Source organism: Gasterosteus aculeatus, chromosome 9 (genome assembly GCF_964276395.1).
Source record: "Gasterosteus aculeatus chromosome 9, fGasAcu3.hap1.1, whole genome shotgun sequence".
Lineage (NCBI taxonomy): Eukaryota > Metazoa > Chordata > Actinopteri > Perciformes > Gasterosteidae > Gasterosteus > Gasterosteus aculeatus.
In genome coordinates, this window is record NC_135696.1 from 4,926,848 (window position 1) to 4,997,375 (window position 70,528).

Genomic DNA, 70,528 nt, shown 5'->3' on the forward strand with positions numbered 1-70,528 from the left:
GTTAAATGACCAAAAATCTCATAACCATCATTTGTGAGACGACTTATAATTACAAATGATGACGGTGGTCAAAAGGCAAAGCAGTAAAACCGAGGACAAAACAACAAAAAAGAAATGTATGTCCTCAGAAGTGAAGATGAAACCAAACCACATTCGCATGGACTTTATACTTAAAATAAAGCAGAAAAAAGCCCTTTGTAAAAGCTTCAATAGGCGGTTTACAAAATTCCAATATATCATCTCCAAGTTTGCTCCTCGAGGTTGAACTGCTACGGTCGAACAAGACTAACTCAACTACAAACATGTAAGAAATAGAGAAAAGGGCTAATATAGTGTGACCGTTAGATTGATAACAGAGCCAACTGCACACAAAACACGCCTGCAAGGATACAAAGTGCACCACAATACAAATAAAAAGCAAAGGCCACATCTCTAACATCTCTCACTGCCCTCTAATAAATGCACTGCACTAGGACCTCGTGTCAAACTGGGGTGCAACTTCCCCCTTACCCACCAATCTCCATTCATCTCCCCGCAAAAACAAGGAATTGTGCGAGAGGAGCAAGAGGAATTGGAAAGGAGTGGAAAACACAGAGGTCTCTCTGTCCTCGCCGGCCGAGACATTTTATCCCCACGTTGTCGAGCATTAGAAATGTCAGCCGGGCCCTGGACGGACACAGGAGGGCCCCGCTGGCCCACGCTCACACTGGCTGCATCCTTTACGCTCTGCCATGCAAATAAACCCCGAATGAGAGAGCAGCTGAGGGGGGAGCAGGAAAGAAAAACACAGAAAAATAAAAATAAATTAAAGGAAGGAGGGAAGCAAGAGCGAAGGATGGGACGGCTGCAAAGAGGAATTGGAGAAACGTAGGTGGCGAGTGAGGAAGGAAGGAAACACTTGGTCTGAAGTAGCCCTGTATGGGGACATGAAAAAAGGAGTGTGTGTGGTGTGTGCGACAGAAAGAGAAAAGGAGTGGGTACCATCCGGCCTCTGGAGGGGCGAGGAATGCCCGGCGCTGGCACGGGAGAATGGGAGATGCAGGGTGGAGTATGTTCACTGTGCGGCTGCCAGCAGAGCACATTCCCGCTGCACAGTCATGGAGACTTTTTAACCTAAAGATGTGGAAGCAGCAGCACCAGCAGGAGAGCAAGACTCGTGCTCCGCTTTACGAAACCCAACAAACGCCTGGAAAATGATCCCGAAAGCAACAATGGGTTTTATTTTTCACTGGGAGACGGACAGCAAAGACGGACTTGAGTCCTCACACTTCCTGATGAGTGCACATTTCCATTAAAAAAATAAATGCTTTTCAAGAACACTTAAACGTGTTTGATGAAAGGGAATTAAAATGTCAAGATGAACTCAGGTTTTAATACACTGATATTTTATATGTTATTATGACATTTATTCATTCAATTTACTTGTAAATACTTTAACTCCACATGAGTTCATTCACTCGGACAAATAAAAAACATCCAAAAAGGCAAAATATGGCAGCGTTCCGTCTTTACTAATAGCTTCTGGAATAAAACCAGACTGCCTTCCAGTTGCTTTTAGAATACATCTATAATGCTTTCCTCATCATAAAGTATTAAGCAGTCAAAAAGCAAACGTGTGGAGTCATTTGTGATCATATGCACTCTCTGAAGGACTGACTATTATTCTTTTACAGTGTGAAAAAACAATATTTCAAATGTCAGGCCAGTTGAACAGAAAAATTATTAATTACTAATTATTAATAACTATTAATTCATGCACATCCCTCATGTGTGTATTTCACACATGAGGGATGTGAGTATTTTCTTTATCTGCTTTCTTAAACTTCTGCTAAGCAACTTACTCCACTTTGCATTCATATTTTCACACCAAACATAATCAGTAATGCTCTAAATAGGATTATATATGTATGTAGTGCTAAATGAGCTGTATGCCTGGATGTTTGAAGCACATTTGGCTAATAACACTTAGTAAGAGAAGTGATGCATCTGGCTGCTTTCACGTCAACGAACACCTCACTCTGAACCCTTCTGGGACGAGCGTGTCGTTGTGGCTCATAAATGACCGACTGGGCTCACGCACACGCACACTGAGGAAGCATGAGCTTGATTTTTGGATCTTCAAAAAAAAAAAACAGTGCCCAACAGATTATTGTTTGAAATAATACTCAACGTTTTTAGATGATCAGCAAAAATACCGTTGCGGCTATTTAAATATTAAAGGTATTTTAAACCTGGTTGATTTAAAATAACCTAAAACATAGTATTACATTATATGCAAAACTGTTTAACTGTATTTTTTTCTTCTGGATATGTTGCCACAAACGCCGTTATTGATACTGCAAATATTTAACTATAGCAATACTTTTTAATGAGAGGGGCCATAAATCTTAATCACCATAGTTACTCAGACAAATGCCTAAATGCTAAAATATATAAAAAAATGTCACCTATAATTGATTCACGTATAGGTCCAGAAACCATTTCTCCAATGTGATGATTTGCTGTTATTTAATTTTAATTTTGTATATTATTGGATTTTAAATCAATTTAAAAAATCTTTTAATGACGGGCAGTCATAAACTGAACTAATAATGAATTCATGTCATGAATACAATGGTCACATCTATTGTTTGTGAAGTTGTTTGCAGCAGTGTTCTGTAATTTTGTAATTTACCAACATATTCTCAGTAATATCATTAAATGCCGTTCAAATGGCAGAAGCTCAACCTGCTCTCAAGGACACACTGACACACTGCGGCCTGTATTTGTGAGACACTCCCTGACATCACTCTTCTTTGTTTCATAACCAGTGAGCAAACGTGACCTGATGTGAGGTCACCCTAAACTGCCGCACGCACACACACACACACACACACACACACACACACACACACACACACACACACACACACACACACACAAGTTGCCATTGTGTCCCCGTGTCTCCGCCCACTCTGCAAACGGGACATGTCTTCAGCGCAGAGTGGATTTGTTCTGGGCCGGGCAGGTCAGCGGAGGGCGCCGTGTAAAAAGTTAGTTAGTTCCATGTTTACGTGAAGAAGGAGAGCGGCTGAATGGAGGTTGCGTGTGTTTGCGTGTGTGTGTGTGTGTGTGTGTGCTCCCCCAGGAGAAAAGAGGACTCCTAATCTGTTTTCCTGGCTCTTCTTTAAAGGGAGAGCAAGACACACTAGAGGCTCCCTCTGATCTGCTGCCCCATCCATCCCTTCTCTCTCTCTCTCTCCTCCATCCCTCGCTTCCTCGCCTCCATCATCTGCCTCTCGCTCCCTCTGCTTTTAGCCCTCGTTTTCTCGGCCCCCCGTCCCTATGCTCTCTCATCTGTTGTGTTGGCCCGATCTGGTCTTTGTATAGTGACAGCCCCCCATCTCCAGATACTGCCTAAGAGCTCTGATTCCACTTAATCGCTCCGTTTTTTATTAGTTTTCCCTCGCAGGGTATTTTGTGTTCTGAGTTGCGTTTATCTATTATGCTGTTTCAGATTTATTGCTTTAGGAGGCAGACTGTGTGGCACGCTACCCACCAATACGGTACACGGCGTGGTGATCTCTCTACGTCTGCCCCTCTTTATGCTTGTCTGCTTTCATCCCCTCAAAATTAAACGAACAAACACACAGGCAGCGGGCCGCGCCACACGCGCACACAACTTTTCCCATTTACTTAAAAAAAACAAAAAACTTTTTTTGAATATTAGTTTTCTTTAATTGGGCGTCTCCGGTGCTCGGCTGCATCTATTTAACATGAAGCAAGGGACCACGGGTGGAGGGGGGTGTGTGTACGTGGCATCGGTTTCTCGGATAGTGCTCCACTCTTGGATCCATCTGTCCTGGCATCGCTTGCGCCTCGTTTGCTTTACTTTTCCAATTTCAGAATTAAAAAAAGAATAATCACAGGTATGGCGATCTCTGTGAGCGCAGATGTCAGCCTGCAACAGAATTTTGAGTAATTAGCAGAATGCTTAGAGAGGCTTAGTGGTGACTGTGACACCTTGAACAATCACATTGTTTTCTGAAAGTGCAAAAAAAAGATATATACTGTTAAATATTAATTTATTGTTTCGCCATTTGAGATTTCTTTCTTTTAGCAAACAAGCAAAGTTGCTCTGAAGTCCTTTTTCGTGCCCTGGCTTCCCCCTGAAGTCTACAACGGTTATTTCTGCGTGATTAGGACACATGGCACGCATACCCAAAATATTGTGCCTCAAAATGGCGGCGCATCGTCTCCCGGTCCTCCATTTTGTTCTGTCACTGAATCCAGTCTGGATCCTGCACCTGACTTGTTGGACCAGTGTTTGCATTTGAAAATACCCTCACATCTCTGCGCCCTGCTGTTACCATGCGTCCCTCTTCTGATCATTGGTCAACGCCCGTGCCGCTAACCTGCCGCACCAATGGGAGGGCGCCCCTCGGTCCGAAGACCCCTCCTTCTGCACTCTGCTTGCATGGGCTTCCTGTGATTCGGAGTGGGGGGGTTATAGTAGTAGGGTATTAGGGTGGGCGCTGGCCATCACATCGACCGAGTCCAGAACCAAATGAGAGAGACAGACGACTCAGAGAGACTGAGGGAGAAGAGGAAACACAAACACTGAGTCCACGCAATGAAACAAAATGAGACTACACAATGATGATCAAGACAAAGCATGACAACGGCTTCCTTTTTTCTTTTTTTTAGCATGAAAAAAGCTAAATTAATATTCATGACCCTGTCCCTCCCATCCAAATCCAGCACCCTCCCTCCCTCCTTACTTCCTCTCCCCTCCATTGGGTGGCAACACTTGGTAGGGCACATGGTGAGACAGCTGTTGCAGGGCAACATGGGCATCTGTGGTGCTACATAGGAGAGGGTATAGTACGGGGGGCTGTGTGCGTGTGGTGGGGGGGAGGTTGTTTGCAGGGGGCACAAACGGCTTCAAGAGAGGGAGATAGTACCCCGTCTCTGCCCTCTGTGCATATGTAGGTTTGTGTGTGTCCTAAAGTTTCGGGGATTATTATTGGACCTTTGTGGGCAGGTGGAGGGTTACTTTAGGGGCAGACGAGAGAGAGCGAGAGGGAAAGTAATGAGGAACAAGAAGGCATCTCTTCCTGTTCTTCTTCTTCTTCTTCTTCTTCTTCTTCTTCTTCTTTGTCGATGCCAAGCTGTGGATGAAAAGTAGCACCTGTCCTCCAAGCTACGACAGAAACAACATTAGCATAAGAACACTAGGATGGGTCGCTCCAAGACAGGTTGGTGCCTTCCACACACACACACACACACACACACACACACACACACACACACACACACACACACACACACACACACACACACACACACTATACCCACCCCACCACCCCCTCCCTATGCACCTTCCTCTTCAGATGCAATGGGCGTTTTCCCAGGGTTGTTATCGAATGCCAGGTGCCCCCCCTCCCGTCTACACACACACACACACACACACACCTAACCCCCACCCAGTCCTCTCTCCCACCAAACACACACACACATTTCTCGCTGTCCCCCAAAGCGCCAGTGCAGCCCCACCTCGTGGTGCCAAAGTGGGCAGCCTCTGCCTTGGCGGTGCCTGGGCCTTCTGGTGCCCTAGATAGCTGTGTGAATGTGTGCGTGCGTGTGTGTGTCTGTGTGTGTGTGTGTGTGAGCACTGGCCCGGCTCTGTGCGGACACAGCCAGCCCTTTAAACTGTGTCAAGGCTCCAGATGCTGGGAGGGACTGGGAGGGACTGGGATTAACGCCGGTGTTTGTATTCAGACCGGCACGCACGCGCAAACAGACGCACACGCAAACGCCATATATTCTCTCTGCAAACGCTCATCACAACTTCACATGCTGAGTGAACATTAGACAGGAGCAGAAAATGCAGACACGACAAAGCAAAGAGCCCGGAATGTGCTTCAGTGTAATGAAAGTGACCTGGTGGAAACGGCGGATCAAACGGCGGGAACGTATAAACTATCAGAGATGCGATGAGGAAGCGGTCGGCCCTGGCAGCGCTCTGACAGCAAGTCCTGCAGCCAACGAAAGTGCATTTGGATGAGACAGACAGAGAAGAGGACCTCAGAGACCTGACATACACACACAACCCAGCGTCCGCGCACTGGCCCTTCAGCAGGACGCCACTACCCCGAGGGCATGAATCCACACACACACACACAAAGAGACACACACACAAATACCAACCAAGCGTCCACCTACTGTTTCTTTAGTAGCGTGCCACTGCCCTGGGGGTGTGCAGATTTACACACACATACACACAGAAAAACTACATGCAGACACACACACTTTGTGCCCACTCCACTGGTGCTTCTGACATCACTGCAACCAAACTCAGTGAATAGGGCCGGAGCGATGTGAATGACAGCGAATTACCGAAGCAGTCTCCCTGCAAACCAGAAACGGTTCGCTAATTACAAGTAAGCAAGCAAGTGTGTGAAAAAGAGAGAGTGAGGGAATGTTTTCTGCAAGTCTTCAGCATCTCTCTCTCTCTGTGTGTGTCGTGCTGAGCAGTAGTCACGGTGCCAGTTATGGAGTGTTTGCCGGAGCAGGGAGCCGCCTTGGCACCGTGCCCTAATTTAGGGGAATTAAAAAGCACTAGACAGGCCCCTTTGTGGCACCGTGCGCCCGCTTTAATCTCCCCACGCCTCAGCGGGCACCCACAGCACCGGGAGTGGGCACGGTGCCCACATGACCCCAGGCAATATGGAAATCGCCACCAAAAAATCAAAACTAAGCGCAGAGGCCTGCCCCCCGGTGCACAGTGCAGGCGCACATGCGCACAGCGACGCCGTCACACACAGTGAACAGGGGACAACCAGCTCACACTGGTGCTTGCATACTGTACTTTCACACACACGATTAAACACATCAAGAAGTAATTGTTCACATGTCTGCATACAACACACACACACACACACACACACACACACACACACACACACACACACACACACACATACACACTTAGTAGTTTCAGGGCACCAGGGCATGAAATAAAATAGTCTTGCTGTTGTTCCCCTTGGCATAAGTACACAAGCGCACACATTCCCTTTTCCACTGGTCCAAAGTCGATGTGTGCTCTTTTTGAAGTGCAGGTGAGCGTAATGCTTGTCATGAGGTCATCCATCAGGACTAATGAAACTGGCAGAGCCCGACACCGTCTCTCTGGGCAGCACCGCTGGCGCCGCGAGCTAACTCAAGGAGAAATAGGCTGATTTAATTACACTGTAAAGGGCACGCGCACACCCCCACCTGCACAGAGAGATGCGCACGCACGCACTTTGCATGCAGCTTAATAATCATGAGTAGAAATGCGATTGCACACATAACTACGCATGTGTGTGCAGCACATGGCTCACAACTCAATCCACCATCGTGGCTTCATGAGTCTCTATTAATCTGATAGTTGTTTGGTATCAAATGTCAGAAGATGGTGCAAATGCCAATCAGCGGTCCCCAAAGCCCAAAGGTGACATCTCTGTTTAAAAAGTTGACTGTCAGAGAGAAGGACTAACAAAAATATTCCCTTTTTTGTATTGAAAAAAAAGATGTTAGTGAAAAAAAGAAAATAAAAAACAGTGATTCCTCAATTATCAAAAGGGTTGGTCAGTTCAATCATTAGTTTACAACCAAACAATTCATATTTGCAGCTTTAATCGTAGTAGAAAGAACTTTAAATTAACTAATCTGAAAACCCCTGAGTGAAAGCAGTGTAAGCGAGCTATCTGTGCCTCCTCACTGCAGGTTCACAATGCTCCCTTCCCTAAAACAAAGAGCCACTTTGGCCCTGGAACAGCACGCAATCCCATCTTTCTCTCTCCCTCCCCCCTCGCTCTCAGTCCATTTGTCTACTGGTTTCACTTAATAAGCTACAAAGGTTTCTGGGCAACGTGGATTAAAAAAAAAAAAAAGTTACCATGGCATTTTTTTGGCACAGTGCATCTTCCCTCTTGCTGAGTATATGGGGTTGCCATGACATTGGTGGCCACCTTATAAAGGATACGATTGCATACGTGAGTGTGTGTGCGCTCAATGGGCATCTTGTGCCAACCTCGGCTGAATGTTTAGGCGCTGGTAAGAAAGCCGGGACAGCCGCAAAGTTCAACTTTGCGCGCCAACTCGTGCTCACAGACCACAACCTATATCCAGCAACACACACACACACACACACACACACCTCAGGCTACTTTGTTCTTTGCATCTAATCTCACCAATGACTTTCAAATTGTATATGTGTGCAACATTAAATAGACAGAGTATAGCGTGTTTCTGGCGTCGGCACGTTACTGATTAATAAACCCAACAACAAAAGAGCCCAGAGTAAACAGCACACATGCTTTTTCTGCAAAGTACATTCTGTGTTTATTTTGGTTAAACTTACCCCGGAGAGTCTCAAAATCCAAGTGCTAACTTTAAAATTGGCTCCAGGTTCCCACTGATGGTTAATGTTTTCATACTGGCATCTTTCTTTGTCCCTGCTAGTGCTTGTGTGTATTGGACTTTGCGTGTGCGTGTGCTCATTTATTTTGCAACCCCCCCCGCACATCCAAAGTAGTTAGCTGTGAGTGCAGGAGTAACGCAAAATGTCCAATCGGCGCCATACACACTGCTGATGGTGAAAGATGTAAGAAGGTCAGGGCCGAAGCTGCTTGCTAATAATAATGGGAGCATGTGTTTTGTTTAACGGTGATAAATGACAACTATAAATCTCTCTCCGTGAGAGTTGTATTTGCCCAAAGGGAAAGTGAACGAAGCAAGTCTCTGATTTATTCTATTCGCACATTGAAGAAAGTTTGGATTTGATTTGATTTGATTAAAGACCCTTTAATGGTGTAATGTGTAACAGCTACCCCAAATATTTCTCTTTTTGTTCAGGTTGTAAAATGTAAGAATTGGTAAATTCTTTGCTCCTATTGGGGGAAACAGTACAGGTGAATAGGGTACAAAATATGTGAATAATATATTTCATCATAAAAACTTACAACTTAATTTCATGTTTTTTGGTCATGTATATTCAAATAAGGCATTTTCTTATGAAATATGTGCTAATTCTGTACATTTCCAGAAAAATAAATCTGAAAATACCAAAATGATTACCATTTTGAAGACATATTAGAGTCACATTTTTTTACAGAGGGAATTTTCTGTAAAAATAAATAAATCAGAAAAAACGGCCAACAGTCATTCTAAAACAAAATAGAGAAAACGCTCCGTAGATATTTATAGAAAGCAAATTGGGTAGCAACCGAAAAAGATAACTGCATATCTCTGTCTTACTATCTGAGGAGGAAAAATAAACAGATTGTAAAATGACAGTACAGGTGAATAAAGTAAATATGTCTCTAACTATCTAACTAATTCATTTCACCATTAAAACTCTCCATTAAGATAATACTATTTTGTGTTTCAACTCTCTTGAAATGTTTTGTTTAAATATGCAAATGCGATACATTTTAATGCAGTCATTTGGCAAATTTAGGAGAAATCTACAGAGCGAAAATATCCAAAAGCAGTAAACAGCTAAATATGTACTTTGGATGTTTTCTTTCCACCAGTCGGAAATATGTCATGTTTTGGAAGCAACCGCTGCATGGAAAAACATATATTTTTGCCCATAGCGTCTCATCTAAAGCCAGTGAAATCGGAAAAACAACCATCACATCATGAGATAAAAATAGGAATTATTATTGCAAACATTTTTGGACAACAAAAACAACAAAACACTTGATAACGTCAGTCTCAATCAGTGTGTGCCATTGCAACATGGTCGGGTGCTGCTCTGTGGACAGGGCCTCTAGTGGCCTCTGGTGGCCTCTAGAGGCTGGAATATGATGTTACAATGATGATACGCATCCCATTATTCATAGGACCCTGAACACAGCAGCTATGTCCCAAACCGCACTACATATATTAATACTAAACAGTATACAGTTCAGAAAACAAACATACTAATTTATACTTTTTTTATTTTTTTACACTGAAAGGAAGTTGTACAAGACAGTTTCTTGTTTTCAAAGACCTTTCCTGGGGCTGTTTCAACACTGTCATCACACAATTTATTCAGAGGGAATTTCTCTTTGTGCATTATATTATGGGAGAATAGCATTAGCAATCAGCAGAGCATGTTTGTAATGTATGTTTGTAAAAATGCCAACAAATTGAATCCTAAAGACAACATTTTGATTACAATTAAAACAATAAAATGTGGAACAAAAAGTATTTTGCGCATTAAAGAGCAACAATCAGATGCCCACTGGGCATTTGGAAAAACTGTTTTGGAAATATCATTGAGTTAAAACTGTAAATACATTTTCATCTTGTAATCCTATAAGATCATCTGCTTTTTACCAAAGTTGGTCTCAAAATGCTGCTTCAAATGAAAGAAATCGGGAAGAAAACCATCTCATTGATGTGAATGTTCTGAAAACCAAAATGCAGGTTTCAATTTCCAACAAGGAGACAGATCGCAGTCTGTGGGTGAGACGCAAAGCACAGATCAGGCCATGAAGAGGAGGCGACACAGAGAAATTGAATGGCTATGGGAAATAAGCCTCTGAAAATTGCAGCGGATATGTGCAATACTAATCTGTGTTCAGCTTTGGGCCCGGCAGCACAAAACACAGGACACAGTTCAGGTCATTTAACCTGCCTTCTCCCACCAGACAACCAAAGAAATAAAATGAAAACCCTTCCCTGGTTCCTAAAACATGAGTTTAATAGGTATTCTTTTGGGCCCCCATGCAAGGGCTGGGAGCCTGCAAAATAAAACGTTTTTTCTGTTGGTTTGTTTACGCTCGCCTGAGGAACTTTGTAATCGAAGGAGCCAGAAAAAGAAGAAAGAAGGAGAGAAAGAGAAACCTTTCTCTCTCTCACAGCCAAAGTGGACTTATTATGTTACCGATGGCAGAATTCCCAGTGTGGAATTAGGACTTTGAGCTCCGATAACGTTCCTGAATCCCATGCACGGTGCTGCTTTTACTGGTGCTGGTCACACACAGCTTTCTGCAGAGCCAAACTATAGGAATTAGTCATTAATAGGGGGTGTGGGGAGGTCGACTTCAGGCTGCTACTGTTTCCCTGTGCTGCTGAGAAAGAACAACGACCTTTCTGATGATCACAAAACGTTTCTATTTCTAGTGTTCATTCTGTGAGTTCTTAAGCCCGTCTCTGTTCACCTGTGTCTCCTCGGCCTCCCCAGCAGAGACGACCCCCCCCTCCTCCGGCTCAGTGCGCTCAGACTCCCCCGGTTGTTCCTGGCTGGGTCGCCGTGGTAAAACAATAGAGAGTAAACTCTTCCAATCTCCTTAATGTTCCCTAATCGAATGAGTGCGGCAGGGACATTAACAGCATGCTGAGCACTGCGTTTTACCAGTAGACACACAGACACCAGCTATTTCAGCACTTTTCTTTCTATACAAAAAGCCTCCACCCTCGAAAAAAAAAAAAAAAATGGATCAGATTTGAACATTTTTCGTCCACGCTGATCCTATCGGCCCGCTGCGTCTTGGGTATGATTTGGCGTGAGGGAGAGTGTGGTGACTGCTGAGTGTGGGTGGTAGTGAGTGGGGGTATGTGTGACCGTACATGTGTGTGTGTGTGTGTGTGTTTGATAATAACAAGCCAAGTTAATAAAAGGGAAACAATTAGGACATGAAAGATTGACGTGGCCTAACAATTTTAATGTCAAGTTGAAATCCTTTGGAACTGTGCTGGAAATGTGCTCCCCCCCCCCCCCACACACACGCATACACACGCACACACACACACACGCATATACATAGACATTTACACACTCATTATAGTGGTGTTGTTGCTTCCCTCAGGCTCTCCTGACAGGTGTGGCTCCCACACACAGAGATAAACATTCACACACAGACACACACACACACAGACACACACACACACACACACACACACACACACACACACACACACACACACACACACACACACACACACAATCACAAATCAGGCCCTACGGGGCATTTTCCCTATCCTGGGACTGCACAATGGGCACTTTGTACACCCCCCCACCCTCTCCAAACTACCCACCCGAGCCCTTCCCATCAACCCCCCACCCGGCTTCCAGCACATCCCTCTTTAAATGGGAGATTATGCAAATGAGCTGCCAGCTCCACGGCACCCCACATATAAGTGATGTGCATTCAGTCAGATCTATAGTCCGTCTATGGGAGCGCGCACGGGAGTCGGCGGCATGAATGTTCCTCCTCAGTGAGAGGCGGATGTGGCCTAAATACACACTGCACGTCCCAGGTGGGTGAAGCACTCCACAATATTTGCTCCATCAGACACCCGGCTGCAGCGTCTTATTGTTGCTTTTCAGAATCTGCCATTAAAAAAAATGAAAAGAAAAGACCACCAGAAAAAAATATTTGCTGAGCTTGCATGGCTAAGATAATGATAAGTTGTTCGTCTGATACGAAGCTCAAAACAAACTAATGGAGCGTAGCGGTGGGTGGAGAATGTGTGCCATGTTAACCAGAGGAGGAAGTGTTCAGGCTGTAAGTGGAAGTAGAAAAACCACACAGTGAAGACGTTATCGGATCACTGTTATTGATCTATTAATATGTACATATTATCAATTCATTCATATAACGGTTGAATCTACAACAATTGTTTTCTTGTTTTCTGAACTGATTTTGTGAGTGCAATTATAATCCTAAAATAATAAAAACTATTTAAAGTGGAAATACTGTATTCAAGGCAAACATCAAGTAATGTTAAACTAATTGCAGTTAAATTGATTGAAGTACTTCAGTGGCATATTATGCATTAGATTGAATTAATGCATTAGTCTCTACGGATTTACACATTATATTGTATGAACTCACACCAAAGGCAACTGCAGCCGTGGAATAAATGAAGGAAAAGAAGAAGTGGAGGCTGCTCTCACTCATGACAGTTAAACAGCTCGTTTCCATAGGGTGCCGATTAGAGATGAACCTGTGTGTGTGTGTGTGTGTGTGTGTGTGTGTGTGTGTGTGTGTGTGTGTGTGTGTGTGTGTGTACACACACACACACACGCACAGGGGCTTGTTACGTACAGCAGTGGGCTGCGGGGTCAGGCCGGGACACAGGTTACCGCAGGGTTAAAGCCTCTTGCACATGAGAAAAACAGCAGAAACAGATTTAAGAGAGAGGTGGATGCCAAGCGTACCATCTGCTTTAGCTGCCCCCTCCCAGCTTCCTCTCCTGTCTCTCCCGTTCTTTCCCAGCTTTCTCCATCTTTGTCTCTCTGCAAAGCCCCCCAACCCCCCGTTTCCAGTTTTCCCGCTACAGCCACATACATATTTTGTCAACAGCTAAATATTACCATTCGCCACACTGTTCAAGCTCCGACGGCAAAGATCCGGGGATGGGTGTTTGCATGTGGGGAGGGGGACGGGGGACAGAGTGGGGTGGTGGAGGAGAGATGGTTGGGCGGAGGGGGGGGTGGGGGAGGTGGATGCTAAGATAAGTCCAAATCTGGCAACCGTCTCAAGTGTAATGACACCTCCATCTCCATGGAAAACCATCCCCTTTTGTCTTCACTCGCATGGGAGCTCTTTCTCTTTACGGTTTTGTTCCCAGAAAGCTCACGGAACATTTGCCAACATTTTTAAGAGCTGCGAAAAAGCAGGATTTTTTTTTCTCTCTCTTCTTCTTCTTTTTTTCTGCTGTTTTTTTTTTTTAAAGTCTTCCACCTCGCAGGTGTTTCTTTTTAAGGCGTGCTCGACAATGCCAAGCTCGTCTTGGCTCGTCTTGAATGCCGCGGGCCTCGGGGGGTGTTTGGGGGGGGGCAGACTGACAGAGAAAACGAGGTTGGAGAAATCTTATTGATTAGCAGTTGTCGCTTCCCTTTTCTTCATCTCGATCTCCTTTGCTGTCTCACTCACTCGATCCTCGCACACTTTTTAAGTGCCGATAGAGGAGGGAGGGGGGGGGGTTGAGAAACCTTTTGTGGGAGAGGCCAAGAGGGAAAAAAAGGGGCGCAAAAGGAAATCTCAACTATAACTTGACGTCCTTTCACTTCCTGGCTTCGTATACGAAGCGTTTTGTGCGTCTGCAGTTCGACTGCCAGTATGTCCGACCTGCTGGAGGCCCGGATGCTTGGCTTTTATCAAGCAGCGTCTTATCGTTTCCCTCAGACCTCGAGGCCCAAGGAAGGCTGTGCTGGTTTATGGCGCACGTGAAAGAAGAGGAGAATAATCTTATCTCATTCTGATGTGCTCGTGTTTGTTCCATTAGCATTCTGTGGGGTAACTGACACCATTGCAGCCAAAGTAACGGTTCATTAATGTTGAGGCAGATTGCTGCTCGTCAGAGCCACCGTGTGGTGCAAACACAAACCGCAGCCGTCCTGCCGCAAATAGGAGGAAGCTGAGCCTCGTTTATAGTCTTAACTAAATGTCATGTAGGAAAAGGAGGGACTACAATAAGCTGTAATAAAAGCATGTTATTGCCTTGGAGAGAAGATAAATTGTGAGTTGTTTAAAAAAAATTGCAGACAGAATAGGCAGGTGGACTGCCAGTTAGGATCAGCCGGCTGGATGGTAAGAAACACAGGACGAGAGGAAAAGGGGTGAGGGGGAGGAGGGGGCTGGGGGAGACGGGAGGGGGGCTCAGAGAGAGGGATGAAAAGAGGGAGCAGGAAAGAAGTACCATCTGTTTTTTGGGAACAAGGAAGATAAAAAATGTGAGCAGCGCTTAGAGGCAGAATGTGAGCAGAGACTCAGGGCGTGAGAGGAGTCCGCGTGCAGAGAGGGGGGGCAACTACAAGGGGCACGGAGAGGTAGAGGAGAGAGGGCAGATAAGGCCGAGGCAGACAGATGGGAGACAGGAAGATGAGAGGGAAGATTGAGTGAGTGAGAAAGGGAGAGAGCGAGGGGAGGGGAAAGGACGGGAGAGGAGAGGATGGGAGGGAAAAGGAGGGAAGGGGAGAGGAGGGGAGAGGAGAGGAGAGGACGGGAGAGAAGGGGAGAGGATAGGAGGGGAGAGGAGAGGATGGGAGGGAGAGAGCGGACCAGAGATTGGGTCTGGCAGCGGTGCGAGCACACCGGGCACGCTCAAATCGGGAAGGGACATGACTCGACATGCCGGCTCAGCCCAGCTGGGTCAACGCTCTGCACTGCCATGTTGTTTTGGCTTGGCTCTCTACACCCTCCCCCCCCTCCCCACCCAGTCACCCCACACAGACATACACTCCCCGCAAACCAACCACACAAAATCCAGCTCGGCTCCTCCTCTCCTTCGCATCGAGGTACACGCTCAAACTCGCGAGGCGACCGACCCACGGCAAGCTCATCCCGCCCAAAATGCCACGGCTTTGGCGAGAGCGCGGGGGCCCGGGCGCAGGGCCCCGGACTAATGGAAACGCCAAACTCGTTACTCTAACGCAGGGTGACAAGGGCACCTTGGGCTGCAGATGTTCCTGGTGATGACAGATGGAGCCTGGCACTGCCAGGGGACAGTGGGGCAGCCCGCGCCAGCTCGGCGCCACCTGCACCCCCTCCTCTGCGCCCCTCCACGCGGAACCCAAAACATGCACACACACGCACACACTCGTGCTCGCTTTCTCACTTGGCCTATCTCTCTTCAACACTGGGCGAATCCCCCCCCACACACACACCCTGTGTGTCCGCTCGTCTCCCTCTCAATCACTCTTCCTCTTTCCCTCTAACACACACTCACTCACACACACACTGGCATGCTCCTCTTCCTCGGGTGCCCACTGTGAGGATGACTGTTTGTGGACAGATATCTATGACACTGGCAGAATGTGTTGTGTTAAAAACGTGCCTGTGTTAGTATTGATCCGATTAGCCGGCCTGAAGGACTCCACGACTATAATTCAAGTTGACGAACTATACATTATATTTTTGAGATGTGTTTCGTTGCTTAATTTTCCCTACAGTAACTAACCGCAGCCGTTCCCACTTGAGAGCAGAAAGCAGAGTCCAGATCAGCTAATGCATGATGGGAGACGGCGTAATGATACCATTTATCTTCATGGAAGTGGTGACAGGCTTCTGGAGGTGATTCTCCGGGCCTGGATGGAGGAGCCGGTCCACCAGGATAATTTGCTCCGATGCTGCTAGTCGTCAGATTACCAAAGTGGGCTCAGCTGGTATTTTGATGACGTTTGGTGTTTGATGATGTTGGCTTTTTCTCCAATGTCACCGGCAACGCTTTCTCGCTGCGTCACTGCGCAAGGGGGGAAGGGCGTGAAACGCAGAGTATTCAAAAAAGGTTCAGCAGTTATTTGAGGTTTTATGAAAAACAGACTGCAGTGGATGGCAATAACAGTGGGAGGTGAGCCCAGAGTTCACATCCAAATATTTCCTCTCCCTCCTCACAGAAATTGGGACGAGATGCTGGAAAAGTGTTTGCGCTGCCACGCCAACTACAAAATCCAAGCACGTCGACTGCCGGCTTGCAAAGTGTTGAAAGAACACCAAGACACCAGAGATTCATATGTTTTGCTGTTTCATACATTTTAATAAATCTGAGCGGCTCCGGTAGCCAAAGTTGTGTCTCCAGCTTGGCCCGCTGCGATCTTTCCCACTGGTGGAATTTGTTGGACCTCTGCGTGATGAATGCGTATTTTGACATTGAAATCTACTGGAGGTCCTGCGAGCAGGAGACAACAAAGTGCCAGATCATATCCAAGTTTAGTGGGAGCTCATGAATCCATCATCGCTAGAAAACAAAAACAGGAAACGAGTCCAGTCTGGCCCCTCCTCAACGCCACACTACCACCAAGCTGCACCCCCCCACCCCACACACACACTTCCTCTTTGCTCACTTCATCCAAAAAAACATGTGGAACGTGTCATTTCAAACTCCCTTCACGCAGGAGAACGGCCCCTAACAAAACAAAACAATTATCTCTCCCCTCGCTAGGACCTGGCTCGCATCCCCTCGTCCTCTCGAAGCCCCCCCCCGCCTCCGTTCTCTCCCTTCTGTAGCCGTCCCTGCGACAATAAGTTGAGTTGAGGGTCTCTTAAGTGCTTGTGGAGTGGAGCGCTTAGCCGATTTTAGGCTTCATGTTTCTTTTAGAAGGCCTCGGCGGGAGCAGAGGTGTGCAAGACAGCAGGAATGAGAGGGTGGCCAGGAGAGCAACGTTAAGGGGAGGCGGGGGGTGGGGGAAGGCAAGGGGGGGGGGGTTTAAGGACAGCGGCATGTAGCAGTACGAGACGGGCGGGCGCTGCTGGTGGAGGGAAATGGATGGGGTTGGCAGCGGGTGGGTGAGCAGATTTCACCATGCCAGCTCTTAATTACTTTAATTGGATTCATTAGCTAAGTGAACATGAGAGACATCACCTGCACGGCACGCAGGACCGCACCTGCCACGCCGCCACCATCAACGCACTCCAGCAGAGCGCTGATGGACAGCTCGACGGTCGCCACTGCCACACCAAGGAAAACGCAGTCCGACTATACCTGGTTCTGGGTCTCCTCTTGATTAAATGCACTTACTTTGGATAAAAGCGTCAGCCAAATGAAAAATGTAACTGTATATTGTACCAGATGAAGCTAAATGTTCATTTTCATCGTTACTTTGTAATCGGAGGCCACAAGTGTTTTCCCAATTACCAGGTTGGGGCGATGGTGGCGCGTGGAGTAGAGAGGCTGCGCTGAGAACCCCGAGGTTGGCAGTTCGGAACCATGGTTGCTCAGTGTCCCATGTCAAAGTGTCCCTGAGCAAGACACCCAACCCCTGGGTGCCCTTATGGCTGCGCACTACTCCCACAGTGTGGGTTGAAAATGCAATGTATGAAAACGTCAGCTAAACGACATGTAATGTAAAATGATCAGCGGTTTCTCAACCTTTATCTTTGGGAAAATCTCTAATTATAACACTCAAATGTCCCCCCAGAAAATTTACAATGACCAATCAACAGAAGAAGAAAGCCAGATTCACACTGGGGAACACCTTTAACAGTTTGCCAACACAAGAATCTCTAAAAGACTACAGACGGGATTATCCTTCGTCCAAGTTTTCAGACAAGAAAAAGAGCCGAGCTTTGTCTGACAGACTGAGCTGAAGCCTCTATTTGCACCAAAAGAGGACTGTGGATTTCGGATCACATTGAGCGAGGTGTTCCTCGGTCATTGCACATGGACCTGACTTCCGACAGCAGACACTGAAACCAATTCTGGATTTCATCCAATGACAAACTCAGGGCAGGCCACACCTTTCCCCGTCCTCCCCTGCCCCCTGCAGACGGCCTAGCAGGCGGGCCGCCGGCCAAGGCAGAAGGGCAATATAGGCTGGCAGGCTTAGCCCGGGGCCACCGCCTCCTGCGGCGCCAACTCTGACCAGCTGGTCCACACTGACACCACAGAGCGAGCGCGTACCGGCGCGTGGGCGGGGAGGTGGACGCCCTCACACCTCAGGCCCAACACCTGCAGCACTAAAACCCGCGCCGCTGGGATTTAGACCCCGTGCAGACGGACTCTAGTTTGCCTGAACCCGGGTTCATTTTTCACACCTACTAGGGGTGTAACGATTCATTCACTGAATCGATTAATCGATTTATATTCCTGCGATCCAACTGAATCGATCTGTGCTCCGCAAATCGGCATTCCGGACGACATATATCGATTACAAATCGATTGAAATGGTACATATCGATTGTATCGATACTTGGAAACTGCACATTGGATTTAAGTACAAAAACGGTATAGATGTGTGTTTGTTTGTTTGTTTTATAGCACTTTAGACGTTAAACGTTACTCGATTCAGTCTGCCTGTCTGTGATGTCATCAATACGCAGCGGCAGCCGCGCGAAACTCGGAACAACAAAAAACAGCATGGAGGAGACGACTGCGAGAGAGACATTTACAAACCAACTTATTGATCCAGCGTGTGGAAACATTTTGGCTTTTGCAAACACGGAGGTATTCTAAATAAGTCGGTCGCTGTTTGTAGAATATGTAGAAGACAAATAAAAAATCACGGAAACACGACGAATCTCTCCGGCCATCTACTAAGGCGCCGTGGGATTAAACAACGCCGACAGTCAGGCACCTCTAGCAGCGTTACCGCTGCAGCAGCAGCAGAAGGTAACTCCAGCTCTGCAGACACCTCAGGCCTCGCCAGCACAAAACTCAACATCACAGTAACAATTGCCAAGTTTATCTGTAAAGACATGCGACCCTACAATGTGGTTGAAAATCCGGGGTTCTGTAAATTGATCCAAACATTGTGTAATTATTGTGTAATGTTTACATTGAAAATGGCACTTGATTCAAATAAAAGGTTAATACATTTGCCATTAATTGTTGTTTGCTTGTTTATAATATCCATAATTAATTTAAACCTGATTTCCTTACAAGAAACAACAGGGATCTCAGAAACTTTGCATGCACTGTCCAGTAAAGTTACTAAATCGATTTCAAGTCACTGAATCAAATCGAATCGAATCGTTCTAAATTAACCCAGATCGTCCATGAATCGAATCGGTAACCTTGAATCGCGATTCGAATCGAATCGTTGTTAAAATGAATCGTTACACCCCTAACAGCTACCCACTTTTTAAATCGCGTGCACATGAACCCAGTGAATCCGATTGACTCCGCTGTAGTACATCCTCCACGCCTGTTGGTGGCGCTTTAAGGTGCTACAGACAACTGAAGAAGAAGACAGGAGCACGGTATAAGACATGCGCGCCGTATACAAACGAAAACTCCACAGAAGAAGAAGAAGAAGACGACGACTGGGTTGGATTGCATGCAATCACGTGGGGCAATCCGATTAGGTATGCGGATAGTGTGCAGACGAACAGCAATCGGATTTCGAGTTTACTCACTTTGGACCCCCGATTCGAGGGAGTGCGGATACAGTGTGCGGTTACAGTGCGTTCGTCTGCACTATAGGGCTATCCGGAAACGGGGTTCACCGGGTTCAGACAAACTAGAGTCCGTCTGCACAGGGTCTAAGGTGACAGGGATATGTCCGGGTAGGGGCTTAACAGGTCCTCACATCTCTCCTGGCCTGCCAATTTTGCCAGATCCAAGAAGCTGATTCCCACAGTTCAGACCCAGTCCCAATCCACCGATGCGGTGGCAGAATCTGGTGGCTGGTTGCTTTTTCCAGCACTGATTAGCACCGTACGGTGTACGCAGCAAAAGTAAGCAAGAGGTGCACAGCATCAAAACGGATGAACCTCGGAATGTTCGAGACAGTCTTGTTTCTCGTTCTTTTGAGTTTGTATCCTTATGGTTTAAATGTATTTAATGTCGCTTTGGATAAAAGCTTCAGCTAAATGATGTGTAATGTAATGTAGTGGGCACAAAACCCCACCTCGCGTATCTACCATCCTAGAAAAACACGGTTTTCAAACTTCTAAAAAGAAAAGAAAAGGTGCAACGCTCCCATGTATAATTCAGTCCCCCCCTTGGTACACCTTGATTGAGCTGATGCGGTCCGAGCCCGCTCTCCCCTCCATCGCGCACACCTCCCCACCACTTCCATGTCCGACAGTTAAAAGGCCTGCACGCGGAGAGAAAGAGCAGGCAGCTCATTGTGCGTTTTAAAGCGCTAACTAGGCCACTTAGTACCCTGTGACGCCGAACTGATCCCCGAGGCGCTGAACTTGGCACCGGGCCCTCCTTCTTTCGTTCCTTCCTTTCCCCCCTCGCCATGGGAACCAGGCCATCCTTAATGACGCAGGAGTGCTCCGCCGGATCCCACAATGCAAAGGGGGCCGACATCTGTCTCGCTAAGTGGTGCGCTCTCTTGTTTGTGCACCTTGTTTGTTCAATCAACAACCCCCCCTACCACCAGTATGCCCTTTATTCACATTTTTAAAGACAAAAGATTGAAAGAAGAGTGTGCAAAGTTTGTAAAGAACAGATAGTGAGATCATGACTCTCTGTAGCAGCATCATCATCATCTCTCTCTCACACACACACACACACAAACACACCCACACAGAACTATAGAAAATGGACCACTTTAAAACGACAAAGATGGATGATTATAAATTACTCTGGCATCATACAAACAAGCAACGGGAGTTGGAAAAGCAGAATTTGCAAGAGCAGAATTTAAGCACCGTCAACACAGCTACAGCTTCCCAATTACTCCACCCTTTGCACGTTTTGAATTAGATAAATAAACAGATTGATTAAAAGTGGCCCCTGATTCCTCATAGTTAAGACCTGGGCAAATATTTGTCCCATCAATCTTGAAAAATATAGCCATCAACCAGAGATGTTAATCACATGCTAATGGTATCCAAGGGACTCAATGCACCCCCCGTTGTGAAATGAATGCTTTCACTTTTTCAGAAAGCCCACGTGAATGCAAATGGCCATCTAAACAGTCGATTTGACAGCATGCCAAGACGTCGTAAAGAGCCCCCTTCTTTATGCTCCTCTGGGAATGTATGTAGGGACGTGTGGGATGAGTTCACTTTACCAGGCCCAGGTGCCAGGGTATAAATGAATAATAGGTTTTATGGGCCCTAACTAGAGAAAAAAAGCACATGCGCACATAATCACACATACCCACTCGCTCAAGTGCATCTGTTGTGAATGATGTTTGAATTCCCACAACTACGCTGAAAAGAGATTGGGCATGAGAATAGGTGGTTCCTATACATAATTCAGGGGTCCATGCTAAAACAATTATGTTTGCTTACCGCTAAGTACCCGCGCTCAATAGCTCATTTGCGCTCCAGTTTGATGCTTTCAGATGTAAGTGCTACGTGCTAAAAGTCGGTGGAACGCGTCTTTTTAATAAAATATAGGAGGCGACACTCGAGCGCTTGAATGCGAGAGTGGGTGGGAAAAAAACAACAAACGCTCTTCATGTTCTTACTTGAGTTTTGCATGCAGACTTCCACTTGTAAAATCAGACCAGTGTTGTTGTGAAGCTAATTGGAGATGCAGAGGCAAAGGGAGTGTGGATAAATAGCACGTTTTAATTACAACATTACAGATCACAATATTTCAGTTTAGATCCATCTCAACACATATTTGAACAGCAGCACAGATCCAGTGTGGACAGCTGTTAGTCGGTTAGTAAGGAAAAGCACATGACCAAAATACAGGTCATCTTGTCAGCGATGGAATACAAACAATATTTTACTCTGAACAAAAGATTTAGACTCAAACAAATACAGGTATAAATACCATAATTATAGTATATAATAAATAACAATAATCAGTAATTATCTCGTAAACTCTGAAAAAGTCCACATCTTGGTCTGAGATTTGACACGGCTACAGGCGACCCTCCGCGCTCTTTTCCTCACGACCCGTCTCGCACTTGCACTCCTCCACCACCATCACCCGCTTCTCCTGGACCGTGGCCCCGCAGCGCAGGGGAACGGTCATGGTCTGAGCTTTTGACGGGGCGCAGCGGGAGCAGGGGGCCCGGTGACGGAGGGCCCCCGTCCCCGCACCCGGCCTGGCTAACTCCCCCTCGGGTGGGACGAACATGGAGCTGCACTGGCCGAAACACAGCTTGTTGTGCACCGTCACTGCGTCGCATCCGTCCGCCGTCACGCGCTGAGGGAGGTGGGAGGTGGGGGGGGGGGGGGGGGGAATGCAGAGGGCTCGACGTTAGAGTTAATTTACTCAACAACAAAAAATCAACACAGTGTGTTTATGTAACTCAGCACACTGCCGGCTAATCCTCCGCCAGCGCCATAATCAGCTTTATGAGTGAGCAGACAGATTATTGCCCCTGAAGGATAAACATGCATCGCTTCCTTCTATTTGACTTTAAAGAGCCGCTCATTTGAATGCTGTTGGCAATGAGCTGCACAGACATCCGTTCAACAGAGAAGGGAAATGAAACCCTCTTACCTGAGTGAAAGGCACGGCGGTGCACGCCTGTTTGGTGTCCCTCAGGTCTATTGGGAGGGACACGCTCATCTTGTCTCCTTTACCCACGGCCCTCTGCCACATCTGCAGGCCTTGCCTCTTCTTCAGCTCCATCTCAGCGGTGCTCTTAGGGTGCAGGAGGTGGAGAGGGCTCACCGGGGCCTTGGGGGCCGGGGCCGGACCCAGACGCCCGTGAGACAAGAAAGCGGGGAAGGAAAATCTGGAGCTGTGGGAGGGCGCTCTCCTGGGGGAGAGTCCTCTGAAGAAGCCTGACTGGGCCGCGGCACGAGGGTCCAGCCGCATGACCTTCACTATTCCTCGGACGGGTTCATCCGGTCCGCTGCCCGATGATTCCAACTCCACTCTTGACCCTTTGATGACGTTGTCGAAAGAATTGCGAGGCAGCGGGAAAGCTACGGCTGTCCAACTCGCCAGAAAGACAAAGCTGATAGGGCGAGCCATTCTTTGAACCAAAAAAGGGACGATTCTCAAGACAGAGTCGAAACAAATAAAAAGTTTCAGCAAAAATGTCACTAGAATAAACTAAATCTTTGTCTATTGGTACGGTCCAAGGTTCCAAACGGTAACCTTGCTGTCAGTGCTTTGGTCAGTGTGGTGCAGGGGTCTTTTATATAAGTCGCTGCCAGTTTCCACCTGTGCTTTAATGCAAAGAAGGTGTCGCAATTCCCACACCAGACCAGACATCACACCGAGCTTAAAACTTCAGGTCGTGGATGGTCGCCAGACTGAGAGGATTTCTTTTTCAAGGTGAGTGTGGTCATAAAAAAAAAACACATCTGAAAAGGGCGTTTGATCCTCGGGGTTGAAACTAAGCTGATTCCATGGATGTTGTTGAGTTTTCCGTCTGCTTTTATTAATTTCCAGCAGTTCTTCTAGAAGATATTAACACTTTTGATGTTTGATTGATGATTGTGGTGGAGAAAGCTGCCACATCACTCAAAAATGAGCCACATTCTCGATGGTTGAGATCATGCAACTGTAACAGCAACTATATGCCATGTTGTTCCTTTAGAGCCACAATCAACGGGCAGATTTACACTTTTCCTTGCAACAGGAGTTTTGAAATGATTATTAAAGTAGAATAGGCTCAAAACATCAGCACTGAGGGGACGTTAGAAATACCTAACTTGCAGACAAGTGGCTCGTTTTCAACCACTGACGGTTAAACAGCTGACTGGCTGTAGTGGAAAAACCTTTACTGATCTCAGACAGCTTCAGGAAGACTGCTGAGTCAACAAAGGTGTCCCTGATACCTGTGGCAGTAAAGCAATAATGACTTTATGTTCTCTGTGTCAACAAGCCGTCTCCTGTCCATTCATTCCCACAAGCCGTCATGACACCATTAGACTTCAGTGTGCTTCATCACCCGCGACCTGATCACAGACACAGACACACACACAGACACACACACACACACACACACACACCGGCTGCTCAGGGCCCACAGCGTTACACAAGAAAGGGTGTTTGACTTCCTCATAGAGACCTTGGTGTTAACAGGAACTTTTCCACGTCTGTTTCCCATCATCCACCACTTGACATTGTGGATCATATAGACACAAGAATGGGAAATGTAAAGGACTTTATTCTAAATATTCCTTTATTCCTCCTTCCCTTCATATAGCTGCAGAATAGACCGCAAGAGGGCAGAGTTTACCAAGGATTCTAAACACGATTACAGACAATACAATGCTGACTCACTTTTTTAAGGGATAAAGCTGCAGAACTAACTGCTGCTTCTCAACACAAGTCCAAAGTTGCTGGGGACATGAGGATGAATCCTACTTTCACAAAGGGTCAGTCTGAGTAAAACACACCTCTTCCTCTCAGAATTATTGACTTTATTATACTGCCGCTTATACAGCCGGGAAAAACGAAGTCAATAAAACCAGACCTAAAACACACACGGTGTAAAGGTTTGAGTGGAAAACTGCAGAGAAAACTTTTGACCTTGAACTCTTTTAATTGAATGCTATCAAGGTTGTTTTTTTTAGCAAAGACTTCCTTCTAATTGTTTTTTTAATTTGTACAAAGATCGCTTTGCTGCCCAGGTGTATGTGCACATAAACAAAGTTACAAGTTTAAGACACATGCAATAACTGTGGTGTTAAAAACAATCACACAATCGACCCCACAAAACCTCCCAAAACTCTGAGGCATGGTAGTTGTGGGTTATGCAGCACCACATCAGCCCCGAAGGGTGGGAGGACGTAAGAAGATCAATCATCTAATCGACTCTCTGGGTCTTTTCATGCTGATTAACTTCACATCTCTGGTACCCACACAACTTTAAATTCTGCTTTTATTAGATTCCTAGATGCTTTTATTTAGGAGAAATTCCCTTTACACACCTGTTTGATAAAATCAACTTCAATCAACCAAATCAACTATTCGGTCAAGGAATGCCGTGATTCTTGGTAGAACCCTCAGGCCAGGTTCTGGGGCTAGGTTCTCGTTAGCAGAAACATACTTTATTTCTTGAACTCTCTCTAAAAGGTGACAGGTTAGAAGGGACGGGGGTTCTGGATGGAACCATACACTATGGCAGGGTTCTCATGGCCCTCTAGAGGTCCTGGCTTGAACCTTTCACATATGTCCTGGGTAGAACCGTTTACAGTGGGATCTGAAGGGTTTTAGGTGGAACCTTCATAAAAGGCTCTACCAGGAATCAAACTGTATTTCCCAGGGAGAAAGAAAAACCTGGATGAGATGAGCGTATTTCTGTATAGTAATAAATCATGGAGAATGTCCTTTTAGGTAGCACAGGTGAGAGTCACAGCTTATCTCGACTTCATTTAAAGCTCAACTTCACCTTTAAAAGAGGGCCAGCAGATGGACATTAAAACTGCCTAACCGAGAGACATGGAGCCTGGTCACATGTTGCATTTAACTGCGGTTCGTAGCGTTTTACGATGACAGTAAGAGGGACAACTCCTCCAGATTATGACGCCACTGGGGAGGGTCATCCGGTGGCTATATCACAGCATGTGAGCACACATTAAACTGCACTAACTGCCCCACTAAGCACACACACAACGTGTATTGACCGTGTCTGCCGTAAACTGCTCTGTAATGTTTAAGCAGCAATGAATATGTTGAAATTAAATTTATTTGCATGTAAAGAGTAAAGTGCCAATTAAAAGAGCTCTGAACAGAAGGCCAGACAGCATGGAACACACTCACCTTTCCATTCCTCTGTGTAATGTATTAGCAGCTCGTTGATATTATTTATAACAACACACAGACTGTTGAGGGAATAGACTTATATGAGCGGCCCGTTTGTGACTAGAGAGCATGTAAAAAACACTGTAGGCTATACTGTGAGGACATGAATTCACATTCGTTTTTCGTACCGTGTAAAATGTCTGTACTTCTTTAATCTGTGATGTACGCAAGCGAACAGCAGTTTATAAACCCATGAAAGAGTAGGATGTCAATACCCATGCAGCCCTGAGTGGCAGAGAGCACCACTAGCTCACACACTCCCTTTGGGCAAGCTAATGCTAACATTGCTAAGCTCTGCACAGTTGCATGGAGACCCGGAGTTACAAGACAGTAAGTAAGCTCAGTGCATTGGCTTATGACCAAAATATATTGATATCAATACTATGGGCTTGACCATAGTTGCTTCTAAAAAAGACAGAGCAAGATATTTATAGAACAGCTAGAAAGGCCATTTAGGTTCAGTAATGACGTGACTTTGCTGTTGTGTCTTTGCTGCGCTTGTCCGCTTGTACCCTGAGCTGCTCTGGGGGCCGTGGTTCTAACAAAATGCCTATCAGTCATGATGGTTTTGCTTTCTTTTTTTTTAGGGTTGGTAATCAAGCCGCGACCCCCCCGTTGGCCCGCGACTCTCAGTTTGGAAACCACTGCACTAACGCACACGTAGCTGCTCAATGTCGGGGAGTATCAGATCAAAATGACAGGTCGCGTCCAATCCGGATGCTGCACAGCGTAGCATGTCGTCATGATGATAAAGATCAATGTGCAGAGTCTTTAATGTAAAACACCAGCGAAAAGCATTTAGTGGCTTGAGTATTACGAACAGGCATCGGCACCTACTACCTACTTGGTCTGTCCCTCTTGTCCTCGCTGAGTGTCCTCTGCATTTCAACCACAGCCTCACCAACGTGTAGTGATTCTCACCGCCATCTGTCAGTTGAAACATCCCGCAAAAAACCACGCGACAGCGACCTGATCGAACGATTGTCTATTTCCTGGTTATCGACATGGGTCCCGTGAGGCCACGCCCACAAAACATCTGCCTCACGCACGCGAAAATAAACCAGCTAATTGGAAAAAACAGTTAGCGTCACACAGGCAGTTGCACAATGATGAATCTAACACTGAGCACTACCCTGGTAACTCTTATAACCGGAACATCATCCAGTTGAAAGGATGCTCCCTGAGGCCTCCACACGGGACTCAGAGTTTACCTTGACTTTGACCTCGAGTTGACTTGGTTGAACGCCTCACCGAGACGTTGCCAATTTGTGTAGACATTTCTTATAAATCTCTCTTCTTATAGATTTCACCCCAAAATCTGAATGATACTGTGACATTTATTATTTCAAAATGATTGAACATACAAAAATAGATTATTGCAGCATGCAGTGAGTGTGAGAGACACATTTACAAATCACACGACTTGAGCAGATCCTTTCAGTCTATCATATATTACTAACTATATGTATCAGCACTAACAATGTTCACTACTTAAAACATAAATAAATCACAGCTTGTGTACAAATGGAGTTCTGAAACTAAGAATGTTTCAGATGTATTCACTACTTATCCAGTTTAATCCTCTACATAAGTGTGTGTTTTTCTGATAATCAGTCTGTTTTGAATCCAATAAAAAAAGTCTACATATAGAAAAACTATATAGAAAACCTAAAAGTATGATTTCTCCACCAATTGGAATGACATTATCTCATTTAAAACAGGAAATATCACGCTTTGTTGCCAATATTCTTGTAGAGGACCATTGAAACCACCATGGCAGCAAGCTGTGAAGAAAGCGGTTTATCAATAAATTATAAACACAGTGTCAAGGATTTCAGATACAAGTAATTGTGGCAAATTGTCCTTGAAATATTTCCCCCAAGGTGATACTGTTAACGTTGTCTGGCATCAGACTTCCTTAGTGGCCTCAACGTCAAATACAAACAATGAGAGTCAAACTGAGTCGCTGAACTGCTCACATTGCCATTTGAGAAGTCCTTTTTAGAAAGATATTGATTAATATTGGTAAAATAGGTGTTGCAACAAGCTCTTGTTCTTATTACAGTATTTGTAGACCATTTCAGAAGGCATCTAAGTTAATTTATTGTATTTGTAAATGAGATATGTGACAGGAAGTAAACAGCTGTTGCCTAACAATGCCATTCTTTTTTTTTGGAGATGGCAATATGACAGATAAAGTGAAAAAAGTTGAAATCCATTTAATTCAAATAACACTCTATAAAAGCAACTGTAGTGCATAGCACAGAGAAAATGTCTATTTGGGAGGGATACCTCGAGAGCAGCGATTCCCAGAGCCACGGCGGCAACGACCACAGCGTTTTCCTCGATCAGCTGCAGCAGCCTTGTAAAGCAGCCATCAACCATCTGGAAGGGAATCACCAGGTTTTAGATTAGGAGCAACCGATGGTTCTGTTTCTCACAGGCGATGAGGTAAACGAGAGTAGAGTGGCCTCGTACCGAACCATGTGCTTCGTCCGTATTGCACACCAGGATGGTTTCATTGCAACATGTCATTGGGTAAAGATCTCCTCCGTTGTCATTGTAAAAAGCGGAGCCATTGAAATCTCTGTAGCTCTTGTATCCGCAGCACTTAAACTAGAAGGAAACCACAGGTGTTAGTCCCAAATCTGAACAAAGTACTGCAAAGCCACAGTGTATTCAAATAGTCAAATATCTGTTGGTGTTGGCTGAGATGTTGGATGGGAATAAAAATGTTGTATCGGGACTTTACTTCACGTAAAAGATTAATAAGTAAATAAAAATGCAGTACCTCCTCCATGGTGGCGTTCCAGAGAGAGGTGAAACGGTTGTTGCGTCCATACTCATCTTTAATGCTTGTTTTAACTTCATCCTCCAGACTGTCAAGAATCTGCTCAGCCTAAGGAGGTAACATTTGTTTCAGGTTTCTAAATCTAAAAAACTAAAATCGGATCAAGTGACAATCATTGCCAAGTGCATCCTGTTTTGGGCCTTGAGAGATACTTACCACATCCTTAAAGACGAGCAGAACCACAGCTCCCGCTACCTCGACGATGAAGATAATCAGTATTATGCTGAAGAACTGGATGGTTGTGAAAATAATAATGGATCAGGTAAAACTATTAACGTAAGGCAGCATTGTGTCTCCATAAATCCTCACCGACTGGGGAACAGGGTTGGATAAGGAGCATTTAATCAGACTGACAGCAAAACTAAAGGTAATTACTAAAATATTCATGTATGAGGGCACTCTGCTTTAAAACATGAACCTTTATAGTTGGCCAAGTTCACATTTCATGTCTCCTCGGTTCTAATTCAAAAAGAAGAGGCTATATATTTTTTGAAACTGTTATTCTGAACATACGTCATTCTACCAGACGTCAGACAATGAATACATCTTATCTTATTGAACCAGATTATTTAATACAGTACGTTGAAGTAGCTGAAAAGGTCTCGCATATTCTCGAAACGTCTTTCACTGATGCATCAAACGTCGCTCACCGTCAGCAGCATGCACCTGCTCTCCCTGACGGCGCCGCAGCAGCCCAAGAAGCCGATGAGCAGCAGCACGGCGCCCACTGCAATGAGCAGGTAGGCGACGTTGGCCAGCTGGGAGACACCAGGCGGGGCGCCATCCACGCTCTCCAGCAGACCCAGCAGAGAACCGCTGTCCACCTTCACCCACACTCCCACGCCCAGGATGCACACGCCTGCCAACTGCGTGTTGGGCGAGGAAAGAAGAGAGAGACACGGAGAAACAGTGGTCAACTCTGCAGTGCCGACGTGCAGGAAGGAGGCTTTTGTTGTCATCATCAGGAAGGAACAAACGTTAAGAATCCAAAAAAGGTTTCGTTGTAGGCCTGTAAAAAATGCCTGTTCTCTGATGAACTGTGGATGAGAGATGTGATCACCTGCGAGTGAAGTTTAGCCTGAAAATAATTTAAATTAGAAGCCCTCACTTTAATGCTGGCAGCGCCAGCCTCAACATCTTTATGGTGAGCGAGCTTGGTTTCTATCTCCTGACGATAACGTTGTCTTTAGCTTAGAGACAAGTGAGTGGTATAATTCTTCTCGTCTTTTCCTGTGTTTGTCAGCTGTGACTGAATACAGGAGGCACACAGCTAATATATTGCTGCAAAGGAGAATGTCACACAAGGCCACAGGGAAAAGCTCCCTCGTCTGTTTTCTCAGTAATTATGCCAAACAGAAGCAGAGTGACAGAAGTTGAAGAAGTAGATTCATTTTTTTGCCACTTACAAAGATGCTGCCATTGAAGACGAACATCATGAGTTTGAGAAAGCCGGAGCAACACATCTTGCCGTTTGTTTTTCCTTCGTCCTGTTATTCACCTTTTCATTGAAAAAAGAGAAGAAAACAGTTAAACTGAGCTAATTTGTGGTATAACTGGTCACACAACTGTATTTGTCTCTCACAGGACTTTGGTTAACTGCAGAACTTTGTATTCGACCTCTCATAGAAAAACGAGCGCTACGAGGATGTCTGACAACCTAAGCGAGCACCGACATGGGTCAAACGGAATTCGCTCCGGTTATTCATTAACCGCGGTAACAGGAAAAACACGAGGGGCCTGAATCTCCCTTAAATGTGGCCAGTTTGTCCCACTGACGTCCTCCCAGGGTCTCTGTCGCCGTGTGAGATAAGCCACTTGTTCATAGTCACATTTAACCGCCGTTTGGCCCGGCCTGTGAGTTATTTAAAGTATTTTCAAGCACACATTGAAATCATTCCCCTTAAAAGCCTGCTGGTTGTCACACTGCAGTATAAAAAAACAGTCATAAAACACACACACCCTTGTTCCCAACCTTGCGTGACTTTATTTCTGAGTCAGAGATGGGATCTGTTTTGTATTTATTGATCCTTGTGGCTTCCTTATTGCAACTTTACCTGTAGTATTTAGAGGGAACATACAGTTTGAAAGAGGCCATTGCTTTGATATCACGTGTTGGTTGTTTGGAATGTGTTTAATGGAAGGTCGCTTTCTCACAACTTAAAATGTCAGAGAACATTTGGGGTTTAATACACCAGCTGTCTATTTGAAATGTTTGTTTTTAATGTATATTAAGGAGAACCGAGTTGGACGATTCTGGGGTGAACTAATAATCACCGTGTAAATCACAAATGAACCCATTCAAATATGACGACAACATTAGAGCGAATAACAAGCAGGTTATCAGCTACCTGAAAGTACACATGATGGATTACGAGGGAGACATCAATGATCTAACTAAGTATTTCTCCGTCCTTAGTTGTATTACCGTAGCTGGAAAAGTCACCTTGATATTTGCATAATCTGATTCAAAGTATGAAAAGCACAAGGCTCTTACCTGTGCAGCCGTCAGGAGTGTCTGCTCAGCAAGGCTTTCACATGTCCCTTTATCCTCTCACAGGATAGATAAAAAAGTTCATGCCCTATACGTCACCGACTTTTCCTGGTGACCAAAGTCCCTTTCAAAATAGAACAGAAAACTTCCCGGCATTGAAATATATATAATATTGATCATGAACGATTTCCTGAATCCAACAGAGCTCAACAGCACAAATAAATGACTAATTCATATATTAGAACTTGAGGAGTAATTAAATTTGCTATGAAAATATCAAAACAAAACATTTGGGGAACAAATGATTTGAATGACCCTAGTTTAGTTAAATAATATATATTTAGAAAAATAATATTTACGTAATAGACTTTGTGCAAATGAAAGCCAACAGACATCTTGTATGCATCCACATCTTTTAATCCCCACATAGAGACACAATAAACCCGGCAAAGGAAATACTGAATAAGCATTAACCAGTGCAACCCCGTAATAAGAAAAATCTAAATTTAAAAGACGATATCCCTCCATCATGGTAATAACAAGACTGCACCATAAACATCACCTTTGAGGTATGCTTGAACCTTCTTCCTCAGCAGGCTAGAACCCCCGACACACATTGATGTGGTAACGAGCCACTGGTGCATTTCCGCATAGCAGCCACAAGGGGGCGACACGACACCAAACCACAGATATCCCCCACGCAACGGCTCCTGCCATTCAGGTGCATCCTCGCCTGCAACAGGTGCCGCAAACCCACTAAACAAGTAATGAAGCAGCGGCGACGTGCTACAAAAGAAAAAAAGGCACAGCTGCTCAGTACAACTCTTTGGCATCTCAGTGTAACAGTCACATTCAGCCAGTTGTGAAAAGATCAAATCAAAAAGAAGCATCCCATAAACGGCTGCAGTACCATGAATAAGTACATCTACATGATGACTTTCGGACAATTCTATTAACTTTAACAACCGCAGCCTGCCAGGCCGCTGCGGGGCGTCTCTTTCAGGCCGGCCTCATCGTGGTTGGCCAACGGAGTGGCGTCGCCGTTCACGCTCTCGTTCATCCTCTCGCAGATGACGTCCACCAGCTCGTCAAACACCTGCTTCACGTTGACGTTGTCTTTGGCGCTGGCCTCGAAGAACTGGAAGCCTACGGAGAGGGCAAGAGGCTGGGTTCAGTGTCTCCTTGCTGTGTGTGTGTGTGTGTGTGTGTGTGTGTGTGTGTGTGTGTGTGTGTGTGTGTGTGTGTGCCAACCGAGCTCTGTAGCCAGTCTTTGGGCATCTTCAGTGGGGACCTGCCGGTCTTCTTCTAAATCCAGCTTGTTGCCTACCAGCACTACTTGAGCGTTGCCCCACGAGTACGTCTTGATCTGGGTCGCCCTGGGAAACGGCAATGCAACATTCTCACACAGCGAGTTTGCAGTAGTTACTATGGAGCTGCGCTTAAGTACAGTTTGGAGGTACTTCGCTTGAATACTTCAATTTCACACAACTTTAAACTTCTACTTAGCTACATTTCTTCTATTTTGTTTTACTTCTGTCTGAGAGGGACTTAACGATTTATAATTAAAACTTACAAGAGTTTCAAATCAACTCCACTTCAAACAGCTGTGACAAATAGTTTGCTGCTTACTTATTAATGCACCGGCATCGTTCCAGCATATGACGTGTATATGGCAGGTACTAAATTGTTGTGTCTTTATAAAAACTCTAAACTATCAAATGCCAATAGATTTCTGTACTTTACTGAATTATTTATAGTGAATTCTGAAACTTTTGCATTTTTACAGAATATGATTTTACAGGGCAAACAGTGGCAGAAGAATAAAATGTTCAGATGACAGCTGTGATATGTGTAAAAATAATCAAATAATAATTCAGTTATGGTTTAGATTTGCACTTCAGCTACAGGACGTTATGTATGGTAAACACACGGGTCCAAAATAATGTGTGATTGCATTGTTTTAAGTAAAAAAAACAATACAATTACACATTATTGCAGGGGACGTCCGCTAAAACCTTCCATCTCTCCCAGCACAATGTAGGAATTCAGAATGCAAATATGCTCCTGCTGATAACGGCCGAGACGCAGGAAGGCACATGACCACCAGTCCAGCTCACCAGTCCTGCACGGCGCAGAAGGACTCCTGGCTGGTGATGTCGTACATCAGTAGAAAGCCCATGGCCCCCCTGTAGTACGCCGTGGTGATGGTCCGGTAGCGCTCCTGCCCCGCCGTGTCCTGTGAACACATGACAACCCTGAGAGAGTCCGGTGAGCACGCCGGCCTATACATATATGCTCCAGGCTTGAGCCCTCGCCCTCCATCAACATTCAGTAATAGATCTCTCCCGGGTGTCAGTCCACGCTTTGAGCACACACCCCCCCCCATTGCATTAATCTTTAATGAAGCCTGCTGTCAGGGGACGGTGTTGAACATCGACTGCCATTAGCTGGGCGGTTGTCTGCAGAGGAACAAGCTTGCTCCACGTGCATGACGGGCGCCGGCGTGCAAGAGATACCGACCGGGCAACGCGGGGAGGGGGGGGATAAACGGTCCATGTTGCGCAACAACGCCTTCAAACGCACAGCCCCCTCTGCCGCCGCCTCGGGCTGCACTCCAGGACCTCTAGACAGATTACAGCTCCGGCATTAAAGAGGCTGCAGTGTTTTGTACTTAGTGTTGCTCATATAGTGACTGTGGAGCCTACTTGAGCTCTCTCTCCCTCCGTGTGTATTTATACAAATATATATTATATTACTAAACTCTTTATCTGGTCGAACCCACTCAAGAGTTGGGCCCTGTTCAGATAAACAATGATTCTATGCTTCGACTACACCTCAGAGCAATAAGTTTATGTTTACAGCCCGTGTCTAGAAACAGTCCCAACTAACCCAGATCTGGAGCTTGACCCGCTTGTCGCTCCGGTAGATGGTCTTGACCTTGAAGTCGATGCCCACTGTGCTGACGAAGGCCGAGGTGAAGGAGTCGTCGGCGAAGCGGAACAGGAACGAGGTCTTCCCTACGCTGCTGTTGCCGATGATCAGCAGCTTGAACATGTAATCAAAGTTCTGGTCGGCCGCGTCCCTCTGCTCCGCCGCGTCTCTGGCCAGAGCCATCTGTCACACCCAGCAGGAGAGGAACGGTCACTCTCCCTGACTTTATGAGCAAGCGTGTCCAAAGGCGACCTGGATTTAAAACAGCATCTCTGTGACTAATCCCTTCATTTATTCCATGACAGAAAGGCCAAAATCCTTTGCTCTCAATGTGTGAGGATTGGTTGCTGTCGGAAAACAATTCCTGGTATTAAATGAGCAAATTAAACAGCAGAATAATCAACGGATAACGACTATGATCCTTAATCAGAAATACAACAGGAATCCGGCATAAAGAGGAGGTGCTAACAGAAGTTATTGCAGGTTCAACTTAAGTAAATTCCCGAAGCCACAAGATGAATAACGAAAGCAGCGGATTCCTTCTGTAACGGTCTCTTATTTATTTAGTTGCTCATTTAAAAGTCAGAAACCAACCCAGTCTCACAGCAAAACATGTAACAGCTACGTTGTGGAACGTGGTATTCTCACGCTTTTGGGGAGAAAGCGTGAGAATACAATGTTTCATTTGCAACTAGGTCACATGACTATCAACTTTCCCTCAGCTAAAAAGAAAATGGCGGACTGTTGGTCTATTATCTGTGAAAAACACAAAATTTTAAGCATCAGCATTTGTATGCATTTAGATGGCATTTCGAGCGAGAAGTATGCGTTATATTTTCAAAATCTTCTACCAGAGAATGTAGAAGACCTTCCGTTTATTAGTTTCTAGTGACGTAGTTGCAAGGCAATGTAAATGAATGGGCCAAAATAAAACGTAGTATTATCACAATTTTGGGGAGAAAGCGTGAGAATACCACGTTCCACAACGTAGCTATTACACGTTTTGCTGTGAGACTGTGTTCAGAAACAGTTAAATAATTTGCAAACAGTGGGATCTTTTTTACTTTGTCGTCATCTTTACTATGTAAATAACACTATTCTCTTCAAGAGTCAATGGCCAACAACTTGCAGGTTTTTGTTATTCTTGTTTGTTAAGAACTGCCTACGGTGGTGAGGGTGTGCAGCTAAAGAACTAAATAGAAACCTTTATATCCCTGGTGGGCGGGGGGAGGGGGGAGGAGGGGGCTGGTACACAATAGTCATGTGTTCAGATTGAGGAATCTCAGCAATTTGAGGATTTACACTCACGTGCCTGAAATTCATCCAATGTGATATTTGAGCAGATGCTGTTGTTGTTGCCCCCCCCAACCCATCCCTCACCCCTGATTCACAACCAGGGAGAGATCCTTCTACAGTCCCTCTCTCGATCAGTCACTCGCTGCCTGCTCTCCCGTCTCCGTCGTAAACTTATGGGCGCGGTGAATGCTGAGACACGAGCTGTGAAGAGTGGGTGGGGTGAGGGATCGGGACAATAGCCCCCCCACCCTCTGCACCTCACCCATCAACCAGTTTAAACTCACACCCATTTCTATCTCCCCTCCATCCCCCTCTCCGTCTCGTTTTCATCCACCCAAGCATCCCTGCTGTCATCATCCATCCGCATCTCACCCACCCGCTGCTTCCTCCCATCTTTCTGCATCATGAGGCTGGCTGACCCATCCGACCCCCCCCCTCCCTTCCCCTGAGTCCTGTACTCCCCCCTGATTGCTGAGATCCCAGCTCAGCAGATCCACTTCCAGGACCATAAAGAGGAGGACATGGCGGCCTGCTGCTGAATCCACTCAGCAGAACGCTGAGAATCCACGCGCCAGTGTGAAAACACGTAACACGCGTGTGTGTGTGTGTGTGTGTGACACACGTGTGTGTGTGTGTGTGTTGGGTTCTTTGGCCTCAGTAGACTAGTCATCTCGCATAGGAAGAAGAACGTCACATCAATGTAGAGGTCTGGACTGGTTGGAGGCGCAGGGCGCGCGCACCACGACACCGTTCCGCACATGGGGTCGTGCACTTGTTGACACGTGAATCAATCAAATTGTGTTTTATTTCTACAAAGCAGCCTGACGCACTGAGAACAAGATACAAATAGTTCCCTGAGAAGAGTGGCAGTAGTCCTCCGGCAGTTAACGTTTGCCTAAATTGCCCGACCAGCCCCACCGACTCGTGGCATTAATAAGTAACGTGGACGGTAACGTGGTGCCGCCGCGGCGCGCGCTTTAAACTCGCCTCGTCTTGTGGTTTGTGAGTCCGTCTCCTCCGTCCGTCCCGCAGTCTCCCTCCGCTACCGGAGAGCCGAGTGGGGCGCGCTGCCGTCGGGCTCTCTGCTCCCGGACCTCCCGGCTGTGCACGCGCCTGTCACCGGGACGGCCACTCTTTCTCTAGTCAAGTCAGCCGCGGTTACATGCACTGGATTTCCGGTAGTTAATGTCAAAATAAAGTCCGCTACTTCATCATCACTTAACGTGTTATTTATTTTGACTAAATTCATTGATTGTCTATTGTACAAACCAGTGAAAAATGCTCTCCGTTTTTAAACCGACCATTTGTACAATATAACTTACACGATTCAAGTCATAATCAATCAAACCAATCCAAAAACGATTACTTTTACGGGAATTTAAACTGCTGGGCAATAAATTATAGATGAAGTCATGAAAAATGACATTTCATACGTTTAAAATAACCCACTATCTGAATTTCCTGGAGCTATGGAACTATGTTAATCTTGCACGAGCGTTTGCCCTGCAGGACTTTTACCTCGAAATTCAAATCTCCACACTTCCGGCATTATTCGGTCCGCTGTGATACGGTTTCCAATCGTAAACTTCGGGTGCCCCTGCGGAATAATGTGCTGGAAGGCGCGGGCATTACGCACTGGTAACTCATATAAACCGCATGACTCCCAGCTGAATGGATCACTTTCACACGTGGAGGAAATACAGCAGCTGAGTCAAACGTTCCCTTTGATGCAAATAGCTGAAATATTAAGTCTCACTAAACCTAAGTGGTCCTGGCTGACCCCCATCGACTAGCATTATCCTGACTGGGAGCGCTGCAGAGGATTCATGCACACAGGCACATTAATCATGCCCAGGGCACAGCCGCTCCATTGGGGTTTTCTGTGGGTGATATTGTTAAGCTTGGAGTGCTAGCATGTTTTTTGTATCATAACGCCAGAGTCAAAGAAAATCATGTTGGTGCAGGAGAGAAATCAAACTCCGGCTGCACGCAGTGATGCAACAGACCTGCCAGAATTAGATTGTGGAACAGGGTTTTTTTATTGATGCTCGGCCAAACCTGGTCCCCCAGAGCACTGGTTTGCACAGCCAGTGAAACACAGTCATACACTAGCTGATGGTTTAGTATTTTTTATTAAAAAAAATAAAAAAAAAGGTATTAAACTCAAATACAAAGTACCAAAGATAATCTACTTTCTTCCAAAGGGAGAAAATGTAACTATATATTACATTATGACAGGAATTAGAATAATTTCTCATTAAAAACAGTATATATAACAAAAATTAACTTGACTAAAATAATCTTAGGCCTGTGCCAATAAATCAAACATGTTTTCTAAACTGCAGACTCTGGTTAATTAGGCAACTCTTCCAATATATATATATATATTTTAAAAACGGCCATAAAACTAGAACCATCTTAAACACCAACACAACCACTTTAAGTCTTCTGAACCGAGAAGTGAAAGAGTCCAAAGCTCGACTTCACAAGTCAAGATCAAATTCTGCCCATGTGTTGCGGCCCAGCATGCCTTGCCAGACTTAACGCGCATGCTTTCTACCTCCATCGCTGGATCTGGTGTCAGACTTTTGGTCACTTAACCAGAGGCCCACGGCCACACCGTTCCCACAACCTGTGGAACTCCTTGACGAAGGGTCGCACCAGGTCCGGCTCCTCGGTGACCAGCACGTTCTCCATGTTGCTCTGCACCCCCGTCAGCGTCCAGTTGAGGGAGCCGGTGAGCAGCAGCCGGCCGTCCACCAGCGCGAACTTGTGATGCATGTGAACGGAGCTGGAGTCGCACCGCGCGCAGATCCCTGATGGGGAGCAGAAGGGGGGAGAATGTTCCCCTTAAAATGTGGAGGATCTACACAGCCTGCTCTGTGTGAAGACATTAAAGGACAACTGAACGGATGGAACGCTGAAAGCGCCGATAGAGCGGCTTCTGAGCAGTCGGGTTCTGACCTAAACCTAAAGAAAACATTTCACTACTCAACCACACGGCGACATTGTTTCAACAAAAGCTCGGCAACATCAAAAATGTATTACGGTTGCATGAAAGTTTCCATCCTCTCCATAAAACCATTAGACACCGGTTCATTTTCTTCTTCTCTAGACAGAGGAAGAAATCATTAAGATTGAAAAACCTACAAATAAGCTGTAAAGTAACAACTCTAACCCTGCACTGATTTCTTACAAATGTTTATTATAATTACTTGATACGTATTTTATGCCATCAGCTTTAAAAAGTCTCGAAAGATGGAAATCAGTGATTTCTTACCAAACAATCACAGTGGCTTTTGTAGGACAACCAAGCGTTTATACGGGTAACTTTTACACTGGACTGCAGACAAAACTCAGTGAGACTTTAGACATGTAAATCCTGTTATTAAAGAAGCTATTAAAGCGTGTTTTTAGTGTTCATAGTTTTTAACAGTCAATTACTCTTCTAGAGGAACGGATCCCCTTGAACCCCCAATCGCTCTGCGTAGAATGCCTCTTTTGGCTTTTTGGAAATCGGTCTTTCAGAAATCTTTCCATTTCTGACCCCAGGACGCAGCCGGTGTGCCCCTTCTGAGGGAAAAGTAAAACGGGCGATAGTAAACCAGTCACTTTCAGTTATTTGAGGATCATAAAAATATTAAATTGAATGTTCGGCAGACCAAACAGATTAATCATGAAAACTGCAGTGGTTTGTCCCTCGTGCCAAAGCGGCTCGGCTCCCCTGACACAAGCTGTGGAAACACTTTGCCTAATGAAACTCGCAGCCCGCTTTGCCAATTTCTTACTTACTTATTTCTTACTTGACAATATACAGCGGCACTAATGTATTAAATGCAGAGGGCCGAGACAGAAAGTGAGACACAAATATTTCCCAGAGCGTGATGGCTCAGACTCATTAGAAAGGCTCGCTGTGGAAACCTCGGTTTCCTATCGTCGCCCCGTTACCCAAACAGGAGTTGCTCGGTTGCAGTGATTGTTAAAGTCACATAGTTTGCATACTTCAAAGTGATTTTTTGAAAGGTTAAGTGATGTGTGTCCCTTACCGGCCTTGCGGAGGACCCCTATCTGGGAGCCAGTGATGGCGGCGTAGTCCTTGTCGGTGAGGACTCGGACGGTGACCCCCTTAGCGTGCACCGCCAGCACGGCGCGGCACAGGTTTGCGTTGGAGAAGGCGAAGATGCACAAGTCCAGAGAGGAGGAGGCGGACATGACGTGGCGGAGAAGACGGGACAGAGAAGTCTCTGGGCCGTGGCGCAACGGGCAGATGCAGGGACTGGGGGAGACAAAGTATTTATTGCACATTATCAGCTGATCTTCGGCAGAGAGACCTAAATACCGTGCAGGATTTTTTTCCATTTGTACAGTGAAATCGTGCGGGAAAGGAAGGAAACCAACCGTGGCGATTCAATAATTCTATTCAAGCAAATATAATGCAGTTTTCAAGCTGCCAGAAATGCAAATAACAGAGTAGTTAATAATTTTATTTAAATGCGGTTACCAAAGCATCATTTTATGTGGAAAAGAAATTCAGTAGGTAAAATAAATGCCCGGGCGGCACAATGGCGTGGTGGTTAGCACTGTCGCCTCACAGCAAGAAGGTCCTGGGTTCAACTCCGCCCAGTGGCCTTTCTGTGCGGAGTCTGCATGTTCTCCCCGTGTCTGCGTGGGTTCTCTCCGGGTACTCCGGCTTCCTCCCACAGTCCAAAGACATGCTCTGGGGATCAGGTTAATTGGGGATTCTAAAATGCCCGTAAGTGTATGAATGTAAGTGTGAATGGTTGTATGTCTCTGTGTAGCCCTGCGATTGGCTGGCGACCAATCCAAGGTGTACCCTGTCTCTCGCCCGAAGTTGGCTGGGATAGACTTCAGCCCCCCCGCGACCCTGTTTGCAGGATAAGCGGTTTGATGATGGATGGATGGATGGATGAAAATAAATGCCCTGTTAAGCAAAAAATAAGTGGAGTGGATAAGGAATGGAATTTGCACTGACTAAATCCACTTAGCGAAAGCATCTCGGGGCTGTGAGTGTTCTGCATTAGGGGCCCCAATGACAATCCACTGCACAGCAGCCCAGAGGAAAACACACAACGCTTCTTTTCCTTTTGTTTACTCATTGCAGCGATAATGTTTCGCTCACCAGGCTGGCAGGGAAGAGAAGAGGTGCTGCACACAGACCACCTCCGAGGGAAAGAAGAGGACCTCGTTGAGGGTCCCGGCGGGCCGGAGGCGACGGAGGAGACGGACCAGCAGCTCCGCAACGAGAGACAGAGCCACAGCACCCAGGCAGAGAGCCCTCGCCGTCCACAACACAGACATTTTCTGCACCAGAGAAACGCACTTGAGGGACATGGATGCAGCAGAAAGCAGACCTTCTCATCTTTATGTAGGAGCAGTGAGCGTTTCTGTGGGTTTTGTTAGACGTGATGACTGACCGAGTGGATTATGGTTAAGCGGTTGGTTTTGCCAACGTGTGTTTTTAAGGTTAGGTCATTTTGCAAAATCATTATAGATTTATTTCATAAACTACTTTAATTGTTATTGACCAAAACAATAAACCAAACATAACCAGACCAGTTGAGGTCAAACCTAAAGCCATAAGAATGTTGTTAATCATGTCTAATGAACTGAAGCACTCAAGCATTTACAAACATACGATGCATTTTCTTTCACACTGACTGGAAAAGTTCTATATGAAGCGCTGACTTTCTTTAGTGGCATTTAGAAACACTGCTCTGTGGACAAAATGCTTGTTTACAGTACAAGTACAAAAGTATTGAGAGCAAGATTTACAAAAAGATTTGAGTAGTACTCACTGTGCAGAATAGGTTTCTCTTTAGAAAATAACGTTAACCAATGAATTCATGTACACAGTGCTGTAGTGGTAAAATTAGAGGTGGGTAAACTGAATTTTGTGATCATACAGACCTCGACGCGATGCGAAGCAACGCAACACAAAGCGTTGCGACTCTGTAAGGCTGTCCTGGCTATATTGCATTATGTTATCAGTAAAAGTCATATACAATCAATGACAATGAATAAATGTTAGTAATTTGTAGTTTATTAAATTTAAGAAAACAGTAAAGAAAAGTATGTCAACAAAACAAGACAATTGCCAGAGGGCCTCCCTGTCCTCCACGTCAGGTCCTGCCTTGCACAGAGGAGCCATGAACCCAAGCCTGTAAGCCAAGTGTATTTTGCTTACAGGCTACTCTACAACTTTCATGACTTCAAATAATTGATTAAGCATATAGACCTATTCAGTGAAGCAACAGCTTTGCTCCCCGCTCACGTTTTCTATGCGAGAGCAGGACATCATGAAAGTAAAAAACTAATATATTTGACTTAGACCGCGAAATTTGAAGATTCTATAGCTAAACTAAAATATTTCACTTAGCATTTCTCTTAGCTATGTCTAACTGTCTTGCACATAATCTGTTGACAATTTTTCAATGAATTAGCCTAATCTGCAGCAATATGCGTGAGGATAATTACTCATTTTATTAGGCCTATTTAGATGGGACCGGGAAGGCTGGCTTGTTACCTGCATCATCTTATTTGAAAGCACGTTATTAATAGCGTTTGTCCCTGTCTTAATGCGATGTTGTGCGAACCAAAACAACGTTTAAAAACGTGAATTTATCTTCTTTAGTCTTACTTTGTACTTGAGGCCTTTTGCAGGCATCTGTGGGAGTGGGAGCACTCGATGGTCTCTTCAAATATCGCCTGATATCCATTGCTAATTACCGGCGGTAATCCATTCCGAACAGGTAGGCAGGCAGGTTAATCCATTGGTCCCCAACCTGTACCGGTCCGTTTGGTACCGGACCGCACCACAGAAAGCGTTTTTTTTCTGGAAATGTTTTTATTTTGAAAATTGACCGGATTTTCTCCTAATTATGTGCGCGCGTCACCAGGCGTTTTTCTTGTCCTTTTATCGTGCACGACCAGCGAACACAGAGCGCGCGACCGCGAAATATTGTCTGACATGAAACCGGTCCGTGAGGTAAAAAAGGTTGGGGACCACTGGGCTGATCCACAACGTGTATGTGTTTACACACCTCCTGGATCCTGATTGGTGTCGCTGCTGCAGCCGCAAGGCACTGATTGGATGGTCACAAACCACAATACAGCGCAGATGAAAAGGATTCAGACTACGGCGTTTATATGTTCAACAATAGGAAACGTAGTCTTAGCTGTTTTAAAATTACACCAAGTTTATTTCGGATTATTCCAACGGAAGAATACAAGGCGCATGGAACTTTGAGATGCGTAAACGCTATTTCCAAAATTCCAGAGCTAAGCAAACGGCGTTTACTTGCGTTTACCCTCCACTACAGCCCTGCATGCACATAAATGATGGTTCTTTATTCCCATTGGACTAGCAATAAAACAAGAAATTGTCAAAGTGCAGAACACACAAAATCCAAAATTCCACCATTTGACGATTTATAAATACTCAACCAGCTGAAGTAAAAGCATCTCAAGCGTTGTACTCATTTAAAGTCAACGTAATGTTGCGAGAGTCCATAGCTAACCAGGCTAAATTGGTAAAATCAAGCTAGTTAATCAAGCGTTAGCAAAAATACTAATTTACGTTATACGGTGGAACCACAAGACATCAAACCAAACACCGAAGAGAAGACGAGCGCCATTTAAACCGAATTCTTCACTCAAATACGCAGAGCACATTAAAACATCAAACGGGAGCATTTTAGACAATATACCAAACCTGAGAGTTCGCTTCTGTCGCCACCGCGTGGGAACAGTGATTTAGCGATTAGCACATTTCACTGCACAGCTAATCGGCATTTCTGCACTTCCGGTTTCCTCTTCTCGGAGTTTTTGTTAGATGCTTAAAATACGCCAAGTTTAAGAGGTTTTAACATGTTTTATAGGAGTGAATACTCCTCTCGTGGTTTTTAAAGTGTGTCTTTAAAAATGTGAGTAAATGAGAGTAACTGATTGTGTTCTGGTTCTGTCGTTGTCCACGCTGTTGCAACCGTAGTGTAACCGTTAATTAACTTAGTTAGTTCGTAGCCTAAAGCTTGATTTATGCTTCTGCGTTTTCAGAGCGACGCAGACAGACAGACAGACAGACAGACGCACGCACGCACGCCCCCCTTGCGTCGCTTTTCACACCTCCTTGCGTGTGTCGAGCCATTTTTCTAGGCTTGCAACGCAAGCCTCCCGCAGCGCACACGGCTGCGATTGGTCCGCTAACTACGTCCTTTACAGAGTCTCACATTTCCGCTTTCATAGCCCGATACCGCCATTATTAAAACGAAGGATGTTTACGAGAGAACGGATCAGATTGAAGAACTTTTGTCGGAAGAAATGCGTAAATATGACCGCTTTTACAAGCAGTCATTGGCGGGTTGTATAAGAAGGTTGGATTCACGGAGGAAGATCGCCGTAAACGCCGGTTTGCCGGTCGAGAGGTGCACAAAGTTGTGAGGAAAATACGGGACAAATGTGTCCGCGATGAAAAGCAGCAGTGGCGATGCACGGGGCAATAACGTCTATGATAAATAAAAACAATTAAATAAATAGACGTGACTCTCTAGGTCGTCTTCAACAAAAACACGTCACTCCGCCTGTTGTTCTGGCGGTGAACACACGCAGAACCATGAATTGAAACGAGTGCGTCGTCGCAGACGCAAACGCAGAAGGATGCGCCGGCCTTAACTTAACTTCAACTTTTTACAACTGCCGAATGCATACACGTTTCAAAATGTACAGATGGTGAACACTTGTACATATTGTCTTAACAAAAGTCTGAGTATCGTACAGCTTTCCACAGAATTTCTTGCAAAAAAAACTAAAATACCATTGAAGAATTCCACTATCTCAACGGAACAGTAGGATTCTACTTCCGGTGTTGACGTCTTGCAAACAAGATGACTGACAAGCCACAGAGCCAATGAGCGTCCGGGAAGCGCATCCTCTCCTCCAATCATTTAGCGTCAAACGCAGTTGCCGGCGCCGGGTCTTTACGGAAACCGCTTGTACCGCAACGCGTATTTTCTCAAAGTAAAGGTAAACTATAATAACCCTTTACTTGATAATATTTAACTATCGTGATCAAGTTGGTTTGCTTCGGTTTCTCGAAGCATGAAAAAAGAGTCTCTCTTACCGGATTCTGCTTAACTCGCCCTTTTATTGTGAGGCAACAATGTGCAGGAGACCAACAACAAACATGCTAACGTTAGCCTGCTAACTTTAGTTGCTAACAATAAGGAGCAGAAGCTTGAGGTGTTTTCTAGTCGAAGTTTGTCTCTGTTTTTGGGGTACTTTTCAAACGTCGCGCGTGCTATACTCGTCGAAGTTGTGTGACGCTGTTTAAGCCGAGTGTTTGTTATTGTCTCTTCCTCACACAGACTCGACTCACTTTGTGTGCGATGGGTCGCCGCAAGTCAAAACGAAAGCCCCCTCCGAAGAAGAAGATGACGGGGGATCTGGACTCCCAGTTCACCTGTCCCTTCTGCAATCACGAGAAGTCATGTGACGTCAAAATGTACTGATTATGACACAAATTACCTGCTTTCATTCGTTGATTTATTATGTGATTGTTAACAAACTTCCTTTATTCTTCTTTTTTTCTTCCAACAGGGAAAGAAGCAGAAATACTGGAATCATATCATGCACAGTCTGCTTGGAGGAGTTCCAAACCCCCATCACCTGTATCCCTTTCAATGCACGTTTAGATGAGAACGTTACCTCCTCTGTCTTTATACTCTAACTAAATATTGACATAAATATAGCATCCTATTATTTTTATCAGCTCTTAGTGTGTGTATATATTGTCTGATAATAGTATTTAAACATTTTCTTTCTTTCTTGCTCTTCTACCTGGATCGCACAGAGGGCCCAGCATGGCTCAACGAGACCTCCTCCCCTCGCATAGTTACCATTAACTTGGGGGCCGGTTATGGTCTCCCCTTCGATGTACAACCACCTTTTCCATACTTAAGCCTGATTTATGCTTCTGCGTTTTCATAGCAACGCAGACGCAAGCCCCCCTTGCGTGTCCCTTGCGTCGCTTTTTACACCTCCTTGCGTCCTTACGTGTGTCGAGCCATTTTTCTAGGCTTGCGTCGATAGCGACGCAAGCAACGCAAGCCTCCCGCAGCACACAAGGCTGCGATTGGTCCGCTAACTACATCCTTTACGGAGTCTCACATTTCCGCTTTCAATGCCCGATACCGCCATTATTAAAACGAAGGATGTTTACGAGAGAACGGATCAGATTGAAGAACTTTTGTCGGAAGAAATGCGCAAATATGACCGCTTATACAAGCCGTCATTGGCGGGTTGTAGTAGCTGGTTGGATTCACGGAGGGAGATTCACGGAGCAATTTCGAGTTGCCGATCGAGAGGTGCACAAAGTTGTGAGGAAAATACGGGACAAATGTGTCCGCGATGAAAAGCAGCAGTGGCGATGCACAGGGCAAAAAGTATATGATGAATAAATAAACACATAAATAAATAGACGTGACTCTCTAGGTCGTCTTCAATAAAAACACGTTACTCCGCCTGTTATTCTGGCGGTGAATTGCTCTGCAACACACGCAGAACCATGAATTGAAACGAGTGCGTCGACGCAAACGCAGAAGCATGCGCCGGCCTTTAATTCACAGAAAAATAACATCTGTATTGCTCTGCAAGTACTGATCATCCTGTACGGACTCAACAAAAATCATTTGCACTCTTAACCTGTTGCTCCTCAGATCTGTCGGAGGCAGTCGACGTGTACAGTGATTGGATAGATGCCTGTGAAGCGGCCAATCAGTAGCCCCCGTGGAGCTGGATGACTTCCAGGAACTTGGATGAGGACGGGGCCCATTAGGATTGAGCTGGTCAGAGGACAGTTGAGAATTAAAAAAAACATTTTCTGCGGTTTCTCTCTGGTCACTTAGAGATTTTCAGTTTTTGTGAACCGCTGTAAAAAGCGCCACGACACCTTTTTTTACGTGACCTGATCTGTTGTCACACATTGAACAGGACCTTCTATTTTCAACAAATTGTGTCCCAAAAATTCTCTTTAAATATTCGGCATTGTTGCGCTCACTTTTGTTTTTTAACCACTAAAAATTGTTAATTGCCAAAACATATTTTTCTATTGGCAACCTATTGTATTGTGAAATCAAATCAATAGAGTGTCAACTTTTTTCCAAGAGCATTACGAGAAAGAAACATGTGCGGACCTCGTTCTCCAGACACTGATATTTCAGGCGTGATGTTACTGGTCGGGTCCACAGTCCTCATGAAGACACTCGTGTCAGAACATTAGGTCATTCCACTGGTTAGAGGAATGATAATGTGTGAGATTAACACTTAGCTGCTGAAACCAAAGGTTTTGAATTGCTCTTGAATCATTCAGTTATCCATTTGATTTTATGTGTGGTTTTACACGGACAAATAAAACAAATCTTTGTTATGAAGAGCATATCTACCGAATAGTTTAATCTAATCCTGAAATCAAACGTTAATATTGGCTGTTTATTTACCTATGCAACAGCCAGTAGTGTTGAAAAGCAGGTTGTTTTTTCTTTAATGTAAAGCACTTGAAGTGTGATCTTGAAAATAAAGAAGCAATAACTCTTGATTTCAGTAAGCCTCAATTATTCTTTTTTAGAGTCAACTTATTGCAGTCACATTTAGACTAAATTCAGAGTAGATTTGTTACTTTTCAATTAGTTTCTTTTTGTTATAAAGAGGTTTTTTCGACGGGAGAATGATAAGGACAGCGCAGCAACTGAGCACCACCAGCTGGTGACAAATGGATTGTCAATCTCAAGACTACATATACGGTTTAAATAAACTGTAGAAGAAATATTAAAAATAATCATCCACAAAATAATTTGTCTGTAAGTACATACTGAAATAATAAGTCTTGAATTATCTCATCATGACTTGTGTTAAGCACAATATATTATTTATTGTAAAAGTGGAGTAAGGTGGAAACATATAAGACATCTCACGTTTTTTAAATTTTATTTAAGTTGTACCATTGTACCATTTCACAGGTGGAGTCAGCATTGAACTTTTAGTTTTGAAGAAATTGACCAGTGCATAGAAGAGGAAACCACGCACACAGACACATTAACAGCACTCAAATTCAAAGGGGTCAAAGACACCTGCCGCGCCGGGCCCAAAGTAAAATGTCTCGAGTGCACGCCGCACCTGTGACCCATTATTTTCTTTAGGAGCCCGTCATACGGTCCTCCCGCGGCGGCCCGTGTGAGGCAGATCACAAATAAAAGAAGACACAGTGCAGCGGGGGCCGTGCACCAGTGCAGGGCTGAGTGTTAATAGATGAGATGTGGAGTGCCCGCCCGGCCTCTCCACCCAGGTGGAGCGCGTGAGGGTGCTGTGTCTGATGATGGACCCCAGCTGGGGGGGGGGGGGGTATAGATGACGCCTTATGAAACATTCTAGAGGATGATCACAATGGGGAATGATTATCACTTAGTCCCCCGTCTGTCTCCTCAAGCGTCCCCTCCCTCCCCCGCCCCCTCCCCCTCCACCCACACACTGGCTCCTCGCTCCCTCTTTCTCCTCTCCCATTCAGCACGCGAGGTCAAGTGTCACTCCCTTCTCCGTTGTCAAGGCTGCCAATCACCCACACAGTGAGTGCGAGGCAACGGTTGCCTGGGAAACTGAGCGATTTTGGTTGCTAGGTACCTGGAACTGACCTCACAATAGTCATTTTGTTGCTTAGTAGCGCACACGCAAACACACACAAAACACAGAAATGGCTTTGGCGGATTAACAAGTTTACACAACGTCAGGGTGAACATTGGTATATATTAGAATTACACACCACGCTAATAAATACCCGATTTGCTTACGCAGTAGTAAGAAATCACGGAGTGGCGCATGAGAGGACTGCAATTCATCACGGGCACATTTGCAAACGAATGCTAATATATTGCTGAATTTGCAATGAAATGTTGATTTTCTAATTTATAACTTTTGCAATAATGCTAATGCACCAAAAATGTAAACCGGGGCTGTTTTATTCCAACACCTGATCAATCAGCACACCACGACGTCCAACAACGCCTCAGACCCACAGCTCGACTCGATCAATAAAAGACATAAACATCCATCACTCTGACTAAAAATAGTCACCCATAAAGTCAATCAATCCCTTATTTCCCCACTGGCACACTGGACCCGGTGAACCCAGCTGCGCCCGGTGTGTGTTTGTGTGTATTCAAACATATGGGGGTAGTCTGTATTGCTTTTGTAACATCCATCGACCCCATAATTTCCCCTCTGGCATAGATCATGTGATCCCCTCCTGCCAATTATATACAGCCAGTCAGCTGAGATGTCAGCCAGGGGTGCGAGTCTTGACATGTACTCATGTGTTATGTCGCCTGTTGCCGATTCAGGCATCAAACTCTCACACGCTCCTATAGCACGAGCCAGGGGAGTCAGATGAGATGGGAGGTTACGCTCACGTTGTACCGTCCCGCTTGCGTCCGAGGAGCCAATTTAATTTATATTCATTTTGCACATTTCCGCTCAGCGCGAGGGAAAACGTTTGTTGCAGGGCGTGTGACAGGCGGTGAGATACACTCATCAGCTGATAAGATTATAGGCTCACTTGTAAGCACCACGGACCGACAAGGGTAATGTAATCAAGTAGGGTTTGGAATTAAAGTCTGAGTATGGGGACTTTGGGTTTAAGCTCCCCGAAACTAATGCCCCCAGGACGGGGGGTGGGGAGGGGGGTTAGCTTAAATGCAAGGTGCGAGTCATCTTCAGCAGCACTGCCGAGTAGGGAAGGCTAAACCTGGCCAGCGAGACCAACTCATTTATTCCACAGGTGTGAGAGAGGGACATGGTTGATAAACCCAGCAGAGTGAGAGAGAGAGAGAAAAAACCCAACTCTTCAGCTGCTGGCAATCCAATTGGATTTGGCTGTAGCCGTGAATTCCATTTTAAAATAACAAAACCATTTCTGATTGAACAAAATAAAGCCCAGAAAAAGTCACCTCTGGGTGCTTCATTAAAAACCACCCTGTGTCGCTATCACTAGCTCAGCTCGCTACATTCACACGTATGTGCCTGGTGTCACGCCTCGGTATACTCTACTGGTTGGAGCTCTGCTTTTGGGTCGACTGTAGATGATGAAGCCTCCACTCGACTACGCGTATTCTCAAGCAATAACATCCACATCTGTATTATCAACCCAAGAATACCCGTGGTCGAGACCGGAGCAAAGGGGCCCACAATGCTCCTCTCCGTCTCCTTTCTCTCCTTCTCCTCCTCTCCTCCCGGTTCTGGGGCTCATTTCGCCTTTATTTATTTCTTCTCCGTCTTCTTCTTCTTTCTCCTCCTCTTCATGCATTCTGAGTGAGGTCGCAGTGGTGTTGGGAGGAAGGAGGTTGTGGGGATGGAGGCATCTCTTGAGGACTGCACCTACAGGATGAGAGGCACAAAAGAGATGGTGTTTATACACATGTCACACAGACATTGTGTTACACCAATACAGCAAACTGTATCTGCTTCAGCCACACAGGCAGCGCGCTACACACCTGAGCTGCACCAAGGAGACCGGTTTTACCATGGCAGGCATGAGGCATGAAGCATGGGGTATGAGGCATGAGGCGTGTACATAGGGTATGGGGCATGAGGCGTGTACATAGGGTATGGGGCATGAGGCGTGTACAAAGGGTATGGGGCATGAGGCGTGTACATAGGGTATGAGGCATGAGGCGTGTACAAAGGGTATGGGGCATGAGGCGTGTACAAAGGGTATGTGGCATGAGGCGTGTACATAGGGTATGGGGCATGAGGCGTGTACAAAGGGTATGGGGCATGAGGCGTGTACAACAGGTATAAGGCGTGTACATAGGGTATGGGGCATGAGGCGTGTACATAGGGTATGGGCCATGAGGCGTGTACATAGGGTATGGGGCATGAGGCGTGTACATAGGATATGGGGCATGAGGCGTGTACAAAGGGTATGGGACATGAGGCGTGTACATAGGGTATGAGGCGTGTACATAGGGTATGGGGCATGAGGCGTGTACATAGGGTATGGGCCATGAGGCGTGTACATAGGGTATGGGGCATGAGGCGTGTACATAGGGTATGAGCCATGAGGCGTGTACAAAGGGTATGGGGCATGAGGCGTGTACATAGGGTATGAGGCATGAGGCGTGTACAAAGGGTATGGGGCATGAGGCGTGTACAAAGGGTATGTGGCATGAGGCGTGTACATAGGGTATGGGGCATGAGGCGTGTACAAAGGGTATGGGGCATGAGGCGTGTACAACAGGTATAAGGCGTGTACATAGGGTATGGGGCATGAGGCGTGTACATAGGGTATGGGGCATGAGGTGTGTACAAAGGGTATAAGGTATGGGCATGAGGCAATGGTGTATGAGCAATGAGACATGAGGTATGTGCATGAGGCAAACAGCACAAGGCATGAGACACGAGGCATGTGGCATGAGGCCTCTAGCATGTGTCATGGGGTATGAGATGAGCCATTTAGCCGAGGGAGATTATCAAATAGGTGTCGGCAAATAGGTGTCAGTTGTGTTCCAGCCTCTCCTCTTCCTCACCTCAGGCCATTTAGTCAGTCACCTGCCCCCTTTATTTTTCTTGTTCTTCTCCTCTTCTCTCGCCTCATTCACTAACTGTTGGTAAGGCTCCGTTATATGTCCAACCCCCCCTTCCTCGCCCCCCTTTTCTCTTCCTCGGTCTGTCCCATGGAGGAAGCCTGATTCTTCCTCATCCACTCTTGCCAATTAGAGACACAGTCATTGTCAATCAAGCACGGAGAAGAAGAGTGGTTGGGAAAGGGGGGTTGGGGGCAACACTGACAGACGCACACCCTACCCCCACCGCCTGGAAAAATCCAGTTTAATATCATGTCTCCTTTGCTCTCTTTTTCTCGCCACTTCTTCTCGCTTTGCCCTCTTTTAACTTTTCCGCTCACTTTCATCATGGTGGTCCCTTGGTGGTGTCACCTGCTGTCGCCCTCATGTTCACCCTCTCACCCCCCCCTCTTCTGCCTGCTTCCGATGTCCTCAGATCAGCTTGTCTGTGGAACCCGACATTCCCAGACGAAAGGTCCCATTTGCCACTGCCAGTTCCTTTCTCCTCACTCACACCTGTGCTAGTCGTCCTGACCCTCTGTCTCATGTGAGGGGAAGTGCCAGAAAGTCACATCTGTGTCCCTCATTACACTCCTCTAGTTCTCCCTCCTCATCTCGCCTCATCTCTCTCTCCTCCAGCCCCAACTGTCAATGTCCTGGGCTGAGGATGATGATGACAACTTAAGTGGACGTGTCTTCTGTTCTCACCAAGAGCTGTGAAGAGATGCACGTATAGGTGTCAGAGATGGTGTAAAAATACACACGTTTGCTGCTGCGCTCCTCGACGGCACAGGACCGTCGGCTGTCGCTGGAATGCCTCCGTCTCATTTGAAGACGAGCTTCAGCGTAGTTTTTACACTTTGGAATTCACCACCGATGCCCTATTTTTAATACATGTAAATGAACCCTGCAATGATACAGCTAAGCCCAATAGTAGTAATGCAGACCGGTTGACAACTTTATTTTCCAACGGGAAAGAGCCATCTGGTTTGCATTTGTAAGAAAATCCATTTCCTGTGTTGACTTGATTGAAAAGGCTCCAGCCGCAGGGCCTCAATAAAATACAACCCGTCTGCTTTTTTACATGAATGCCTAATGCGACAGACGTATCCATCCTTTAACGTACCTGGTGCTTCAGGCGGGATGCACGATCACAAGTGGCGTGTGCTGGAGGCTAAAGACAGGCTCGAGATGGAGACGCAGACGGATGCTGGGCGGCCGCTCTGCACATTACTGCTTAATTGCTTGGAACTAAAGGCGCTGTTATGTTCATGCTTACGCCTGCAACAGCAAATCGTTCCAGTCACTTGGGCTGCACTGTGGAGTCTAATAGCCTCCAACACAGGCAAAATAAATATAACAAAATAAAAATAAATGAGTCAGTGATGTCATACGTCAACAAATTCAGCTCGGAGTGCAGAATAATCCCTGTCTGCCAAAGTTTCAGTGCCCATCTCTTTGATTTTCTTAATTTTGTTGGGCCCAGTTGGCCTACTAGCCCAGATAACCACACACACACACACACACACACACACACACACACACACACACACACACACACACACACACACACACACACACACACACACACACACACACACACACACACACACACTGTACAATTGCAGCACCTGTCTTCTACGTGACAGGCGTGGATATTAAGCTTTCTTTGTTTGTAAATACATCCACTCCCGCTGACAAGGAGAACCCAGTTCCTGGGTGGCAAGCGTGGGGAATTGAACATTTAACCCTTTCCAGGGAGCGTGGAGAAGATCCGAAAACGCATTTGTCTTTATTATTTACCAGGATTTAAAAAATAAGAGTAGCTGCCACGCCGCCGGTTCAACCGGTGCAAAATGCCCGTGAAGAGATTCGACAGGAACTTTAGTTGAGAGCGATGCTGATGGGACCGACCTGTTTGCTTGTCAGATGGTAAAAGCGTGCCGAGGAGGAACCGACGGGGCGTCGATCCCGCGCCGCGCCGCGCATGCTGCTGCTGCTGCTGCACGCTCGGCCCCATCGGAGAGATCTCATTCCCGTCTTTTCCCCTAGCTGGAATAAACATTTTCTAAATATCCGGACTGGTTGGTCTCAAGTGATTGGACCCCGAGCGACGCTGATCCACGCAAGTACAGCATCGGAAAAGAAAATGACAACTTACCGCCGCGTCCACCACGACGTCCGCGGGCCCCCCCCCCCCCCCCCAGAAGAAGACGCTGTAGTGATGCCACACAATTGTATCCATGCGTAGGGTGTGAGAATAGGCGATGCTGTGCAGGGAAACGCCCCCTCCCCTCCCCTCCCCTTCTCCTCCTCCAGGTCCTTTCTCTCCTCCTTCTTGTGGGGAATCACATAACCACTCCTTGTTTTTTCTCTCCCTCCCATCCTCTGCGAGGGAGGGATGGAGCGATGGAGCCTGTATATAGCAGCAGGAGCAGCACCTTTTTTATTTTTTTCTTCTTCTTGTGGCCATGCTTCCATGCCACCCTGGTGCCGAAGAGCATGCCCTATGGAGCAGGGGTTGCCAATCTAGGGTGCGGGGACCTCCACGGGTCCATTGTGGCCATAGTAAAGAGCTTACAGGAAGTTTGTTGTCAGACCTCAAAATTCCAGGGCTTGTTTACACTACATGTAGCGGTTTTCAGTGACTCATAGGGTGTTTCTTCTACTTGATCTGCCCTTTCGCTAAGTCCCACCCTCGAAAGCAGATTGGCCAATCCTAGCGCAGCACATTCCCATCAGGGTCCGACAACCATCCGCTCTACACTTGTTTTCACATTTTCTTCCATTTCAGATTATAGGATGTGTTTCTCTAGTGTTACTTTCCAACAATAAGAGTACTTCCGTGCTATGCTAGCTGCTACTGAATGTTTACCAATGCTGCTCTAACAATCAAGTATACCCAGCTCTACAGGAACTTCCTGGATGTATTGTTCCAACAAATGCTGTCACAATTTCTATCTGCTTTTCTTTGAAATTGCTTTTTGGGTTTTTCCAAAAATTTGATCATATTTTGTCCGGGAGTGCAGTGAGTGACAGCATGTGCTGCCTCGTCTGACAGCAGGCGGGGCTTATAAAAGGGTAATTTCGACATGTTCCATTATGTCATATTGATATATGTTTATTTATATTATACTCTGTGTTTTGTAACTCATTCTGACGCTCTGCAATAGGGATGGACAAACCTGTAAAATACTATGCAATCATTTGCAATAAATAATGAAGTCTGCTACCCTTATTTTAGGCTTATAATGGTGTAAAATAGTATTTCAACATCCAGGTCTGTAGTGCTGTGGAATTGTTTAATCTTACACCATAAAGGTAAGATGCTGTTTGACACAATAGCAAAACATGCTTAAAATGTAAAGCAATGTAATAGTTTATATGCAGAGGAATTATTCTTCCAAGACGTCGGCACAACAATAAGAATAACATTTGAACACAATAAGGGTTGGAATTTTAACTTTTAAACCAACAGCTTTTTGACACATTTTGCCTGATTAACTGTTCACTGTATTAAAAAAAAGATTAATCATAAAAATAAAAAATAAGCACTGATGCGTATCGAACGCATCGTAGGAGACAAATCCTCCACTTGGTCAGTCATTAGTGCTCTAATCGATAGACTGAAATGGGACTTGCGTTGTATGTCCTGGATGATGTTCCCTGCAGGGTCTTAACAGAGGTTTCTATAGCCTGTGGTGTGTGTGTGTGTTCCCACTCCTAATCCTGTCTCCGAGGACCTCTGTATCCGGTCGATGGTGCTTTCTAGCAGACATGCTGAATAGGGTTTGGCATTAAGGCCTCTTATAATCCTCTCCTCATCTGGTGACCTGTAAAGGAGCTACGCCTCGAAAAACTCCAAATCTCTCTGTTTGTGTGTGTGTGTGTGTGATAAACGCTTCGGTAATGATGCCCGCTACAGCTAAATCGTCTTTTTTATAATTTATGATTTCTATAAATACTTAATGTATCTTTAATTCTTCCTTCTCATCTTTTTCCCTTTGGCTCTCTTTGAAGACGTCTGAAACAGAGCAAACATGTCAATAGGATGTTTCCACAGCCCACAAGGCTGCAGCTGTAAGGCGCTGGAAGCTTCAAGGCAGATGTGGATGTTATCAATTTCCTCAACCAAGTCTGTCTCCCTCCCTCCCTCCCTTCCTCCTTCACACACATGCACATGCAAGCACACGCACACACAGCGTTAATGGCTTCGTAATTGTCAGAGGCAGACGATTGAGCATAATCAGGAGACTCCAGCAAGACTAAGACCAATATTTATAATTTACTATGACAGATGACGTGTGTTTATATTACGTTTATATTACCAAGGGGCTGGTGGTTTGTTTTGGGATGCGATAAACCACATTCATCTATGCACTTTTCTCCCTCAGCTCACTCACTTACTCTCCCTCCTTTGATTTCTCCTGCTTGTATTTGTTTCTTTCTACACACACACACACACACTCACACACACACACACACACACACACACACACACACACACACACACACACACACACACACACACACACACACACACACACACACAGTGATTCAGCCCCAGTGTGACCTCAGGGTCAGTAACATTACGGCAAACAGAGAGACACTGAGCCTTGGTATCGATGCGTCAATAACAGGGTGGCCCCGCCCAAAATCATACTCTGCTTTATGGTCTATTTTGAGTTAGATGGACCATAATTGCCTAAATGAACATCGCGCACATTGCACCATGGAGATTGAAACCATAAACCCGTGTTTACCCATAAGGGAATAAATCAAGAGAGAAGTAGAATCCTTTTTTTTTTCTTCATAGTTTTGTACCAAACTGGCTCTTACTCTTTACTTCTGAGAACCTTAACTATATTTAATATTATATATAAGAATATATATCATATGCTATCACACACGTCTATCTATATGTCAGGATGTCATGACACTCCTATTCATTTAGGACTGGCGGCACTTAAAGTAAGTCAGCAAAACACAAAAGCCCTTGAGACTCAGACTAATGGCTTTCAATGTGTATGGTTTCAGAAAACTATGACGTAAACACTAAATCACTCTGGGAGCAGTATTTGTAATTAAAAGCTCATTTGTACATTCAGGCAAACCTTGCATGAATCAATTCTCATTCATCTCTGCTGGAGTAAACCCGGCGTGCTCTCTACGGCGACATTACATTTCATGAATGCTCTCGCTTTACCAGTGTGTGTCTTTGAGAGGAAATTACTCACGTCCCAAAGACTGATTCAACAGTCACAAGTCCTGTAAATCACGTAATTTAGATGCAGAACTTTTAAAATGTCAGTGATTCGCACTCTAACTGGAGGGGAAAGATGCTTGCGCTGCTCAGTAGTCAGTTGGATTGGGAACTGGGAAGCTGGCAATCAGGATGGAGAAACCGTGTGTGTGTGTGTGTGTGTGTGTGTGTGTGTGTGTGTGTCAGTGTTAACAAGAGAGACAAATAGGACACACAAATGGGAACAGAGAGAGAGAGAGCGAGAGAGAAGCAGGTGCATCGCTAATGGCTTTTTAAAAAGGTTACAGCGTAGAGCTCTTCTTTTCTAATGGGGCTCCGGCTGTGCTTGAGAAGCAATTTCCGGAAAAGATAATGTTGTCGGGAGAGTGCAGAGAGTTCTGTGTGTGTGTGTGTGTGTGTGTGTGTGTGTGTGTGTGTGTGTGTGTGCCTTGTCGTTAACAAGACTGACAAGCACAAACTCAAAGGAACACAAAGAGGGGGCGGGAAGAGACTGGGGCAATTTAGAGAGAAGGGGAGAGAGAGGGAGACAGAGAGAGAGAGGGAGACAGAGAGAGGGGGAGAATTAGCCTCTGTCTACATTTCAAAGTAATTGCGCCATTACATTACATTTATTAGCCTGATGACTGATGACAAATGTGGGCCAGCAGAGATCTCGTGTGGAAAACATTTTAAAATCCTCTTCTCGGTTTTAGCATATTTTTTCATTCCCAATGTGCCGATTGATTTCATAAATATTAAAACTGGTGGATTAAAAACAATCCTCCCCCTTGGATGGCCCTGTCCTCTTGTTGGCATGGTGACTACTGCCACCCGGTGGCCGCATCACTTCGACTACAGCTGTCTGATCTGAGGTGCGCTGGACCCACTGCATGCAAACATGTTCAGGGTTGGACTTTTTAGTCATGGTTATTCACTCCAAATGACTGTAGGTAATTGTGGGAACAGTCGATAAATACCTACGTAAGTTATGAACATATAATATACAAAAAACGGTATAGCTACAAAACAAGTGCTGTGGGGAAGTATAAAAAACGGAGTGTTTTTTTCTGAGGTCAGTGTGTATGTGTTTTATATATGTCTAATATGATCTGACATGTAGCTTTCCACAGTTTAAAATATGTAATGCTGACCAACAGGTGAAAAAGATCTTGTATTATGTACACGGAAAACTAGGCCCAAGGCCTTGAAATGTGGAGCAGACTCTTAAGCTCTGTAACAATCCACATGTTGTATTTTGTCCTCATAACCACAATCACGGGACATTGTGTTGTTGTTACATAGCAACTGGATGATACAGTGGCTCTTACAGCAAGTTTATATTATATTTGAATATTTAGAGAATAAATCCGTATTTTAAATCGGGGGTGACTTGCTGGGACAAAAAAGAAGAACAGAGCCAATGTTAATGTTTTTAGTAACACCTGTGTTTTTCCTTTCAAGGTTAATTGATATCAATTAAAAGTAATCTCAATGCTTTCAAGTACAATGGTCATCACTACTGCATGTCAGTGTTTTGAAATAAAAGCATTAAACAAATGGAAGTGGCAGAATAGCACAGTTTTAGAGTGCAAGCAATAAAAAAACATCACATGAAAACAGTGCAACGCAGGAGCCATGTGTGGTAATCACAATTTATTTAGGTAAATAAATACAAAACAGAGACATTTTTAACATGAAAATAATGTCATTTTGGACATTTACCATGTTCTCCACCCCTTCAGTTGTTTACAAAAAAAAATCCAGACCGAAAAGTTTTCCTTAAGGTAATCTCAGACCTATAATGAGCACCTTCTGCTTTAACAGGCATTGTTAGGGCGCCTTGGCAGGGGTCTTTTGATGGCCTGCAGTTACATACAAGCACAGGTGTTATTATAGCAGCTACTTTTGACGGTTTAACTTAAAAACAGATTGCCGAATTAATAGTTTTGCTGCCATACGATGTGCTCCCTATAAAACGTACACACTAATCTCAATAAGCACGCACACGCACAGACACACGCGCACACACGCCTAGTAAAATGTCTTCTTTATATAACGCATCGCATACTCTTGAATAACCTAGAACACTAGAACAACCTGCCTGCGTGTGTCCTTCTGAACGGATAAGATCCAAAGCACGCTCCTACTTCAAGGCAGGCCTCTACTCGTAGCCTCGCATCGTTCACACTAAACGTAATGATAATGTAGTATATACCGCGTAAAGAAACCTATTTACTGTACAAAACTATACAAAACTCAGAGGTCACGCCTCTGTGTCACACACCGGTCCGTGCCATCGGTTCCCTAAAGTCAGTGAGGGGAAATCACTGGACAGGACGGATAAAACAGTGGCATCAACAACCGACGCCAAACTACTCTTATAACACGATAGCTTCAGAAAGAAAAGGGGGTGAAACAGTTCACATTTAGATACAGGTAGCAAAAGAAAAAACGATTTAGACATTTGTAGCAACTAACACCAACAATGAAGTCCACAGGGGAATAGGCAGTAAGTCTAATGATGAAACCTTCAGAATATTTTACATTATGGAGGTGGAACCTACCAACGTGTAGAAAACACAGACATGAATAGTCAGTAAAAGACATTTGGAGAGCTGATGGAAAATCTAGTTCAAGGATGAATTAACTGATTTCCCAGAAAAACAAATGGTGGTATCACAAACACAGCCCTGGTGTGTTCTCTCCTCTGTCACGTCACACAAAATACAGCCCAGAGATCATAACCAAATCCCCCAAAACAAATAAGACACAACACAGTTTGGTGAACACTAAGTTGGTTCATCTGTTCCATAATTTACAAAGGTGCTTTTTTTCTTCGACCACGTCTCGTTTGTTATGCGGACAGACGTAATCTGTACCATAATACCTGCGTTTGATTAGATAAAGGTCTGTGATCTTCATTTCGTCCCTACCCCCCCATTGTATTGTCCTGAGTGTTGCGTTGAGGACGATCCACCAGCGACTGGAACTTTCTTCGATCCCTGAAACCCTCAGCTTCGCTGAATAACTTTTACATGGTCAAGTGTTTCATCAAGTCATAACCAGCCAACAGTCTTTAGAGTCCCTGTTGTGTTGTCTATTAGAAAAACAGGACATGGAAATATGGACACAGTATTGCTTCAACAGCTCTCGCTTTGGCGGGTTCTTTCAGCGGGTCTTTTATCACCAGAAAGAAAAAAGGACGCCATTGTGGAGGAAAAACATGACATAACAGGAAAAGAAGGACGCGTATCCCGTCCTACTGGTCCTCAGCCGATGACGGGTTTCAGCGGCGCATGTCACACGCACGTGTCGCTGGTCTGCCTCTTCTGATTGGTGGACCTTTCAGACCTGCGTAGATTTGACTCGTCTGAGAGGGTGTCGTCCTGCGGGGTGGGCTGGGCAGGGCGGGGGGCATTCGGTGGGGAGGTCTAGACTGCGCTGGTGAGGCAACGCCGTGAGGGGAGGAGCACATCGGGAGGGGTGGGGTACGGCATTGGCTGATGGTCATGTGATCTCAGAATACGGTAGCCCTGGAACCTAACGGGAGGCAAGCGGACAGAGAGAAGATTATGAGAGGTAGAGAGGACGTAGAAAGAGTACAAAACGAGTGAGAAGTTATCATATAGGATTATCAGTGAGGACAAAAAGAGTCAAAAACACCCAGATTCACATAGAAAACAAGGGTCTACAAGCCATGTTAAGGGAGGTGAAGCTGTACGCCCAGTTTAGTTTATCAAGTGAACATCCAGACCAACATATGCATCAATAAATGTGTAAATATGAATGCGTAGTCTCTTTCACTCAAAACCACAAATGTCAACCTCATGGTGGCACGGGGGGAAAATTCAGGGGATCACCACAGTCAGTGGGATTCATCTTCGGGGGATGTTGCGAAATTTCCATAGAAACAGAACAGGATTAGAACGGATATTCCCATTTAAACCAATGAAGCAGGGTGGTCAGAGCAGTGGGTATTTTTATGTTTACAGTTTCCACTACGACTCTGGTTGCGGGCTGAGTTCTATACCGAGTTGTGACAAGTTGTGGACTCACTGAAGTTTTGCAAAAAAAGGAGCACTGGAGTTGTAACCAGATGAACGATAACTCTGTTTTGCAAATCTTTAACCAGTGTAGCATTAAAGTATGGCGGCATGATCTAATAACTAGATGAAAAGAGATGCAGAATAAGGGAAGTAGCAACAGCAACAGAATCGGCAGCCCACCATTCGGTCGACTAACCCTAACAATATTTAAATACCAACTATTCAAGTATTCGTACTGGGAAGTTGATGCTCCTCAAACAGAGTTATGCCCAAAGTTACTGATGTAATTTCATGGGTAAAAGTATTTTTGGGGTTCTCGTGGCATCATCTGAAAGATTTTAAAGTTGTAATTACAATCTTTGACCACTACGTTAAGATTGTAGCTAAGCATGGTGTTCCTCCCCGGGGCTTGAAACTAGCGGGCAATTGGCTAGTTAGCTACGAGCTAACTTGCTAACCGATTTAGCAAGTTAGCCGTCACTCTAAACTTTCACCTAACGGGTAAAACTACTGATGGAGTAGTAATAGTTTGCAGTGCAGAGAGCCAGATTGAATCAGTAAAATCAGTTTAATGCTTCAACACCACACTTTTCTCACAGGACAGGAAATCACCAGATGGGTGTCGACATTGTTTTGTAAACCGAGCTGCATTAAAGCATGGTGGCATTAGCATTAACGCTAGCACACTAGTGGTATAGAACCGTGCTGGGAATAATAATTAGCTCAACCAAAAGACACCTTTCAGTGAAGAACGTGCCGACACTTTGTTTAGATGTTTTTTCCATGACGTCCTCCCCCACCCCTTACCTGGAGGCCACTTAACTTTTCGAGTGGACTCTCCACGCGGGGCAGGCTGATGAGAGGAAGCCCGATTGGCTGCTCAGGGCGCTGTTGAGGCGGAGGAGGTGGCAATGCTATCTGGGTCTGCTTGAAATTGTTGATCACACATGAAACCTGATGATGAGGAAGAAAAAACGTTAGTTACAAGGTGAAAGGAGGACAAATATTTGCTCTACTGCTCAAGGAACATGGGGGATGTTCTGGTCCGTAATAGTGGGCACAAGAACATTGCTGAATAGGACACTTGCAGTGTGAGAGGGAGAGAAAAATAATGGAAAGATTGGGAGGGAGCACTTTGATCTTTAAAGTTAGCACCAATCCTAGAAGTTTTCGGAGAAAATTGATTTAGGCCAAGAGGTCCCAAGACCAAATTACACTATATAAATGTACCATGATAAAGACTCAGACCAGTATATTCACTTTCATAGGCGTGACAGTGTGTGAGAGTCCATCAAAGTCCTTTCCTGGGGAACAACATCACAACTGACAAACTTTGCAACCCAATTAGTTTTCTCTGAAATTACTCTCTTCCTCCGCCCTCCTGCCTGCCCAAATCTTCCTCCCTCTCACCAGGAAGGCAGCGATGGCCCCTCCGGTGACGAACCCAGCCAGCACATCGTTCCAGTGGTTTCTGTGTTCAGTCACCCGCACCACCCCCACCAGCACGGCCAGAGACAGCAGCACCAGGCACAAGGTGGGCTTGGTGAGGCGGGTCCCTTTGGTCCGGAACACCAGTGTCACGTACATCTGGAGGAGAGAGATATGTTTTAAATCAAATCAAGACGTTGTGTTATTTGTTCACTGCGGGATGAACCACTATTAAGTCTTCAGTCAGGCAGCAGAGACACGATGAACAACCTGAATGAGCCACAAGAGGCCGCACTCTGCAGTGATTTCAGAGGAGCTGAAGGGTTCGCTCCAAAAGAAAGCTCCATGAACACGTGTGATTGTTCACGTGGGTGTCGCCAATTTCAGCTCTGTTTTGCCACAGAAGTGATTTCATTCTCGAGGTTGAGGGTTTAATGTAAGAAAAGAGTGTGTAATTGACTGAATTAATATCAAATTTATTTCTTCAGAGAGAAGCTAATAAAAGGTCTCTGCAATATGAATTAGGATACGTTCAGGACACCAAATGGACTGAATGCAGCTCTACAGGCTTTTTCTGAAGATAAGTATGATTTTAGAAAGTACCACTGACACGGCATTCAACCGCGACTAGCTTCAAATCCAAAGAGTCTGAATATGAAGAAAACATGCACTAGACAGAGGCGGATAACTGTCGGACAAAGAGAGCAGGCCGAGCGCCAAAGTAGAAACTCTATTTGTACATTTGCGTTTCTATTTTTGAGGTGTTTGGTCAACTTATTCTTCATTTCTCCTCCTGTAGCTAATCTACAAAGCACAAGTAAACAATCAATCGATCATTAATAAAGCTCTTGGGTAAAGCCCACGGTCATCCAATGACCCCCCCATGACCCTCAAAGACGTTTCCCTACCACCGTGTAGATGGCTGAGTAAAAGCTAAGCGCCGCGTCTTTGGAGGGGAAGGACTTGCGGGCGGACGCCACCAGGTAGGGGTTTCCTGTGCAGGCCCGGCGCTCGGCGATGTAGTGCAGCGGAGACTGGCAGCCCAGAGCCGTGTAGTTTGGCCTGCAGGCGGACAGGAAATGAGGCGTCTGGTTTCCTGTCACCACTTGACCGGCATTGGCGAAGATGGTGGTGGTAAAGAGCCCGAAGGAATAGACACCTGTGTAACAAAAAGAGAGACACACAAGTGGGACAAGAAGGAGGGGATGTGTTTATGCAAACCCAAAACGAGACTGCTGAGAAACAACCACTTAAATGCGGATTTAAACGCTGGCTTTGACTTCTAGCTGTGTGGGAGGGGTAATGCCAGACAGACCTGGCCTTTGCTTTTATATATCATATCTACGGTCCATCACAAAGATTCACAACATACAGCTACAGAGAAGATGAAAAAGATCATCAGCGCAACACGAAGAGAGGGGAAACAAGTCCACAGGAGACCTACAAAGGACAAGCTCTCTCTCCATCTCTCTCTCTCCGGGCCTTGTAGGAGTGCCGTTGCAAGTCCAAATGAGCCCCCGGAGCACAGAGGCTCCATTCAGTCCAAGTGGCAGAACCTCTGATCTCTAGCACTATAACTGACCCAGAAAACGTACAATCCTTCGGAGGAGAGGGTTGAAATAACAGCAGTCGGCGGTCACTATGGTCTTTTCCTGAGCTCCTTCCGTCTTCACAAAGAAACTGGTCACTTCTCCGATCAGAATCTGAGGAAGAAAGAAAGAAAGCCGTCAAACGTTGTTTTTCTTTTTGTCAAACAGACAGCTGTCTAATTTAGGATTTATTCCCTTCACCGAATATTCGGTTAGTTAAACGTGGAGCACAGCAAAAATGATCCACGAGCGTTCCTCGCTCGGCCTCGCAGCGATTGCCTTCCTCCTTGGCTTTATATTTCCATCCATTTCGCTGCTTTTGATGTTGCTTTAGTGATTCCCAACATTAACACGTCCCATTCACTCTCGTCAGTCTCACACACCTCATATCTCGCCACTCAACAAAAAACGGTAGTAATTCACAGCAGCTCTATAAAACCAGGACCACAGTGTGATCAATATTGCCGTGTGGATTAATAACCTCAAAAGCGAGCATTGGCTTTGCCAGGTGACAAATCAAACACATCTTAAAATATTTGAAATGTCTTAATCAATGTTTTACCCCACCGTGATCACACCTCAATAATACCACCATCATAGCTTTACTATTATAGCCTTAAAACATTCATTAAACCCATTTAAAGCCCCCCCCCCACTCCCTCCCACCTTAAGGCCTCTGGCAGCAGCTGGAAAAGTACTTTGAAGAGTCTAAAAACCCAAGAGTCCAATCAGCAGGACATCGATTTCTTTTGACAGGGGAATGAACCAACTAAACACCACTGAAAGGATACGGTTACACGACGCAGATCTTCCCATCACCGTATCCAGAAGGAGGATGGCAGAGCCGTGGATGTAGGCTACACGGACGTCCAATATGCATGGCCCAGAAGCCAGGAGCGTTGGATGATGCTAATGCGCCCGCCGCCGCCGCGTCTGACAGATGAAGGCGGAGGTTTCATACCGTAATGCTGAGGCTTGTGTCTCAACATGAATTACGTCCCTTTTCGGAGTGCAAGGCGACCCGAGTGCCGCAAAGTTATCAGGATTTAATCAGTTTGTTTAGCAGGTAAAGTGAACAAGTTGTCCGACTCGTCCCAGTTGGCATGTGTTCACATTTCAATGGGCCGCTCACACCTATAGAGCACCTTGACGCTTCCGTCTGCTAATAGAATTATCTGTATCACCATGAGCCCTATTGACACTACAGACGTCTGGCAACACAAGGTTGTGCGTGAATTCCGGTGGTATTTGATTGAATCGGAGAGTCTGGGGTGGTGCAAGAACACATGTGGTAAGCTGAATATATACTCGGGGAGCGAGACCATGAAAAGATTTAAACGCAATGTTATTTACATAACCCCGGTTCTCTGAGTAATATGAGTGAGATGTCTCACTATGGGATGCACGCCCCGCTGCAGACCTCAGAAGCATTAATCTCATTACGCCAATCCTGATTGGCTGGTGAAACGTGTCCGTCCCCCGCAGGTAGTACCACCTACCTTAAATATCTCATTCGGACGACACCACGTCATTCAAGATAAGCACCTCTTCTCACTCGCCCAAGCAAGAAGGGTTGTCTGGTGAGACATCTCACTCATATTACTCAGAGAACCGGGGTTATGTAAATAACCTAAAGTTCTCTTTTATAATACTTCATTTAATGTCTCACTATGAGATGTGGTTGCTCCCGTATAGCCAGACAAGCTTATCTAGCGTCCACCAACGCTCAGAGAAAAATACTCCGTTCCAATCAGGACAGCAAAACCACGCACGGAGCGGAAACATCCAGCATATAGAAACGGACAAGAGTGGTGAGGACCAACTCGCCGCAGCACAGATGTCCTGAACAGAAACTCCCCTGAATAAGGCCCAGGATGTGGGCAGGCACCGAGTCAAGTGCGCTCGCAAGCCCACAGGTGGCTGCATGCCCTGACTCGTATAAGCCAAAGTTATCACCTCCACCACCCAGTGGGACAGGCGCTGCTTTGTGACAGGTTTCCCCGTGTGCGGATTAGCCCAGGAGACGAACAGCTGATCGCTCCTCCGGAAACTCCTCGTCCTATCCATGTAAGTGTGCACTGCACGGACTGGACATAACGAACGCGAACGCTGCTCACCTGGTAGGGTAGCAAAAGGCACAAGTACAATAGGAGAACATGAGCCCACCACCTTAGGCACAAAGGCCGGGTTGGGCTTTAAAATCATCCTCACATCCCCGGAAAGAGCTGATCGGAGCGCTGTGCACCGAAAGCGCGTGGATGTCCCTAACCCGTTTAGCCGAAGCCAGCGTCAGCAACAACACGGTCTTGAGAGACACGTGTTTCAAGTCTGTCCCCTCCAGTGGCTCAAAGGGGGGGCTCTTAAGCCCCTCAAGAACCACAGCCAGATCCCACGGTGGTACCAGTGGTCTGGACACGGGGAGAAGCCTGCACGCTCCCTTCATAAAATGGCAAACCAGCGAGTGCTGGCTCGCTGTTTGGTTCCCAAACCCCACATGACAGGCGGCTATAGCTGCCAAGTAAACCTTAACCGTGGAGAAGGCTTTCCGTTTGTCGATCAGGTCCTGGAGGAATGACAATATCACTCCTACTGGATACTGAAAAGGAATGTGGCCATTCCTGTGACACCAATCCTCAAACACCCTCCACTTACAGTCATACAGGGACCTAGTGGAGGAGGCTCGAGCACTTTGTATAGGTCAGGGATGTCGCGTGGGGAAAAAGGCAGGACTGAAAAGCAGAGTTTGCAGGGAAACAAAAAGGACTTTAATAGTCAAAATGCAAAAACTCAAAAGGCCAACGGGCAAAAACACATACAAGTACCGGGGGGAAAAAGGCAGGCAGAAACGAGGAACATCCAGGACAAAAGACAATGATGCGACAAGTGACAGGAGACACACACCGCTTAAATACACTAGGGAGGTGCAGGTGATTGGACACAGGTGGAAACAATCAGACAATCACAGACGATGACAGGACAAGGCAGGAAGTGAAGTTACCCAGGGAGACAAAAAGCAGAAAACTACAAAATAAGAGAGGAAATAAAACCACACCGTGACAGTATAGTAGAAATCAAATGCTGTGAGAGGCCCACAGCTGACAGATTTAGCCACTCAGGGGCCAAGCCCACAGCACCAGATGTTCTGGGTGCGGGTGGAAAAGCATTCCCCCCCCTTGCAGCAGGTCGTGGCCGTGCTGTCTCACTCTGGACAGAGTGGGCGGTATCAACGCCCGGGGGGGGAATGCGTACAGACGCTCGTGTGGCCAGGCGTGCGGTAGTGTGTCTACCCCGAGGGGGACATCCATGCTGCGCAGAGAGTAAAACAGCGCGCATTGCATGTTGCCTCTCGATGCAAACAGATCCACCGTGGCCTGACCGAAACGGGCCCATATCTGTTCCACAATCTCCGGATGCAGAGTCCACTCCCCGTATACCGGCGCGCCCCTGGACAACAGGTCCGCGCCCGTATTCAGGGCTCCCGGGATGTGCGTCGCTCTCAGGGAGAGAAGACGACCGCAGCTCCACGGGATCAGTTTGCGTGCCAGCATGTGCAGCTGACGGGAACGTAAACCCCCCTGACGGTTGATGTACGCCACCGTCGTCATGTTGTCCGTCCTCACCAGGACATGATGGCGTTCACAGATCGGCCCTCGTAAATTCCGCCCCAACCTGTCAGGCTGGTGTCCGTCGTGACCACTTTCCTGGACAGGACATAGGCGATAGGGGTCCCATCCAGACAGGCTAGCCTGGCGGGTTAGCCGTCTGCGGAGACTCTTTAACACCGCACAGTGCTGACACGAGCCGGGGACGTATATAGCTAGCCGGGCGTGTTCCAGCCCTAGGCAGCTCGAGCAGACCTGGTGTGGATCACTGCTCGATATCTTGTACCCACAGCGACAAGTACGGGCCCCGGAGTCTCCGTGCCCTCTGGTGTGAGGGGTTTTAGCCTCCATGCCCCGCGAGCTGGTGTGCAGGCAGGGAGTCGAGGCAGTTAGCTGGTGTGCTAACCAAAGGTTCGAGAGATTAGCTGGTGTGCTAACCCTCGGTACTTGAACAGCCGTGGTGAGGCGTCAAGGACAGTGCCAACTGTTGCCGTGGAGGGCGAGGAAAGCACACAGTTCGGTCTGGTGTGACCGACGAAGCAGAAGAAACTCACAAGGCTAGCTAGCGCCCGGCGACAGAAGCTAAACAAGATCTGTCTGTGGACAGTTCAGCCAACTAGCCCAAGACGCGAGTTATGCTCCGAGTGAGAAGAGGTGTTTGAATGACGTGGTGGCGTCCGCATGAGATATTTAAGGTAGGTGGTACTACCTGCGGCGGACGGACACGTTTCACCAGCCAATCAGGATTGGTGTAATGAGATTAATGCTTCTGAGGTCTGCAGCGGGGCGTGCATCCCATAGTGAGACATCGAACGAAGTATTATGAAAGAGAACTACCAATACTACAAAACTTTCCCCTTTTGTTGTGGGAGGAGACGAAGGAGGGGGAGGAAGAGGAGTGGAGGAGACAGCATCCACTAAGGATAGTGAGCTAGCAGCCAACAGGGCAGAAGGCATGAGAGACTTGCAAATGGCAATTAATCAACATCCAGCTGAGATTACAGATTAGAGAAAAGAGGATGATTGCAACATAATTGAATCTATCAGAAGGCCCCTATTGAACTTGCCAAGCTGATTTCAACAGCTGTGTATGCTGCAGCGTGGCCAAACCAGCAGTAAGTGGTGTGCGCTGCTACAGGAAGACCCGGCACAAACACATGTGTTAGAAAAGAAAAGGGAACCATGTGATTTTTTGTGAATTTTGTGCATTGTGTGTCTTTGTGGAACCCAACGACTGGAGATAATCATAAAGCTTGCGCGTAATTTTAGAGCCTTGTTACCACTCTCTACGTTCTCCCCCTGTGACGCAGCAGGGAGCCTGCGTCCCTCCATCTGGAAGCAGTTGCCACGTCCTCTCCTCTGCCGTGTGCTCCGACAGGTGGTGGGCTCCCACTACGCTGCATCTCCCGCGCAGCCACGCATCCAGTGGGTCTGTCGATACTAATCCCTTTTCGTACTGATCTCGACGAGAGGCCGTGTCCTGCTGCGCTGCTCTAATTACAATAAAAAAAGATATGTGGTGGAAAAGAACAATAAAGATGTATTGATAGCTGCGGGCTTTGTAGTAACCATGCTCCTCTCCAGTGGCTCGTAGTTCAGACGACCGCAGGGATCAATACTCATTCAGGCTGCAATCTCGTTGACTAAAATGTTAATGAGCTTGCAGATGTGTTCATGGTAGCTGTGTAGTTGATTTGATATCTGAGTAGTAGTCAACAGAGAGGACAAAGGCCTGGAATGGAAGCTTTATGTTCAGCACCGGATATTGACGAGTTTCATACTTAACCAACATCTTAATGAATATCTTATGAAATATATTTCCATTTTTTCAGATGAACGTAGAGTCCCATTCAGCAGCTAAAGAGAAAGATACAACCCTAAAGTGTTGCTTAAGACCAGAACCAACGGACAACGTGTGTCAAATCAGCTTTACATCGTGGCAAAAAAATGCAGGTGCTGCCGTCATGGGGCTTTTTGACAAGTGCACTCAGCATCTTTACAAACAGAAGACGGTGAGAGAGGCGGACATTCAGCAATCCTGAAATACAAAACACAAAAGACGTCCTCTGCATCCAAAGTAGCAGGCTGCCTCAGACGGAGGGGAGGGTGCTGATATGAGAGTATTTATAAGGTCAAAGTACACTCTCCTGTCCATGCTGAGGTGTGTGAGGCTGCCATTACACAACATCATTCAGTCTGCAGATATTACCTTAGCAAACACTGCACAACATTTGACACAACAAAATATGTAACCAAACAAACAGCAGGGGAACATCCTGTTGCCAAAGAATACATTCAATGTAGTACAATGTATTAAATGTTGTGATATATTGTTGGAAACTGTAATAAATTCAACAAGCAACTAATAAAAGCAAGTCTCTCCAGAGCTTTTCATAAAATAGTTACAAACTCCAAATAGGTCATGATCCCAGTTTTGCCAGAACTTCCTTCATAACATAACAACATAAAATCACATTAATCACCAAATTGTGAACTGAAATACTGAAGATTCAACGCTGACAGACCCTGGTGGACAAGAAGACACTGAAGTGTCAACACTTTTATTATTTAAAGGAGATGTTGCTGTTTGACTAAGAGAAAATGCATCCAGGATCAGATATTAATAAGTGAGAGAAATATATGACAGATTCCCTCCCAACTCGTTCTTATAGCATCAGTTTTGTTTGTTTCAGGGCAACAAATCAAAACCTACATTAACCTAAATTCAAAGTATGACCGACATGCCAATTGGTGCCGTGTTAACTTTCAATCGTGAAGTTTTATTCTCAGCTGAAAATCAACTGGACGAAGGTGAAAACCACTCGGCGGCCAATTAGAGTTGAGCAGATGTTGACAGTTGCCTCGAGGCAATCGCTACGCTTTTTTTAGGCTGTATTTATTTCACTGTGGGCTAGTCAGAGGGAGGAAGAGCTCAACTGTGATTAGGAGACAGGCTGACGGGTGGTAAACACCTGCAATAAGGAATGAGAGATGGCAAAAGGGAAAATGAAAATAAGGTGAGAGAGGAGATGAAATGGAGGTGCTGATAAAAATGACACAAAAGAGACATAATTGGCTTTCTTAGATTTTCTACATTTTGTGACACTGTGACAGTCGATTATTGGGACGTTCCTTTATGCTTCTTTTTCTCAAAGCGTGACTCCGACAAGTGTGTCTGCAAAGGATGACAAACGAGGATAAAAAAGAAATGAAAGGGATGAAACAGTGAACGTAAATACACTCAGTTTGGAAATTTTATTTTACGAGGAAGGCGTAGTAGGACAATAAGCTGTTCCGAGGAACTGTGATCTGCTGGAGGTTTTGTATAGCAATAGATT

The 70,528-nt window shown here is 45.7% G+C and overlaps 6 protein-coding genes across 15 annotated transcripts in view; 1 reads left to right on the forward strand and 5 right to left on the reverse strand.

Moving 5' to 3' along the window:
- Positions 1–21,918: 21,918 nt before the first annotated feature.
- On the reverse strand, positions 21,919–25,056 carry dand5 (DAN domain family, member 5). Its single transcript, XM_040187519.2, has 2 exons — positions 22,828–25,056; positions 21,919–22,527 (listed from the first exon to the last, which is right to left on the reverse strand). Exons 1-2 carry the CDS (start codon positions 23,305–23,307, stop codon positions 22,240–22,242), a joined length of 768 nt encoding a protein of 255 aa, XP_040043453.1. The 5' UTR covers positions 23,308–25,056; the 3' UTR covers positions 21,919–22,239.
- A 2,358-nt stretch (positions 25,057–27,414) lies between these two features.
- On the reverse strand, positions 27,415–31,523 carry tspan34a (tetraspanin 34a). The gene is made up of 8 exons (XM_040187520.2): positions 31,437–31,523; positions 30,349–30,440; positions 29,593–29,808; positions 29,099–29,173; positions 28,883–28,990; positions 28,570–28,707; positions 28,384–28,476; positions 27,415–27,875 (listed from the first exon to the last, which is right to left on the reverse strand). Exons 2-8 carry the CDS (start codon positions 30,403–30,405, stop codon positions 27,819–27,821), a joined length of 744 nt encoding a protein of 247 aa, XP_040043454.2. The 5' UTR covers positions 30,406–30,440; positions 31,437–31,523; the 3' UTR covers positions 27,415–27,818.
- A 309-nt stretch (positions 31,524–31,832) lies between these two features.
- LOC120825727 (GTP-binding protein Rab-3D) lies at positions 31,833–36,826 on the reverse strand. 2 transcript variants are annotated; one of them, XM_040187521.2, is made up of 5 exons: positions 36,648–36,826; positions 34,323–34,547; positions 33,551–33,669; positions 32,685–32,809; positions 31,833–32,579 (listed from the first exon to the last, which is right to left on the reverse strand). In XM_040187521.2, the coding sequence occupies exons 2-5, from the start codon at positions 34,545–34,547 to the stop codon at positions 32,392–32,394; spliced, it is 657 nt and encodes a 218-aa protein (XP_040043455.2). In that variant the 5' UTR covers positions 36,648–36,826; the 3' UTR covers positions 31,833–32,391. The 2 variants fall into 2 exon arrangements, with proteins under 2 accessions (XP_040043455.2, XP_040043456.2); XM_040187522.2 differs by having other exon boundaries at positions 34,323–34,616; positions 36,648–36,805.
- A 947-nt stretch (positions 36,827–37,773) lies between these two features.
- Positions 37,774–42,483, reverse strand: pld6 (phospholipase D family, member 6). Its single transcript, XM_040187523.2, is given in 5 exon segments — positions 37,774–38,285; positions 38,287–38,476; positions 39,707–39,936; positions 40,801–40,982; positions 42,319–42,483. Coding segments are annotated over 5 exon segments (714 nt in total). The 5' UTR covers positions 42,346–42,483; the 3' UTR covers positions 37,774–38,200.
- Positions 42,484–44,578: 2,095 nt separating this feature from the next.
- elof1 (elongation factor 1) lies at positions 44,579–47,268 on the forward strand. The gene is made up of 4 exons (XM_040187195.2): positions 44,579–44,699; positions 45,041–45,177; positions 45,273–45,343; positions 46,391–47,268. The coding sequence occupies exons 2-4, from the start codon at positions 45,062–45,064 to the stop codon at positions 46,453–46,455; spliced, it is 252 nt and encodes an 83-aa protein (XP_040043129.1). The 5' UTR covers positions 44,579–44,699; positions 45,041–45,061; the 3' UTR covers positions 46,456–47,268.
- A 10,892-nt stretch (positions 47,269–58,160) lies between these two features.
- Positions 58,161–70,528, reverse strand: part of LOC120824934 (phospholipid phosphatase-related protein type 5) — a 40,670-nt gene continuing 28,302 nt past the window's right edge. For 6 of the 9 annotated variants that reach the window (XM_040186105.2, XM_040186106.2, XM_078080234.1 and 3 more), the window contains 5 exons: positions 63,582–63,702; positions 62,908–63,158; positions 61,982–62,158; positions 61,395–61,525; positions 58,161–60,065 (listed from right to left, as the gene is read on the reverse strand). In XM_040186105.2, the coding sequence (XP_040042039.2) occupies positions 59,957–60,065; positions 61,395–61,525; positions 61,982–62,158; positions 62,908–63,158; positions 63,582–63,702 (789 nt within the window). In that variant the 3' untranslated portion in view covers positions 58,161–59,956. Of the gene's footprint in view, positions 60,066–61,378; positions 61,526–61,981; positions 62,159–62,907; positions 63,159–63,581; positions 63,703–70,528 lie in introns of all 9 variants that reach the window. The other 3 variants (XM_040186107.2, XM_078080236.1, XM_078080235.1) reach the window with 1 other exon arrangement.

What these genes read in the sequence shown, in the direction of transcription:
- LOC120825727 (XM_040187521.2), bottom strand. Translation starts at nt 34,547, where the DNA reads ATGGCTCTGGCCAGAGACGCGGCGGAGCAGAGGGACGCGGCCGACCAG. An exon ending in GGGTCAAGCTCCAGATCTGG is followed by an intron (nt 33,670 to 34,322) that starts GTTAGTTGGGAC and finishes ATGTGTTCACAG; the next exon opens with GACACGGCGGGGCAGGAGCG. An exon ending in TTCTGCGCCGTGCAGGACTG is followed by an intron (nt 32,810 to 33,550) that starts GTGAGCTGGACT and finishes GCCGTTTCCCAG; the next exon opens with GGCGACCCAGATCAAGACGT.
- tspan34a (XM_040187520.2), bottom strand. Translation starts at nt 30,405, where the DNA reads ATGTGTTGCTCCGGCTTTCTCAAACTCATGATGTTCGTCTTCAATGGC. An exon ending in GGAACGCCACCATGGAGGAG is followed by an intron (nt 28,708 to 28,882) that starts GTACTGCATTTT and finishes GTTTCCTTCTAG; the next exon opens with TTTAAGTGCTGCGGATACAA. An exon ending in CGGACGAAGCACATGGTTCG is followed by an intron (nt 28,477 to 28,569) that starts GTACGAGGCCAC and finishes ATTCCCTTCCAG; the next exon opens with ATGGTTGATGGCTGCTTTAC.
- dand5 (XM_040187519.2), bottom strand. Translation starts at nt 23,307, where the DNA reads ATGGCTCGCCCTATCAGCTTTGTCTTTCTGGCGAGTTGGACAGCCGTA. An exon ending in CCGCCGTGCCTTTCACTCAG is followed by an intron (nt 22,528 to 22,827) that starts GTAAGAGGGTTT and finishes CACCTCCCTCAG; the next exon opens with CGCGTGACGGCGGACGGATG.
- elof1 (XM_040187195.2), top strand. Translation starts at nt 45,062, where the DNA reads ATGGGTCGCCGCAAGTCAAAACGAAAGCCCCCTCCGAAGAAGAAGATG. An exon ending in AAGTCATGTGACGTCAAAAT is followed by an intron (nt 45,178 to 45,272) that starts GTACTGATTATG and finishes TTCTTCCAACAG; the next exon opens with GGAAAGAAGCAGAAATACTG. An exon ending in GTTCCAAACCCCCATCACCT is followed by an intron (nt 45,344 to 46,390) that starts GTATCCCTTTCA and finishes GTTGCTCCTCAG; the next exon opens with ATCTGTCGGAGGCAGTCGAC.